At 37.2% G+C, this 72,089-nt stretch overlaps 1 protein-coding gene across 1 annotated transcript; it reads left to right on the top strand.

The window, feature by feature from the left end:
* Nucleotides 1-18,955: 18,955 nt before the first annotated feature.
* Bpnt2 (3'(2'), 5'-bisphosphate nucleotidase 2) lies at nt 18,956-45,873 on the top strand. Its single transcript, XM_076835675.1, has 5 exons — nt 18,956-19,595; nt 28,128-28,290; nt 29,623-29,718; nt 38,248-38,409; nt 39,990-45,873. The coding sequence occupies exons 1-5, from the start codon at nt 19,209-19,211 to the stop codon at nt 40,259-40,261; spliced, it is 1,080 nt and encodes a 359-aa protein (XP_076691790.1). The 5' UTR covers nt 18,956-19,208; the 3' UTR covers nt 40,262-45,873.
* Nucleotides 45,874-72,089: the final 26,216 nt, after the last annotated feature.

Raw genomic sequence — 72,089 nt, 5'->3', positions numbered from 1 at the left:
TCATGGGGAAACTGAGGTGAAAGCTTATTTTTGTTGTTTTAACATGCATGGTTTTCTATGACCTGACTTCTGATCAGGTTGAAGAGATAGAAGGAGTGGAGAAGTATTATGCATTTAGAATAAGCTATTTCTCCTAATGGGTGATGGTGGAAGGAAGGCTGCTTTACTTTCCAGGTACAATCTCCCCTAGAGAAGACGGGCATTTCTCACCAAGTGAAGAAAGGCATCTTCAAAAACCTAGAGATAGCTGCCTTCAAGATCTAGGAGACAAAAGGGGCTTATACTTTATAAAGACTGAGAAAGATGTGAGTACTTTTTCAGTCGAGCAAGAAAAAAACAGTTGTGATCTACTTTCTTAAGTGGGAATGGGGGTGGGTTACTAAAGGATTTCCAAGTAAACAAAAAACAAGCAAAGAGCTCTGCTATTTCCACTGCTCTCTACAGTTGTGCTGAAGGCATTTGCAAAAGTAACTGGTCAATATGAAGTGGCACAGACATTAGAATCAGAAAGGAAGATATAGAACTATATTTTCAAAAGCTATAAGTATTAAATATCTAAAAAAATTCAAAGAATCCATAGGAAAATATTACAAAAATAATAGAATTTAGTGAAAGTAGATAAAGATTAATATATGCACAGACATTCACACACGCACACACAAACACAAATCATTTAGAGAAATCAAATTGAGGCAAAGACCATATTTATAATAGTAGATATATATATATATTTCTACTATTCATTATTCCTCCTTAGAAAATATATATATATATTCTAAGGAGGAATAATGAAAGGGAGTACAGAAGTTACCAGTATGCCAGTATGTGCTGGAAATCACTTTGTAGCATTAAGTAAAGGTATTTCTAATATTAAAACATAGCATGCTAAGTATAATTCTGTATCATTAAAGGGTGAGTAGATATTCTAATAACTTATAGTAAATCTAAAATATTTGATTTATGATATATAGGAATTCAATGATACATAGGAATTTAGTGTATGAGAAAGACAGCATCTCAAACCAATGGAGAAAAGATGAACTTATTAATAAGTTGTTGGAGTAACTGTAAAGTGACATTAAAAATAAAATTAGATCCATTGTTCAGTACATGGAACTAAATCAGAATCCAGAGAAGTATATATTAAAACTAAACAAAACCATATACCATAGTTTAGATCTGGAATTTTCCCCAAAGCCCTTATGCTAAAAGGCTTAGTCACCAGCCTGTAGTGCTACAGGGAGGTAGTGAAACCTTTAGGAAGGAGGTGGGGGTCTAATGGAAGGAAGTTAGGTCTTTGGGGACATGCTTAAGGGGATATTGGGATTCTGGCCCCTTTCTCCCTCTCTTTTGTTTTGAGCTACCCCCACAATGTTCTCCCCACGATGATGATGTACAGCCTCACCACAAGCCTAAAGGCAACAGGGCCAAGTCACCATGGCCTGAAGCCTCTTGAGTTACAATCCAAAATAAATTTTTCCTCATTTTAAGTTGTTTTTGTCATAGCAATGGAAAGTTGACTAAGACACCATACGAGTGTTAAGAGAAAACCTGGGTAACTACTTCATTAGCTCATAGTAAATTTTTTTTTTCCTACAATGACTCAAAATATAAACCAATAAGTGAAAATATTAATAAATATGACCAAATGAAAGTAATAACATTGTATCATAAGAATCTATCATAAGCAAGTCAAAAAAAGACAAGTGATAAATGGAATAAATATTAGTCACTTTACATATGAAGGGTTAATATCACAAATGTATAATGAACTTCTAGAATTGAGAATAACCAGCAACTTTGAAGGAAAGTATGATAAAAACATAAAAGGGAAGTTTATGCAGAAAATTTTAAATAACACTTAAATGTATTAAAAATGTTTGACTTTCCTCTGAAAACTGAAAACACATATTTTATTGTAAAATCAAACTTAATTTAGACATCTTTTCATAAATGCCAAAATTAAGTAGTTTGACTAAACACTTTTATCACTTTTATCAAGATTGTGGGGAAATGGATTTTTATATCTTGGAAAGATGATCATTTTCTGAAGGCAATAAGGTGGTTAGAATGTAACTAAATGACTAAAGGCCAGTGGATAATTTAGCCATATCTGGCAAAATTATATATATATATATTTACCTTAGATGCAACAATCCTATTTTAGGAATATATCTTAAAAATACTTGAATAAAAATGTGAAAATATATTGTTAGATGACTATGTGTAAAATGTAAAATACTGGTAATTGTCCTAACATGGGAACTCAGTGAATTAACTGTGGTATGTTAACAGGATGGAGCACTGCTACATAATGGAGTAGTCCTGAAAGTAATGAGGAAGACTATGCAATGTTGTAAACTCCATGATATACTACTAAGTGGAAAAGGCAAGTTGCACAGTATTATGGATAGTGTAAGTTATGCATTAACTTGACTGGGCCAAGGAGTACCCAGATATTTGCTTACACATTACTTCCGCATATGTCTGTGAGGGTGTTTCTGGATGACGTTAACATTTGAATCTGCAGACAGAGTAGTCTGTCCTCAAAAATTTGGATGGATGGTCCTCATTCATTCTTGGTGGTCTAAAAATAGGAGAGGAATGCTTCCCTCCTGTCGGGGATTGCTGCCGCATTGCCTGTTGTTAAGCAGGAACATTAGTCTTCTTTTGCATTCACACTTCAGACACAATGGGGTGGGGGGGAGGGCTACAAAATAAAGACCAAAAATAAACAAGTGGACCTAATTGTGTCAAATTTAATGACACAGAAAATTTGTATAATATGACTTTAAAGAACACAGTAATTTGGCTCTGTGATCTGCATGTGATATAGTCTAAAAAGAAAAAAAAAACTCCAATGAAATTATAAACTTGTGTTCAGTGTTCCTATTGTTAGTAATAACAAAGGTCCCGGGAATTGCTCTCTTTCTTTCTCATACATTTTGTTGTCCTGAAGATGTTGGCTCTCAACCTTGTGTTTGTTGTGCAATGATCTCTTCTTCAGCATCATTAGCCAAAACTAGGTTACATGACTACTCTCTGGCTTCACAGAAGCCCAAGGAAATATGAAACAGGATTATCATAATTATTTAGATAACTCATGCACCATAACATTCAAGACATTTATCTACTCTTTTCCACAAAAATAGAAATATGTAAGTAAGGAAGATGGAGAGCATGTGTTAGAGGCCCAATTGAAAGCCATAGAGACAAAGGGTGAGGGGAAAAGGTTTAAGATGATCCCTTTCTGAGGGCAATAAGGTAGCAGCTCCCTGGGAGGCACTAGGAGGGAAAACCCAAGTGCAGACTGTTCATGGGGACAATTAACCAAGGAAGATATTTTCCTTCCATCATTCATTCCATGAGTTGAATTACAATCCCTCTTTCCAAAGCACCCTTTGGAAATTGTTTAATGTTCCATGTGTGCCTGTGTGCGTGCATGTGTGTGTGTGTGTGTGTGTGTGTGTGTGTGTGTATGTGTGTGTGTGTGTGTTCATTACTAGACATGGAAGGTTCAGTATCTTACCCAGGGTCAGACAGCCAGTGGTAGAACCTGAATTCTGACTCATAGGTTCAATGGTCCAGTGAGGTCAGCTGACAAGAGAGGCAACCTTTTTTCTTTTGGAGAACTACCAGTCAGTTTTACTGACTTTAAGATAAGAGGCACAGTACTAACTTCAAGATAAGGGGCAATAGCATTGAACATTTAACAGCCAAACATTGTGCTAAGTGCTTTGTATCAACCATCTTGTTAATCCTAGAGAAAACCCAACTATTATCTAGGAATTCCAAGTTAGAACATTGAGATTCCAAGAGACTGAGCAGTTTGTCCCAAGTTCTTAGCTCTAGCAAGTAGCAGAACTGGGATTTACTCCTAATTCTGTCTTCTCCCACTGCCTCTTTTCTTTCCTGCCTTGGGAAATTTTCTACCAAAAAAAAAAAAAAAGTCTTTTTTTTTTTTTTAAATTAACCTTTTACTATTGACATATTCTTTTCAGCTCTTAAACTTATAGACCTTTATTTACTTATTTTTGTCTCATTGTATGGGCAAAGATTTTAATCAAATATATTTATTTTTTAAATTGTCAATGAAACTTTTTTTTATTAATTTATTTTTTTCAATTTTTAAATTTTTTTTATTTGTTTTAATTAGTTTTACATGACAGAACAATGACTTTGATATATCATACATTTGAATCAGATGGGATATAATTTCTCATTTTTCTGAGTGTCCAGGTTGCAGAATCATATTGGTCATGCAGTCACATATATACACACAGTAATAATAATGTCTGTTTTATTCTACTATCTTTCCTATCCCCACATATGTTGCTGAGAATTGAATCCAGTACCTCACACATGCTAGGCAAGTGCTCTACCACTGAGCCACAATCCCAGCCCTTAATCAGATATTTTTAAATATGCTTTTTTCCCAATGGATGATGTGCAAATTAGAAGTAAATTTCTTAACAAAATGTTAATTGAGTAGTGAGAGTTAATAATTTTGAATTTCAGAATGGGCACTTGAGTATTAAGAAAGAAATTGCATTGTGAGTAAAAAGGGAAATATAAGGAAAAGGGAAAGGGACATGATTCCTAGCGCAGAGATCAAGATGAACCTCAGAAGTACACAGCACTTAGATCCAAGTCAAAAGTGTGATGCTCTAGAACTTTCCAAAGTCAGTTGTTATAGTTATCCAGAGAATGCATGCAAACAACTTGCACCACCACAACCTTGAAGGCTTCTGCACAAATCAACTCTGGTTTCCTACAGTGAAAGTCTTATGTGATTTGACACTACTTTATTTAAAGGACACTTCTGACACTTCTTTCAGTGACTCTGAAAGAAGCCATTGTTCAAGCTCAGGAGCCCCTGATCTCTGGCCCTCTTTTCATCAGTGTTGATTTCTGAGGATGATCTGCCCATCCATAGTGTGGTGAGTACCAGTGTTACCAGAGGCCAATTTACTAGAGCAAATATGGTACCAAGTGAATGTTCCTACCCTGAGGATGAACACATTGGAAAACAGAAAAATCAACTGAAAAAATGGAGAAGTTTATTTGCCCCAATAAGTGAAAAGATGATGACAGGGACATTGAAGTCTTGACAGAGTAAGCTTACCTGCCAGTTGGGATTTTTACTTCAGTGGTTCTGGGAATCTTACTTTCATTCCTCTTACATTCGCACTATTTTCCTTTTGTGTTTTCTATTCTTATGATTAGTAGTGAACTACCCAAAAGAAAAAGGCCTTGAATGTTCTTCATTACTGTAATAAATATTGAGGCCCCAGCCATCAGTTGAGCCCAAAGTGTTCAACAGTATTCTTGCCTTCCTATAGTTTTCTTTCTTCCTCTATTCTTCCACTTTTTTTTTCCTCCTTTGGATTTTTTGGGGAAATTATATTTAATTTTGTAAGAAACTTTCAAAGTGTCTGTACCATTTTTGCATCCCCACCCATAGTGAATGAGAGTTTCTGCCGTTTCACATCCTCACCACCATTTTGTGCTTGTCAGTGTCTTGGATTTTTGCCATTCTACTTGCTGTGTAGTGATTAGTCATTGTTATAACTTCCATTTCCCTGATGACCTGTGTGATATGAAACATGTTTATTTGCCACCTGTACAACTTCTTTGGTGAGGTGTTTTTCAAGGTCTTTGGCTTGTTTTTAAATTTAAATTCTTATTGCTGTGTTTTGAGAATTCTTTGTATATTTCAGACAACAGTCCAATATTAGATATATTTTTGGAAATGTTTTTCCCAGTCTGTGATTTGTGTATTATTTCCTCTCAACACCATCTTTTACAAAACAGAATTGTTTAATTTTAATTATATCCCTCTATCATGGATCATGCCTTTGGGTTTATATTTTAAAACTCATCTCCAAATCCAAGGTCAATTAGGTTTTCTCCCATGTTATCTTCAAGGAGTTTTATAGTTTTGTTTTTTACTTCTAGTTCTGAATTAATTTTTGTAGAGTGTAGAGTCTGTGTCTGCATTCTTTTTTTTAATGCCAATATCCAGTTATTCTAGCACCATTTATTGAAAAGACTATCTTTCATCCATTATACTGCCTTTGCTTCTTTGTCAAAGATCATTGACTTTATTTCTGTGGGTCCATTTCCGTGTGCTCTATTCTGTTCAATTGATGTACTTTTCCATTCTTTTACCAACACTATAATATCTTGGTTAATTTAGCTATATAGTAAGTCTTTAAATCAGGTTGCAGCAATCTCCGCACATGGTTATTCTCCCCTAGTATTGTGTTGGCTATTCTGGATCTTCCACCTCTCACAATAAGCTTTAGTTTATTGATATTCACAAAATCACTTGCTGGAATTTCGTTGGAGATTGCAATGAGTCTGCAGATCAAGTTGGGGAAAAGGGACATATGGACTTTATTGTCTCTTCCTATCCATGAACATGGAATATCTCTCCAACATTTAAAAATTGAGAAGTGTGTTTCAAATACAAACTGCCAAATATCTACTTAAGTATGTGGACAAAATACAAAATGTGTCTCTACTGTAGCGCTTCTTACATTTATTTTTAATTCTCTACTTTCTGTCATTCAGGCTGGCCTCAGACCTAGAAGCCTACAGTGCAGAAGAGGAGGTATGAATTGGGTCTTCATTCTCTCATCATTAACTCCAGGCAAAGAAAGGAAGAGAATTGGCATCCAGAAGGGTTTAAATGGTATTGTTATGGGGTGGTTCTTCTGCCCTATGGATGGCGGAAGCCCAAATTCTGGCTTTCTCTCTTGGAGAATTTTTGTGGATTCTCTGGAGACATTCCACCTTTGCTCCTCTTGCTGGGAAACTTCCACCCCAGGTTCCTGGAGAGAGTGGCCTGCTCTACACCCTGCCCTGGAAGCTTTGTCTCCCAAAGGCCCTCTGTCACACTCACCTTGATCTGGCAGGCAGTCCTAGTGGACTGTGCTACTTCAGAGAGCACTCGCCCCCCCCCCCCCACACACACACAAGGCATCATATAATCAATCATATCAATCAACAGTTACACCTATCCAGTTTTGGGCCAGGTACTAAGGAAATTACAAAGACTACACACCTTTGAGAACTAGTTATTACAGTAAATAAAATAAATGGCCTTTATTTAAGACATATAAAGTCAACAGCAATACCTGTGCCAACTGGCACAGTCTAATAGATAGACTGGTCAAATAAGCCACAAGCAAACAGGGATGTGGGAGCTGCACCCAAGGCTAGAGCTCTTAAGGGGACAGTGAGAGATGATGTTGCCCCTGGTCATATGTAATTTCTTGACAGATCACAAGACAGTGTGGCCCAGAGGCCAAAAGCAAGTGTCCTTAAAGAGAAGAGTGTGCAGAGAAGGAGAGGAGAGGGCAGCTTGTCCAACCATGCTAGATAGTCTGGGGGTATACAGACACAGGAGACCTCTGCCTTTTAGCCATTCCGACAGCCACTGGGTCAGAACAGTGTGATCCATCTCCATGTCCTCAGGGAAGGGACTTTCTCAGCCAGGAAAAGTGTGGGGGCACTGATAGGCACTGAGTTTCCAGAGAAAGTATATGGAAGAGAACTGTGTAGCATTCAGAGTGTATGAGAAAGGCAAGTTAAAAAAAATTTTTTTTTTTGAGGGAAAAGATCTTTTTGGTTCCTTGACTATGTGTTTCTTTGAGAACACCAGGGTTTGGCTTAATTTTCTTGTTGTTGTTTTGTTTTTCCAATCCTGGGAATCAAATACAGGACCTTGAACATGCTAGGCCTCTACCACTGAGGTACACCCAGCCCTGGACTGCCTTCCTTTGATTGCATGAGACTAGATGGTGTGGACGGAGTGTTTCAGATGCCAAGGGTAAATGATTAAGAACATGATGCCGTGCTAAATGAGAGAGATAAAGATTATGAGCATAATAGAAATTCAGAAAGGGGGCTTCTAAGAGTAGGCTGGAGTAGAAAGGAAGCCAAATTCACCGGGCTTGAAGGCCCACTTAGATTCGGCTAGGCAAAACCAGGCAAGGGAAAGCACATGCAGAAAATAGCTTCAGCAACTAAAACAAACATTTTTTTTTTTAAATCCTGGGCTAGTCAAGGAGAAGCAAACTACTTCTCTTTTGTATTTTTTTCTCTCTTTAGTCTCAGCCATGGAACTCTATCTTAGACATGACCGGTTTTTCTCTGAAGTTGGCCTCATACACACTAGTTAAGAGACACACATAGCACCCTTCCAAATTGTTTACTCTGCATTTGTTCCCTCTTTCTATTTGGCTGTAGCCTTGCTGTGATTGATGTACACTTGTTACTTCCATTTTCAATGTTGCTGGATAGTTTGCTTATACAGGTTAACCATCGAAGGGCCAGAAGCCACAAATTTAGTCAGACTGGGGCTTCATTTATCCTCATGATTCATATTCATTTGCTGTGTGCCCCTTTGAAAGGACTACCCGTTAGAGCATTTCTTAGCATCCATATACTAGCTTGACTAGTGGAAGGGTTGTCTTTCCCTCCAGCTCTTTATTCTTTATCTATTTCTGCTTTCATGAGTCCATGGTCAGTGGGGAAAAAGATTTTGTGGTAGACATTTCTTTCTTTCCTTTCTTTCTTTTATTCTCTCTCTCTTTCTTCTCCCCTCCCATCCCTCTCTTTCTCTTTCTCTCTCTTGGTATTGGGAATTGAACCCAGGGGTGCTCAGCCACTGAGCCATATACATCCTTAGCCCCATTTTTACTTCACATTTTAAAACAGGATCTTGCTAGGTTCCTAACGATCTGTCTAAATTGCTGAGGCTGGCCTCAAATTTATGCTCCTGCCTTAGTCTCCCAGTCACTGGGATCACAGGCTATTACCAGGAACAACCTTGACAAACAAATTCAGGTCTCATACTGTTCATGGTTTTCAAACCTGGTTTTAGATATCATAATCTCCATGAAGCTTTCCTAGCCACAAGATTGGTCTTCAGATACTAACCATGCCTGGCTGGTACAGAGCATTTCTTACCTTCTTAAAATACTGCACCATGACAGTCTTGTTGGGGCCATAATCATACCATGACTGTGGTAGAATGCAGATTTCAGCTCCACCTTCCCAGCCCCATTTTGTCTCCAAAGAATTGTATTAACTTGAAGATTTGTTTCTTGACTTTCTCCCCTTTATTCTCGTCCTCTTCCTCTATCTTTCTCTTCCTTCCCTCCTTCTTTCTTTTTCTCTTTCCAAAAAAAAAATAGCTTTTTGAGGTACAATGTGTATATTAAAATTCACCAATTTTAAGTCTTCATCCTGATAAATATTGACTCTGATAAATAATCACTCTGGATGTCCTCCTGGACTCCTTGCAATCAATCCCCTTTTCTAAGGCTTGCCACTGGCCCACTTGGTTCCTTTCTTAAATGTTAAGAGAATTTTAGCATCTAAGAAGAAGATGGTAAAATACATTTCTCCTATGATTCCTTGCTCTTAGTCTACAGATTAGAGATTAAAGCACTTGAGAGAGAATTGGCCAATTGTGAAGAATCAGAAATCATTAAAATCTGTCTACCTTTTGCCCATTTAGTAGGTAGCATCATAATCTTTGTTGACTTGCTCCTTGTATATCAAATATACATTTGCTCCACATTTCCAAAGATTAGTCATGCTAATTGGCCTCTACTTGGAGGTGGAAAGTAAGCCTTCTGAGCTCAGAGTTATACAAGTGCAATTAAGTGTAGTAAACTCTACCTCCTACTTCTTTCTCTATTGTCCTTTGGCTAAATTTTGATATGGTTTGGGGTATGACAGATTGTCACTCTTAAGCTATGAACCTGTAGAAATAGGAAAAGATAAGAAATAATGAATGGGACTATAGGAGAAATCTGGAGGACAGATAACAGCAGTATAAATATAGTGAGATGAACAAAATGCTTCATAAACCATTTATTGAGCATGTGCCAACCATAGCATTGCATTCTGGGATACTTAAACAAAATAAGTCCCCACTTACTGTCCAGTGGGGAGAAAGCCAGGTATTCAGGTGAAGATGTAAGGTGTTCCATGCTATGAACAATGTTTATTCCAGGAGTGCAAAGAGAATGAAGCCCAGTCTTGTGACCAGGGAAGCTTTGTGGAAATTGTGATATCTAAAACCAGTCTTGAAAACCATGAATAGTATAAGACATGAATTTGTTTGTCAAGGTTGTTCATGGTAATAAGTGATTGATAAAGTAGAAATGGGAAAATAATTTAAAATTAAGTGATATCATTCAAGAAGTGAGAAAAAATTTAAAAAAGCAATCTGAATATGATCATATTCAAATCTATAGTGATTCAACTGAATTTACAAAAAGAAAGAGAGCCAGAGAGAGGATACATCACCTGTTGTCATGGAGCAGACTTTGTGGCAGTGGCTGAAAAAACAGAATCTCATTGGAAGGGCTAACGCTCTTGTGCTGTTCTAAGGAGGGGTATAACATCTAGACCTGGGAATATGGTGGAAATCAGGCCAAATAGGAAGCAGGAGACCAGGATTCTTGATTGGGTTTACTCTTTGCAGAACTCAGTTTACTACCTATCAAATCAAGTGTTGAAACTAAATTCTCTCTCAAGTGCTCTAATCTCTCAATTTTCCAGTTTGATTTTCACTTAGCAGGTGTTGGTGGCTTTTTTCACAAGGATGTTAAGATATTATCTAAAGGACTTTAATGATGGCATAATGTTTTGGATCTTAAATGTCTCCCAAAATCTCATGTATTGAAGATTTGGTCTCCAACTGATGATACTACTGGTAGGTGGTAGAAACTATTGGGGATGGGACCTAATTGAAGGAAATTAGGTGATTGGGGGCATGCCCTTGAAGACAACCACAGCCCCTTCCTCTCTCTCTCTCTCTCTTTTGCTTCCCAGCTGCGACGATGTGAGCAGCTTTGTTCCACCACATGCTCCTTGTCATATTGATTTGTCTTACCACAGGCCCAAAGCAACAGGATCAAGTAATCATGAACCAAAATAAACACTTCCTCCTTTAAGTTGATTTTCTCAGGTATTTTGTCACAGAGACAGAAAGCTGACTCACACAGTTGGGCAACTATGGCCTCATCCTCCCATAGCTCTCTGCAGAGGACAACCACATCAGGTAATTGTTTTTCTTTGAGTTGCTACAGCTTTTCCCCTGCATGAATTCAAATGAAAGTAATCCTGCTACCTTGGCTGAACTGACTCAGTCAGATCCAAAGACACCTGTGTAAATAAGTGTATGTGAAAACTGAAAGAACTGGGTGTGAAAGACATCCTGTAAGAGTGGCCCAACCAGAGCTCTTTATGCTGATGTGAACATGATCCATGGAGAAAAAAAAAGTTGATCAGTGGAGCTGCTTTGTACTCTACACGCCTGTGAGTCATTCTTGAAGTGATTCATGATCTGCTGAAAGTTACAGTTTTAGAAGCACTGGGACACAGAATGACTCTGTAATTGCTGAGTGTGCTCCTGGGGTTCCCAAGAAATTCTTGCAAAAACGTCCAACACCTAAAGCCTTGTCGTTTCTAACCATAGAAACCACAGGGGCGGGCAGGAGGCTGTCTATGTCTGAATGAGGCTTCTGTTTGAAGAGAGAGGTGTAAGAAGCTTAGTTCTGTTAAAATGATAGTGTATTCAGTAAGACTCTGTAATGTAACACAATATTGACAAGTTGATGCTTCAGCACAATAGTTGGTCCTTCATATCCATGAATTCTGGGATTTAACCAACCTTGGATTGAAAATATTTAGGAAAAAAAAATATTCCAGAAAGTTTCAAGAAACTGTTGATGATCCACAGAAATATGGTCATTTGCAGGCACACTGTGCTATAGCCTCCTGCCATTTCATAGCCCTTTAATCTCTTTTCAGCACTTGTCTGAACATTATTCATGTTGCATCTCCTTTGTGTACTAAGAAGTCAGGTCTATGGTGGCTGCATCTATACTGAACATGTACAGACACTTTGTCTTTCACTATTCTCTGGACAATTTATTGTAACATCTATTTACATAACAATTACACTGCATAGGCATTATGAGTATTTTGAGTCATTAGTTAAAATATTCAGGAGGATATGGTTAGGTGATTACAAATACTATTCCATTTTATTTAAGGAACTTGAGCACTAGTGGGGTTAGACATCCATAGGAGGTCCTAAATCATTCCCCCATGGATATTAATAGAAAACTGTATGTATTTTCTATTTGATTTGGAACTAAGATTAAAAATAATTGTGAAATTTGGCTTTATGACTAAATTGACTTGAGATATGCCTTAATATATTCAATTCTAATTAGAATTTTCTTTAAAATTATAAATGCAAAATAATCTTTTTTGCGGGGAGAGGGGGGTGGGTACCAGGGATTGGGCACTCAACCACTGAGCCACATCCCTAGCACCTTTCATATTTTATTTAGAGACATAGTCTCACTAAATTGCTGTTATGGTTTGGATGTGAGATGTCTCCCAAGAGCTCACGTGTGAGACAATGAAGAAGGTCCAGAAGAGAAATGATTGGGTTGTGGGAGTCTTAACCCAATCAGTGAATTAATTTTCTGATAGAGATTAACTGAGTGGTAACTGAAGTGCTAAGGAGTGGCCGGAGGAAGTGAGAATTGAGGGTGTAACTTTGGGGTATATATTTGTATCTGGAAAGTAGAGAGCTCTCTCTCTCTGCTTCTGGATCATCATGTGAGCTGCTTCCCTCTGCCACACTATTCTGTCACTATGTTCTGTCTTACCTTGATTCCTGAGGAATAGAGCGGCCTTCTATGGACTAAGATCTCTGAAACCATGAGCCCTCAAAAAAACTTTTCTTCCCTAAAATTGTTCTGATTGGATCCGTTAGTCACAGCAGTGAAATAGTTGACTAAAAAACAGTTGCTTACAGCCTTCTAAGTTGCTGAGGCTGGCCTTGTACTCACTATCCTCCTGCCTCAGCCTCTCTAGCTGTTGAGATTATAGGCATAGGCCAGCAAAATAATGGATTTTTGCTATTGCAAGGACTGTCTTTATTATTGATCCTTTTCAGGTCAATTTGTGGGCATCCCAACATTAAGTATAAGAAATAATATGAGTGGGACATGGTGGCACACACCTAATTCCAATGACTTGGGAGGCTGAGCCAAGAGGAACACAAGTTTGAGAGCAACCTCAGCAATTTAGAGAGGCGCTAAGCAACTTAGCAAGACCCTTTCTCAAAATAATGTTGGGGATTTAGCTCAGTGTCCCTGGGTTAAATCCTTAGTACGAGAGAGAGAGAGAGAGAGAGAACATGATATATGGAACATTTTGTCTTTTCCTATGGTTCATCTTTTTCTTCAAAGTTAGAGTTATAAAAATTCTAAGTCATTTCTGAATAAAGTCTGGATTTTTGTTGTAAAAAAATATGTCCTCTTTCATGTAATTATTCTTCATTTTGAAAGTTCTTTTTTTTTTTCTTTTCAACTGGAACGCATAATGAACTCTCAACGGGGACAAGATTAAAGCTTTGAATATAGACTAAAGAAGTATTTTCCAAAATGTGTGGTGTGTGACTGTTAAGAGCTGGGAAGGTCTGAGATTTTACCCAAGATGCTAATAAGTGAGACTGCCAGACTTAGTGGTGCTGGCTGAGGACAGAGGGAGGAGCCTAGGATCAGAGCCAAACTGTGGCATTCAAAGGGTCAGTGTTTGCACTTGTCTCTCTCAGCCTTGATTTCCACAGGGTAGCATTAAGAGGGTTTCAAATCCCACACATACAATGGGGATCCATTTCAGGAGAGGAACATTGAACTTAGAGATCCTTCGCCCTATAAGGAGCCATTATCTGTGTTATAATGTAAGCAAATCCAACATGCCCTTTGCACTGGAGGGAGACATCATCTCTGTCTCTCAAGGCTGTTTGCTGTACAAACATCCCTGAAAAGATAACATCCTTGGAAAGGGAGCCCGTTTTTTCTTGTATACACAGAAACACAATACACTCACAGAGAACTATCTCAGGCAGAGACCTGTTAACAGAATCAGGAAATCAATTTGGAGGGTTTTAAAACATACAAGGGACATTCATTGTAGTAAGAGTAAACATTTTAAATATTCAATGAAGCTTTTGTTTGCTATTTATACAAATTAAGCTTAAAAAAATCTTTTTCATTGGCAAAAAGTTTGGGAAACATTGACTATGGTATAAAGACTATATTGAGTTCTTACTTTTGAGATGCCAAACTTGACTTGCATTCTATCCAAATCTATGTAATAGCAATATGTATTATGTTGGGGCTGTCCTGCATTATAAGTCATGAGCATAATTCCATAAAGCATATATTTTAATCTTATCTTTTTAAAGCTAAATTGAATTTTAAAAAGATAATTTTACCTCAGGTTTCAGGTAGTGAACAAAATATGTAACACAAATTCTTATCAACCAGAAAAATTCTTTTTAAATGTGGTAAAATTGACCTCACTGACTGAATTACAGCTTTGCCAAGCACAGAATTTAATGAAGAGCATGCACAAAAATTAACAAATTGACATCTTAATAGCTCCAAAGCAAATGCATATTCATTTTACACAAACACACAATTTCATGAAAATAGTTTGTAATAAAGTTTTTAAATAGTTTTAAAGTTTTTAAAAGCCCAGTTTCATAAATATTTACTGAGTTATTTCTATATGCAAAGGATCTGAGTTAGATCAAAGGATATAACAATATGTAAAATACTTATCTGGCTTCATGTGCATGTGGATTAGAGTGATTATAATTTCAAAGGGTTGAAAATATATCTGGTTTTCTTTTGTATATACCTACAACACTATCTTTATTTAATAATAATTCATTACTAGTATTGCTAAGATCAGGGTCATAATAGGATGCTGTAATGGGAACACAATTTCAGGAGAGGAACATTTTACATTAATTGAAAAAGTTACCTGTTTAAATTTATTGTATTTCTAAATCCTGTAGGAAAACAATTTTAACAATGGATGTAGATTATGTTTTAGAAACAGACTGTTCACATCTTAACACATGAAAGTCACTGTTTCAGAATTAGATGGTAATATATGCCAAAGAGAGAACTTCAATGGCAGAACCAAATACTACATCACTGCATCTATTAAAAAACAGAATCAGTATTTCAGTAAGATGAAATCACTTAAAGGAATAAGATACAAATAGCATTCTTCTTGGAAGTTCTATAATTTAAGCATGAAAAAAATGCCATCAATTTATTCTTTTGTTTTCTTTTTCCAAAACATATTAGAACCACCTTTAATGAGGGTTCAATTAGCCTCAACTTTTCATTGACAACCTTTCATTGTCTTCCTACAATGTAATGTTTAAAGGAAAACAAAAAATACAATGCATCTGACAGAAGTTTTTTTTTTTTTTCTTTTTCTTTTTTTGGTCCCAGGGATCGAACCTAGGGTCACTTTACCACTGAGCTACATCACTAACCCTTTTTATTTATTTATTTTTAATTTCGAGATGTGGACTTGCTAAGTTGCTTAGGGCCTTGCTAAGTTGCTAATGCTAGCTTTGGACTTGTGATTCTCCTGCCTCAACCTTCCAAGCTGCCCAAGCTGCTGGAATTATAGGTGTGAGCCACCAGCCTGGCTCAGAAGTTAATTTTAAAAAAGTTTTTTCCAGGGTAAATTTTGGAGTCAGAAGTGATTTAGACAAACCAAAATGACCTTTAAGATGTTAATAATAGTTTATAAATAGTTATCTTTTTAAATTTTACATATAATGGAAACTCTAAGGAAAGGTGACATTTATAGGAAAGGCAGCAATATATAGACATTTGGAAGAGGTCCTTTGATGGAATCAAGACTGGGGCCAGTCAATTGAGATAACTCAAAATGGGAACTACAGAAAAAACTAGAGATCTTAAACATTTGAACTTTAAAGATGTCAATATATATTCCTGTATACATTTTATATAAGGTAGAGCCTAATCTTTAAGTATAATCACTAGTTGCAGTTTCAAGTTGTCTTTTTTGTATCAAGCATAAGTATGTAATGCATTCTTTAAGATGACCCATTTTGCACTCTTTAATGTGAATTGAAAGGTTGAAGATTCTCAAGAAATAATGCAATTTTAGCATCTGTTACAATTTTTATGATTCCTTTCCTCCCAATCAACCATACTTTTTGCTCCAATTCCTTCAGCAAGTTATCTGAAGCTTTCGGCTTTATATTTACTTTGAATATTTTATTATGCTCCATGTTTTATTTAATATGCATTTATAATAACCCCATGGCAAATGGGATTGGAAAAACACAAAACTGATTATTGAGAGTCAAATAAAGTTCAATTTGTAGGAGTGTTCCAGTAGTAGGGACATTACTAGATGTGAGACCAGAGACTCTCTGAATACCAGTGAGTGGCTTTATAAAAATGTGGAGAGCATGGGTCTGGCAAGTCAGGTAAGCGGAAGTACATTCGGGAAGTTTCCACTAAAAGCCAATTTTTCTTGCTACTAGCATTCATATACAGAAAATATTTGGTAATATTCATCTTCCTCAACACACAAGAAAAAGATTTCCAAAAAAAAAAAAAAAAACCAGTTTGTCTCAAGATCACAAACATATTACTTTAGTTTTTCACACTTCTCATTCTAAAACAGTATATGTTGTTCAATCAAATTCCTGTGAAGATGTTTTTTTTTTAAGTTACTGGGGATTAGACCAGGGAGTTGGAGTATTACCCTGAGTTATAGCCTCAGCCCTTTTAATTTTCTTTTTTTTTATAATTTTTTTTTTTTTTTTTTTTTTTTTTTTGAGACAGGGTCTTGATAAGTTGCCCAGGCTAATCTCAAACTTATGTTCCTCTTGCCTTAGTCTCCCAAGTAGCAGGGATTACAGACCTACGCTATTGTATCCAGCTCCTATGAGAATTTTTTTTTTTTTTTTTTTTTTAAAGAGAGTGAGAGAGGGAGAGAGAGAGAGAGAGAATTTTTAATATTTATTTTTTAGTTATCAGCGGACACAACATCTTTGTTTGTATGTGGTACTGAGAATCAACCCGGGCCGCACGCATGCCAGGCGAGCGCACTACCACTTGAGCCACATCCCCAGCCCTCCTATGAGAATTTTAAAACAGTATCTGGGCTTGGGTTGTAGCTCACTGGTGGAATCTTGCCTAGCATGTTCAAGGCTGAAAGCCCACGGTTTGATCTCTAGCACCACAAAAAATGAATAAATAAAAATCTAAATGTAATTAGTTAAATATTTTATTCTTGTTATAGTTTCTCTTAATAATTAAATGTTATAGCCCCAATATTTATTGCTTATTATCAATTATCACCAAAGAACTACAGTAACTCTTAGAGCTACGATCTTTAAAAGCACTTTTTTTTAAATATGCTTTGGCACTTTTTCTCTCAAATGTTGGACCACTTTCCTGCAGCAGAAAATGTGCCCAAACTTGTATAATCTCCCTCAGTGGTCTGAAGGAGATTATGATATTAAGCATAATGCTGCAGTGAATGTTGCCTTAAGTTTTTTTCCAATATCTTTGGAAAACATTGTTTAGACAATCCTCCATCAGATTTCCCAGTGATACTCTTAGTACTCCCATGACCACTACTCAACTCAACTTGTTTTGTTGATCTCATAGTGTAGTTTTGAGGTGGTTCTTCTGAACTCAATCATTTATATCTCAACTTTGAACTTTATCTTCATCTCTGGGATGGGTATCCATAATTACCCTGTGACCTTCACTTTCAGATTTCTTTGGAAAGCAATTTTGTTTAATTGTGCTGTGGGTCCCTTTCATTGATTCATATTTGTACTTTGTGCTGTGCTCACTTTTAAGCTAGTTACAGATAGATGGCAGGAAAATCAAGCAATTAATAATCAGTGTCTATTGTATCTGTATAACCATATGCAAATTCTAGAGAAGTCCTGACTTCTAAGAAAGCAGTACAGGTCAGGTTCTACAACACTTGCTTAGCAATGTCAGAAGGTCTTTATACTAGCAGTTTTTCAGGTGTGTAATATTAAAACCAGTGCCTTTTACTATGAACAGTAAAATGGGCTGCATTTTAAGTTGATTTAATAAAAATATTCTATCATTTAAGAGGGATACTGTACATTTAATATGCACATTAAAGATTAAATATAAACTTACTAATATTTATTCTAACACTAAAATTTAATAAGTATCCACTATTTTCATTGCTAAGAATAATAGCTTGGTAGAGGCAGTTATTTCTGTTAAATTCGTCTCTACAGGGAGGATCTTCATTGACTCAAAGATTATGTATCCTAGATCCACTGACATCTTTTAACAACCTTTAAATCAAGTGCACCTTGTCAACCAATTGCTCCCTGTTACCAATCTCTGGGAGGGCTGCAGAGCTAAAGTATACCTGGAAGCCAGAGAAACCTCTTGTGTATTCCTTCATTCTGAAAGCCCCAGATCAAGGTATATTTTTCAGCTTCTTAAAGAATGATTTATTCTGGCTGGTGAGGGCAAAGGGAAACTCTACACATTACATACAGAACGTTCAGATCACAAGGAGGCCTGCAGAATAAAGGGCCAAGTAAAATTCCTCCCCCACTGCCCAGTCCCTGGAAGATCTTTGCAGATTCTATTTCAAGCTACACACTGTGTCCACACACACACCGGCCAAAAAGGCTCACAAAGGTCTGTTTGGAAATGGCTTGTCGTTTTTTTCCTCCCTTCCTCAAAAACCCGGCAGCGATGGGAAGATTACATGTCAGTGTGGCTTTACTGCGGCCACAGTGAGTGGCACAAAGAGAGATTTCACTTAAATATCCTTTCGGTTCTCAGCACCCTTTCCTGCATAGAAAGCAGCTTTCCGCCTCCTGGAGTTTTTCGAAAACCCAAACACCACCAGAGCCATAAAGGAGGCCCATTCTTGAGCCTTTTGGCGCGAGAGCCGACCCCCTGCCTGGAGGGAGGGGCCTTCCTCGCCCCGCCCCTCGCCCCGCCCCGCCCCCCGCGTAACCCGGATACACACCCACGCTCCCCTTTCACCTATCGGCGGCTGGCGAACGTGGAAGCCCGACCTGTGGGCCGGTAGAGGTTCCGGGAAAGTGGGGCGCGTGGGGCGGAGACCGTGATCTTCACGGCGCGGCTCAGCCTTTCGGGGAAGGGAGCGATGGGGCGCGCGGGCGCCGGGGAGCGGGCGCCGGTGTAGCCCGAGCGGCCCCTGGCCCGGAGCAAGGCGGCGGCGGGAGCGGGGAGGCCTGTAAAGGCCGCCGCCCCAAGCGCCCGGCCTCCCGCGCCATGGCTCCCATGGGCATCCGCCTGTCCCCGCTGGGGGTGGCAGTGTTCTGCCTGCTGGGGCTCGGCGTGCTCTACCACCTCTATTCCGGCTTCCTGGCCGGCCGCTTCAGCCTCTTTGGCCTCGGTGGCGAGCTGGGCGGCGGCGCGGCGGGGCCCGCAGCCGTGGCCGATGCGGGCACGGTGGACTTGCGCGAGATGCTGGCAGTGTCCGTGCTGGCGGCAGTCCGCGGCGGCGACGAGGTGAGGCGCGTCCGTGAGAGCAACGTCCTCCATGAGAAGTCCAAGGGGAAGACACGCGAGGGAGCAGAGGACAAGATGACCAGCGGCGACGTGCTCTCCAACCGCAAGATGTTCTACTTGCTCAAGACTGCCTTCCCCAGCGTGCAGGTCCGTACCTGGAACGCTGGGCTCGGTGGGAGCCCATGGGCGGCGGGGCCACTCTGGCCAGGGAGCCTGGGATCCTGGAAACGTTTTGCAGCCTGTGGACTCCCAACAGTCCCAGGTCGTGGGAGCCCCTGATTTCCATTTTGCAGATGCGAAAATTGAGAGGCAGAAGTTAAGGTGCACAAGGTCATGCAAACAGTTCTTGGAAGAGCTGGGTAAGGTTCCAGGCAGTTTAACTCAGAACCCATGCCCTCTGGTCCTTCCCAGGATTGTGTGGTGAAGTGTACCAGGGATCAGGAGACTTGGGTTCTGAGAAGGCTTTGATACAAAAAGGCTGAGAAGTTAAATAACACCGATGCTTCAGGCTCTTCTGTAACATAAAAGAATTGGACTAGAATCCTTCAAACCCCTATTCACACTTGATTTCATTATTGGGAGGGTCATGGCTGTAGATGACACGTTTTCTGGCCTGCAGGCCAGTAGCCAACTAAAATTCAAAAACTATAAAAGTCTGCTGCAAAGCTGTTAGTTCCGCAGGGCATGAAGGGGCAGGGCATGCTCCTAAATTGCGTGGCTTCCCCCCCCCCCTCCCCAGGATCTCTTAATGGCTAGTAGTTTAGAGGCCCTTCAAGGAAGTATTTGGAAATATCGCTTCCAGGTAACTTCATTTTAGCTGTGTAGTTCTGTATCCTACCTGACACTTGATTAAAGATCTCTAATTATGCCAGAAAATTTAGAATTGAATAGCATTTACCTTGTCTAAAGGTAGGTTTCTGAAGGAGTTGACATTTTCTTCAGGAAATCCAGATATTCTGGATTTGTTATTAATACTTTTGGAATTCATCAGTTCAGTGGAGCTGTTGAGTTGAATATACTGTAAAACTTTTTTGAATTTATTGTAGTTCCAGAAGAACTGAATGTAGTGTAGCAATATCTTTTAAATTATGTCTCATTTAACAGTTGACTTTGATTACTAGGAAGAAAAAAAATATTTCCAGTGAAGTTTGATTAGATAAAACAGTTGTAATTAAACCCAGGCTGTCTTGGAAGGTATCTAAACTTTTGCTGTTGTTCTTGAGGTAGTTAAGAATAATGTCATTGTAGAGTTATGTATCTTATGTAACTCCTTCCACGGTGTCATATTTGTGCTTTGATTTTCTTTATCCTCTCTTTCTCCTACCTCTCTTCCTTTCTTTTTCTTTCATTTTTTCCCCACATGAAACATTGGATTTCATGTTATGAATTGCTGGATACCAGATATAAAAGAGACATTAGTAGAATTTTTTTTTTCAAATGTCTACTAAAACAAAATAATGCATTTTTCCACTTTTTCTTTTGCCCTATTCTGCTTTATCATCATATATAATACTTTGTTTGGATTTAGATGTAAGATGTGCTTGTGAAATATCTGTCTTCTCTAAAACACCTGTATTTCTCTAAAACAGGATTTTCAGAGAAGTTGATATATGATAGTTGTAACATTACTAACAATAACCACTTACTCAGTGTATTCCAGGTGCCTAGATACTGACCACACAGGAGGACTTCATTTGGTTCTCACAGCAACTTTGAGAAATAAATTTTTTTTATGCCCACTTTACAAGATGGGAAATCTGAGGCTTATGACACTCCATTCCACAGCCTACATGAACTGTCTTAACTCTTCATTGTAGCCAGACATTTAAGAGGCTACTTAAAACTTAGTATGACTTCCTGAGGGAAAAAAAAAGTACAACTATAGAAGCTTTAAGGCAGTAATAGTAAAATATAAGCAAACACAGTTGAAAACTTTTTAAAAAGATAAGTTAAAAGTGTTTTAAATATTGAAAACATACATCTATATGTGTGTGTTTGGGTTTACTCATGTTATCACTTATTAACAAAAAATAGAAAAGCTGCTAAAGGCAGTGAGTGGCATAAACACAAAAACTAAGCTTTTTGATTTGAAAATGTTAAAGTCTCTGCCTTAGAAAGTAACTTTTTGTCTTCTTGTGACTATTTGAATGTTTGCCTGTACATCTTTAGGATTCATGTTGTGTGTCAACTGGAGGAATAGAGGAGGTTGTGTTCATTTATACAGCGTCAAAGTAGGGATTGTGTCATGTTGAGCCATCTCCTTTTACCCCTGTTTTATTAGTCTAGAGGCCAAATGTTCTATCCATGTAAAAAATAAACTCAGCACTGGCATTTTTTTTTCACTCGTCTCTCCCCTCCCCCATTATCCCAAAGCAGTCTTAAATACCAACCAGTTTTAAATGACTGGTTGGTATTAAAGTCTCACCTCAAATTTTTTTGGTAAGAAACTTAGATCACATTCCTTTTCAGTTTACTTCCTGATGGAAAATGACCATGGAAAAGCCACAAGTACTCTTTTTTTAAAATCCTGGTGGATTAGGGAGGCATAGTGGTACATGCCTGTATTTCCAGCACCTTGGAACGTTGAAGTAGAAGGATAGAAAGTTCAAAGCCAACCTAAGCAACTTAGCAAGACCCTGTTTTTGTTGTTGTTTTTTAAGAATTAAAGACTGTCAATATGACTCAGTGTTAAGTGCCCTTGGGTTGAGACCTGAACTTGCCTATGTAAGTATCCCTCCTCAGTAAAAGAATATCAGGAGTTATTCTAGAGTGCTCAACTTGGCATGTTTATCTTTCAAGGGACATTTGGCAATGTCTGGAGATACTTTGGTTTTTCACAACCAGGGTGGAATACTACTGGCATTAGATGAATAGAGGGTAAATATCCGAAGGTGCTCATGACAGTCCTGCATAACAAAGAATTATCTTGCCCAATTTATCAGTTGATGCCCAAGTTGACAGATCATATTCCACAGACATGTGCTGTCTCAGCAAACTCAAGTTTGGCCCAAGATTGCTAAATTTCCTTTTGTCTTCAGTCTTTCTCATCCTATAGGATGGGAGTTAAATGGGTCTCTTTCTACAGAAATACTCTCTGAAAAAGTCTGAGAAGTGCTCAGAGAACACTTGCTTTGCTATCACGTCTAGCCACTAGAACAGGTGATCTTATCTAGTCATATAGCTTTTGGGGGCCATAGTTTCCTCTTCTGTAATATCAAAATAACTAGTAATTGATACAGATATAGGTACTATAGGCAAAGAAAACTAGTTCAAATTATTAAGCCCAATAGGTTTTAGTGCTACAAATTCAGTTAATCTGATGAGTTTGATGCATGTTAGGTAGATTATATTCTAGACTCAAAGGAGTTTAGACCACATCTTTAGTATTATAGTACTGAAAGAAGACCTCCTATTCTTATGGCTTACAATATGCTATCCTGTGGGCCTTTGGCATTTGGAGGTGAATGAGCCTAGTTATAAGACTGTTAGTATAGAGTGTCTGAGAGATGAAGCCCAGAGTTAAGCCAATGGGAAAGTTATGCTACCTAAAATTTATTTAGCCTTTAGCAAATAGCAAGCCCTTAATTAAACTTTTTAGTGTCATAATTAATTTATCTGCAGAACAACATAGGAAGTTAAGTAGTGTTGCATCCTTCTGTACCTAAAGATATTGGGGTTTGGAGAAGCTAAATAATTTGCCAAAGATTGCCCAGCTAGAAAATAATCTTGGGTTTGCTGAGGTTAATAAAATAGTCTGAGAATCAATTCAGGTCTTTCAGAGTCATGAGCATAAGCTGAATTGGGGGCCGTGGTAACAAAAGTGTACTCTTAACTGCAATGTTTTGAATGAATGGAAAGACTCAGATTAGATACTTGGAGAATAGTTTGGAGGGAAGTGAAAGGAGGACAGAGAGGTTGATTTTAGTCTTTTTATGGTAAGAGATGATATGTTTTGAATTGGGTTGTGGCTGTAGAGAAGGTAAATATAAAATGATGTGAAAGAATTTTTAAGGGTATATTAAAAATGACTCCTGTAGTTTTCACAATTGATGTTTTGTTGATGGTAAAAAGAGGAGCACATTATGAGTGCCATTTCAGATTGGTCTTAGAGGTTTAATTAGAGGTGCCTTTGATGTGCCAAGGGAGATACTAAGGAAGCAGTTACCTTTATGAGTTTGAAGATTGTCTTGAGGTCCTACTCAGGGAAGGCCACTTTGAGCTAGTATCATTTGAACTGAGAAAGAGTATAGCAAGTACAAAGAAGGGACCATAAGAAGACTAGTAAGTCTGGAGTATTCTAAATGGAGTGAAAGGAGAGAGATACTGTGTAGTGGTTGCTATAGTCAGATCATGTAGGAGTTTGTAGATGGTGGTAAGGAATTTGGATTTTATCTCTGCATTATGAGAACCATTAGAAGATTTTTAACTGGGAGTGGCATGATCTGATTTGGGAAGATAGCACATTGCTTGGTTGAGAAGGGAAGCTCTATAATGGTAGTGATTTTGGTTTTTTCATTGTATTTTAATGCTCAGGACACTTTAAAATATGTTAGTCATTAAATAGTTGTTGAATGGATGAATGATGAATGAGTACACTGTAGGAGGCAAGAATAATTGAAGAGTATAACAGAAATCCAAGGAAAAGATCCTAGTGGCTTAAACTAGCATTTTCTTGGTAGACATGATGACACATTCTTAGAATTGGGAGGCAATATTTTCAGGACTAACTGCTCAGATGTGGAATGTGAAAGAGGATTAAGGAAGACTTCCATATTTTGACCTTAGCAACTGTTTATAAGGTCATTTATAATGATGGGTAATGAATTTATTAAATTGGAGGCATGTAGTGGTACTGCGTGTTATTAGAAGCAGTTGTGCAAAAACAGATTGGGTAATTATACTCACGAACTTGTTTTCTCGATACAGTTGTTAATCCCTAACTTAATTCTCAATGAGATCACTTCAAATAAAGTTTGTTAATATATTAACTCATATTCAGTTGAGTATATATGGAGAAGCTGACTTAAATTCTAGATAGAAACCTTACTCATAACTCATAAAGCTCAATAGATGCTAGTCAGACTTGCCATTTTTGTAAACTACAGTGGTCAAGACCTGTGACCTGCTCTAACTGGAGTTTGTTTGTTTATTATAAGTTTATTTCTTTTCTCGTGATGTTATTGTTGCATTCATTCACCTAGCCTAGCATCATTATTAAGACCATGGGGTCTGAAGCAAAATGCTTTACCAGTGCTACACTGTCTTAATTATTCCATCAAAAAGTAAGTCTTGATGGCTGGTAGGGGAAGTCACAATACCGTGCTATTCTTTTGTTTTTCCCTCTCTTTAGAACATGACTTTTCCTGGCTTTTTTTTTTTCTCTGCCAGGTAAATTTCAGAAATGGCTTGTTCGATTTTGAAGAAGTTAAAATCCTATAGGGATTTTGTTTGGAGTTGCATTAAATCCATAGTTTACTGATGGGAGATTGACATCTTTACTGTTTTTTAAAAGTCTTTCTATTCATCAAAATGGGATTCCTCTTTATATACATACTTTATTTCTGTTATTAGTTTAAATGGCTTTCTTTTTTGATTAAATATTTATTTCTAATATAGCTAAGGGCAGTTTATGGTATATGTCTTACACCTAGCAACTTTCTATATTCTGTTATTATTCCTATAGTTTATCTTCAAGTTCTTTTGTATTTTCTCAGTGCTCAGTCATAACAAAATTCATTATGGTTTTGTTTCTTCCTTTCTCTTATCCCCTTTATCTTAACTGTTATTTGGGACCCTCTGAACATTGTTAATAGAGGTTATGGTGGAAGACAGCTGGCTTGGTTGTGGTCTGCAACATCTTGAACCATCTGGCTTCCATTACTTTCTGACCTCATGTCCGTCCGGTGCCTTTCTCCTTGACTGACTCTGCCCTAACCATGCTTGCCTACTTGCTGCCCCAGAAACATGCCAGACATACTCCAGTGTTAGGGTCTTTGTATTTGTTATTCCTTGATCTGGAAAGCACTTTCCCTAGATGTTTGCCAGGCTCCTTTTAGGTCTTCATTTAAATACTGCCTTTCCAATAAGGACTTTCCTAGCTACCTTGTATTTTTTTTCCAAACAACTTTATTGCAACATAACATACATATCATATAATTTGCCAATACAGTGTACAATCCATTAATTTTTAGTAGATTTGCCAAGTTGTGCAACTATCCTTATTAATCAGTTTTAGAACATTTTTACCACCCTAATGGTATACCTTTGCTCTTTTACTATTAATTCTTATTATCCAGGCAACTACTAATTTATTTCTATGTCTGCAGATGTGCCTATTCTGGACATTTTATATTAATGGAATCATATAGTATATGATCTTTTGCTTTCTTTCACAAAGCAGAGGAGTTCATCTGTGCTCTAGCATGAATCAGTACCTCGTTCCCATTCATCCTCTTAATAGCTGAATATCTTTTTTATCTGAATATATCACAGTGTTTATCTATTAATCAATTGATAAATATGATGCAGCTTCCAATTTTTGACATTTTTTGTGGGGGTACCAGGGATGCTTAACAACTGAACCACATCCCTAGCCCCTCGCCCCCATTTTTTAAAATTTAGAGATAGAGCCTCACTAAGTTGCTGAGGCTGGCTTTGAACTCAAAATCCTCCTGTCTCAGCTTCCCAAGCCACTGGGATTATAGGCATGTACTACCACACCAATTTTTGATTGTTATGAGTAATCCTAGACCCCTTCTACTGTCTAATAACATACCTCCTTTCTCTGCTTTATTTTTTTCTCCTTTTCACCACCTAGCATACTACATGTTATAGTACATGTTTTGCTTATGTGTCTTGTATATTTCCATTAGAATCTGAGTTTTATAAGGACAGAGATTCTTGTCCCATCATTGATTACTGTTTTTTCTCTAAGTACTAGAACTCTGTCTGGCATACAGATGGCAATTAATAAACTTTTGCTGAATTAATAAATATGTGATTCTGCAATCTGTATATGGGGTAAAAATGGGAGCTCATATCCCACTTGAATCAAAGTGTGAAATGTGATATATCAAGAACTATGTAATGTTTTGAACAACCAACAATAAAAATTAATTTAAAAAAAAAAGAAGTGAATGGATGAGTTGGATGTTAACTGTTCTGTACTAAGAAATACTTTATGATTTAAGTGGCTTGATGTTTCTAGAATATTGCTATTTTTTAATCTCTTCTGTGATAGTTTGGAAACTTTCAAAGTCTTCCAGAAATCACTGAGAGTTGTAGGGCTTTTATCCCGTTGGTGACTTTTTATTCATGTATTTTCTATGCTAAAATCACTCTGTCAGTGTAACAAGGGATCTAGGTTGACATCATGGCAATATAAACATGATGACCTACTCTTTAAAGGACCCAGCTTTCTGTCCTGCTCAGGATGGTAGTTCCTAATTAAAATCCATATTTGGGGGACATTTTTCTTGTGTGTATATATGATTTGATAGAAGAAAACTTCTGATTGAGCTAGTAATTCAAATAAGGCTAACAGTTTTTATTAACTTAATTCCTAAAATATAATTATTAGATTTGCTTTATTGATACGATCCTAATTTCCAAAAAGTAAATGCAGTTCTAAAACATTTTTAAATAGTTTGTAAATGAGATTGTGTTTAAATATGCATTAGTAAGCTTACCATTTAAAGCAGTGCTTCTATATATAGTACAGGACACAGACATAATCTGGCAGTGCCTGGAAACATTTTTTGTTTTCAGAACTGAGGGATGGTGCTGCTAATATCTAGTGGATTCTGCTGGTGTTTAGCCAGAGATGCTATTAAACATCTTAAAATTCAAAAAATAGCCCCACAAAAAAGAATTGTCCAGTCCAAGCTGTCAGTGGTACCAACATTGAGAAATCTCAGCTTTATAGAATCTAAAATGTATTCTTTTCTTAATAGAATACTTATATATAATATTGCATATGTACAATGATTTATGAAAAATAGCTCCAAAGTAAATATGTGCTTATATATACATATGTATACATATATGCGCACGCACACACAGCCTCACTCTACACCCTTACATATCTATATGGTAAGTCACATTTATTTTATGTTTTAACTTTGTTCCCTAATATATAAAAAGTTGAAAATCTTGACTTTACCTCTTTATCCTGTGTTGTACATTATTGATGTGTAGCTTAAAGAAGACTGATGATTTTTGTGTCCTTTTGATTGCCTATTTCAGCTTATTTAGGTTTTGTAATATACTAGTTTATTATGGGTTTCATAATTTCCGGGTTTCCTTTTCTTATAGGTTAAAGATATGTTTTAGATTATCACTTTTCTAGGACTTTTTATCTCTTAGCATTCATCATTCTCTATTTTTAAGGCATATTCTTTTTTTTAACTACATTTCACTTTTCTCTCTCTTTGCCTCTAACTATAGTTGCTTGTGTTCATTGTTTCAGAATATTATCTGTTTTCATATTTTGAACTACTGGTTTTTATAAATCATTAAGCTGTAAGTAGCTATTTGTGTGATGTTTAATTTCATGTTTGTGTACATTTGAGTTTTTTATTTTGATTAACCAACAAGCTAAATTTTAATATTAGATTCTTGTGTTTCTTTAAATAATAATATTTTTCTCATTTTTTTAATTGTCAAATATTTTTGGTGCAGATAAATACCGAGGAACATGTGGATGCAAATGATAAGGAGGTTATCTTATGGGATCATAAGATTCCTGAGGATATTCTTAAGGAAATAACTACCCCAAAAGAGGTACCTGCAGAAAGTGTTACTGTCTGGATTGACCCACTTGATGCTACACAGGAATACACAGGTGATTTTAAAATTGACCTGAAACTTTAGATTGTCATTTTATATTACAGAATCAGAATCAAGGCAGGTGGTGTATAATATGGTGTTAGATATTTTGCAAATCCAATAACTAACAATTAGATTTTAAGATAAGAAAACTAGGTTAATGTAGCATTTATGACACTTTTGTACTGAATTTTTAACCTTTTTATTTTTATTTACCCCAAATGCCATATTGTAGCCATACCCACTAGCTGACATCTCACTCAGAATTAGTGACTCACTGATTCTGAACATTTTAAACAGTAGCAGCAAAATAATTTCTACTGAACACTTATTCTTGAAAAAATTTATTTAGCCAGAATATAATAGTTACTTAAGATATTTGGAATTTAGGTTTTATTGCATATAAATCTGACCTTGTAATTAAAAATAGTTAATCCTAGGTACCCAGAAAGTAAGTAAAAAGCAAAACTGAAATATGTGATCCTCCCTTCCACCCAGTTTTCCTTTTTCTTACCTCTTCCTAGCTCAGGTTTCATTGCTGTGCATCTTTTCTCAGGACTTCTTACCTAGATATACTAATTTCTTCTTTTCCTCTCTCTTCTTGGTATATATGTCAAATTAGTTATTTATCTTTTTGTCTTGGTAAATGGTAAGCTACCTGAATGTAGGGGTTTCTACTTTTTTACCTTTGTGTTCTAGTGCCTATGCAATAAACTTGAACCATAAGAGGCACTTAATAGATAACTCTTTGAAGAACAGGAAGAAGATGATAGATAGATATAAATAAATAAAATAACTGAAACTATAAAACAGTACTTTGCATGAGTACGTAATAGAAATGTGGAATATTGAGGAGTTTGTTTACAGTTTTTTCTAAACTGAACTGACCTGATAATATAATTATGATAACAAACAGTGAGCACATCTTTTGCACAGGGACTGTTTTTAAATGCCTAACTTGACTTTTAAATTAATCCTAAAATTAAGTTATTTAACTTTTAATTTATTAAGTATATTTTAACTTTTTAAAAACTTAATTTATGCTGAAGATGGGTAATTATCATCTGTATTATGCAAATAAAAAAACTAAATTTAAGTAATTTTTCCCATGACATGCAGCTAATAAAATCATGGATTAGGAGATTAACCTAGGTAATCTGCTTTTAGAACTAGAACTCTTAACTGCTCTCTATAGTTGGCCTTCATCCCTGAACTCTGTTTGCATGAGTGGGTTCTTATCTTTGAAAGACATTTCATGAACATAAATTTTTGATGAAATAAAGTGTAATCTTGTATCCTGAATTTATGCACAGTATTAAGACAATTGTGTGTGTGTTTTTTCTCACAGAGGATCTTCGAAAGTATGTCACTACTATGGTGTGTGTGGCTGTAAATGGCAAACCTGTGCTAGGAGTTATACATAAGCCATTTTCGGAATATACAGGTATGAAATATGCAAGAGCTTTCAAGAGTTAATGTAATCAGACTATGTATAGTAATGACTATACCATTCACATTTCATCTGTATCTCAGTAATTATTGAAATCTGCCCCCATCCTAACATACCCCTTCATTAGATACCACGGGGGTTTTATGGTTAGCACTGATAATATTTAAAAACCATGGTTTTCTAAACTATCTTTAGTGGATGGACACTGTTGACTGTAAATGAGAGATTCTTAGTGGGTTGAGGGATCCCATTGGACATAGACTCTTCCCAACAGCTGTGGTGTCCTCTCTGTTTCTCTATTACTGTTGCTAGTGGTGAATCAGGACTTTTACATTCTAGATTCTGAGGTCTACTGTATAGTTGCCTTACCCAAATCTGTTGACATATTGGGAGCTTGATATTGTGGTGGTTTAAGGGCAGTGCACCTCAGCATCTGGAATGAAGGAGTGTCACTTTGAGGTTATTAGGAATTAGGCCAATCCTTGAAGAGTTCTGGACATCTTCATAACTCCTTCAGACCTTTGTTTCCCCCTACTTCTTGATTCATGCTTTTAGCTTCATACAGATGGCAGGTGAGATCAGTGATGATTGTGTCAGGGTATGGCAGGCCTTGACAGGGAGCTTGACATTCAGCTAGGATTGACTTATCTATAGCCTTGCCATTGCCAGTGGATACATAGATGATATTTTGGTATCACTGGAGACATTCCATTGTACTTATCCAGAGAGGCTAACTCTAGTCTTCTAGGTAACAGTAATGGTATAGACTGTGGTTACAGTTGGAAGGGAAACACTTGGCATAAGCAGCATTACTAACAGCCTGAGGGGATTTTGTCATTCTTTTAATTGGTAGATCCCATCAAATACATAGGGCAAAGAATATGGCTGTTTGGTTCCACCCTTCTTTAAGATGACAGGTTCTTAGTGATGATGATGTCCACTTTACCAGTACTGAAAACAGTCTTAATGATCAGGTATAGTGGACTACATAATGTCGTCTCCAAATTTATGTCTATCCCTGTGCTAGTTTCCTAGGGTTGCTACAATTAAAAACCACCAACTCTGTGTTAAAACAACAGTAATGTTATCTCTCACTGTTATCTCAAAGTGCTGGTAGGGCCATTCTCTTCCTGATGCCTATAAGGGGCAGTCTTTTCTTGTTTTTCTTTTAGCTACTGGTAGCTTACCAGTAGTTCTTGATGTTCCTTAATGTGTAAACACATCGTGCCAAATTCTGCCTCCATTATCACCTGGCATTCTCCCTTTGTGTCTGTTCTTTACCTTTTCTTGTAAGGATACCAGTCATATTGGATTAAGGGCCTACCCTATACCTCATTGATCTCATCTTAACTAATTTGTGTCAGTATTGACCCTCTTTCTAAAAGATTCTTCAGTGCTGGGGTTCTGGCTTCCTCCTATCTCTTTGGAGGACACAGTTCCACCTATAACAACCTAAAAAGTTAAGTATCAAGATGAGATACTTAGGGTAGGATCTTAAACTAATGAGTGTCATTTCCTCCTAAGAAACAAAAAGGACACAGACATTATCTGGGATGACAGTGTGAAGGTGGAGACAGATTTCAGGGAAGCTTTGAATAAGCCAAGGCTTACCAGCAGCCAACAAAAGCTTAGAAAGAGTCATGGATTGGTTTCTCCCTTTGGGCCTTCAGAACTATGAGATGATAGATTTATTTTGCTGCAAGTCACTTAATTTGTGGTAATTTGTTAAGACGGTCCTAGAAAACTAATTCACTAAGTGTGTCCCATAGAGTAGTCATTTATTCCAGTGATTTCCAGTATGTCTTACTGTGTCTCCACTGCACAAAAGGACTGCCAAATAGGGAGAAATAGGCAAATTTTTCATTAAAGTTATTTATTTGCTTTGTCAAATAATTATGGATCCCAAATTCTAGTTGCTCTGAAACAGGCTAAACATATTTGCATTTCAAAATCTTGTCTGCTTTATGCCATCTGATCTTCATCTCTTTTTCATAATTCAGATAGTTCTTTAAATTGACAGTTTAAGATTAGTTTAAGATTATCTAATTGCTTTATGGTTTTTTTTTATAGATGAGAAAATGGGTTTTACTTTGACGTCTTTACTGAGTTAGTTAAGATAAGTTAAACTGTTAATTTAGGCTGTTATCATGTACACAAAAATATAGGAGCTTGAACAAATAGTTTATTTCTGTTCTCTGACAGCTGGTACATAAACAGTCCAGGGCTGCCATGGCAGCTCCCAGATAGCAGACACCAGGCCTATCCCTCCTGCTGCTTTGCTCCCCTAACACTTGCTTCTCAGCATGATTGAGGATGACTCACTACTTCATTGATATGCCATCAGAAGAGAGGGTGAAAATGGAGGCTATTTCTAACTGAGAGTTTTACCTATAGGTTTCATGCTTACTTCCCACATCCCACTCACAATATTCATGTCCCATTGATCAAAAGCATAGTTAGAGCCATTTGCAAAAAAAAGGGCTAAGAATTATTGTCTTTATTTTCTTTGGCCAGCCACATTAATATCCAGGGATTCCATCCCTCAAGGAAAATGGGGAAAGTGGATCTGAGTACAACATAGTAATACTCAACACTCAGTCTAATATATAAGAGAGGGACACAATAACTTAAATTAGTACTCACACTTACAGATGAGAAAATAAGACTTTAAAATTCAGTGTATTCCTCAAGGTTATCCAGCTAAATTATTGGCAAAGTCTTGCAAATAATTCTGTTACAGTGCTTTCATAATAACAACCTCATAATTCTTAAAATTTATGTAGTGTTTACTGATTTGTAGGATATTTAACGTTATTTCATTTGAACTTTTTGATAAGTTTGTGTGATAAGGAATAATTTTGTTTTATTAACTTTTTTATTATAGATGAGAAAATGGGCTTTAGTATCTCCTGTCATGAAAACCATGTAGTTCAAAGTGTTCTTGTAATAGCTAACCATTTCTTATTAATATCTTGCCATTATATTATATTTTCAGGTCTAGAGATATAGCTCAGTGGTAAAGTGCTTTCCCAACATGCATAAGGCACTGGGTTTGAATTCCTAGTACCACAAAAATAAAAAATTAGTATTTTTAGTTTATAAAGTTCTTACAGCCTTCTTTTAACTGGAAGAAATATAAAATGGGAATTATAGTAACTTTTTAAATTAATAAAAGAAATAGGCATTTAAAGATTAAATACAGAACTTGAGTCTTTGAAACCTCCTCATTCTTTTGGCACCTGTCCCTCAGTTGAATTAGGATTGCATTTAGCTACACAGAAGTAAATCTAATAACAGTGGTTCAACAAGTGAGGGTGTTTCTATTTATCACCAAATAAGAAGGCTGAAAAAAATAGGGGTGGTTCACTAATGTCAAGGACCTGACTCTTCTCTTCACTTTTTTTTGTTTGAAGGTGACTTTTTATTTGCATGCACAGAAAGGTGGGTCTCCCATTTACTGGGATAGTCTTTCTAAGCAAGAAAAAAGGGCAAAAGAGGACAAAAATATCCCAAATATACTATGTATTTGAAGGCTTGTTCATTAACGCTGTGTTTCATAACATTGACTGAATATCACATTGTACCATTAATTATAAACAGAACCTGCTACTCCAAAGAGAATTTTGAACCTTAATAAAGTAAACGAAGAGGAAGTTTATAAGCAAATAGAGTCACATTCTTGGGCCTTGGTTTCCAGATCTACTTATACCAGGGGAATAGTTCAGAGTATTCCTGTAAGAAATAATACCCCTTATTAGGATCTTGCAATTATTTAGTATTTTTAGGACTGGGATTTTCATATTAGGGTTAATAAAATGTCCATTTTCAAAAATCTTTATTCTATAATAATATGTATCCCCCTTACAGTCTTACCCAGTTTAAAATAAAGAAGGCAGAAGTTTATCATAGTTAAAGTTGATTGAAAAAGTGTCTCTGTAAGTTAGTAATGTAATGGGGCTGACTTACCCAGTGTGCTAGAACATGAAAGTGCTTGCCAGTTAGCAAACATTCTGAAAGAATCATAACACTCATAAGTATGTGTGTGTTGACCTTCCATTCCTGGATTGAACATTGCTTTGCCTAGGCCCTCCTTTTGGAATGTTATTTTCAGACCGAGTATTGGCAATACTTTACAACTTATACCAATTGTAAAATACAGTATGTTTACATAAATTCAGCTCTGTATTATGCTATAAGTAGAGCTGATCAAAAATATTATCAGACTTAATTATAATTAATTCCTTGAGTTTGGAATTCTTAGAAGAGAAATACTTGAATACTTAAATGAAGGTGTAAGTATTTTAGTGTAGTGGAAATTGTAGTTATTAAAAATAAATTGTCAGAAGTTTGTGTAGAAGAGTATGAACAACTTTTTATTTCCTACCAGGTCTTTTAGCATAACCAAACAAATAAAATTAACATTCTGTAGCTGCAATTTTGCCTCCTTATCAGTAATTTACATTTACCTACTATATTTTTGAAATGTGTCCATATAAGTACTACAGATGAATGCATTGAGTTTATGTAATTTGAAGTACATTTTTCAAAATATTGATTTATTAATTCTTGTATAAAATTATTCTGATAGTATCTGCTGAGATGTGCTGTTTTATTTTCTTATACAATACTGACCTCTAGAGATACCTCATTGTAAGTTCACTTAGTAAAACTTTTCAAATATTTATAAAAAAGAATTCAGAGGATTTTTGAATTTTTTTCCCTTCCACAGTTTTTGCTTTTATTATGAATAATTTCAAATGTAAAATTAAAGTAAGTACTCATATACATCATCTAGATTCATCAGTTATAACACATGTATTTGCTGGATTTTGGGGTTGTTTTTTTTGGGGGGGGGTGTTTGACTTGTGTTCTTTGAAGACAATTACAAGAATTATAACATTTTACCCCTATATATTTCAGTTTGCATCTCTAAAAATTAAGGACATTTTTCTACTTTGCTATAATAAAATTAACAATTATTCTTTCAGGATCTCCAGTATTCACATTTCACTAGTTGTTCCCTAAAGTGGATTTTATAGCTGCTTACTTCAAACCAAGATCTAGTCAAGTGACAGATACTACCTTTACTCGTTGAGTTATTTAGTCCTCTTAATCTAGAGCAACCTTCAGGTCCTGTTACTGCAAAGACATTGACTTGTTGAGGAGACCAAATCATTTCTCCTATAGAATATCCTTTTAGATGTATCTCATTGTTTCCTAAGGGTACATTGAACTTCTTTATTTTTACATTATCTTTTTCATATAAAGTGTACATTAGACCTGAAGCCTTCATTGGATTGGTTATACATTTTTGTCAAGAATATTGTGTTTTTGCTTCATGTACTTCTGTATCATATTATATGACATGTAGTGTACCTTTGTCTCAATATTAATGATGCTCAGATGGTTAAAGTGGTCATAACTAGAGCTCTTAATAATTTGAAGATCTATTAAGGGTGTTACCAAAGAGAGTTTCTAATTCTGTTGTTTTTTCTACACGTATTATTGAGAACTTTTTCCATTTCCTGAAATGTATTTTCTTCTAAAAAGGCAGGATAAATATTTAACTTTTCTCCTTTATTTATAGTTTTAAACTAAAGAATTTGGGTAGAAACCATCCTCATTTGGAGAAATATATTTTAGGGAAGAAAACACATTCTGTTTTTTGAAAATAGCCTTTTTATCTCATGAATTTTTGTATAGTCAATATGATTCAAACAGCTTCAGTTATTATTTTTAAGCTGAGTGTGTTTTTTTTCCTCACTTTGATTATTAGGGTACCATTTTTATATCCCTTTTTCTTCATATACTATTATATGATCTTTTTCTGTAGATATTATCTATAAATTTTCAACTGTAAGCAAAAATTAAACAGGCTTATTTGAGCATCTGGACTGCCATCCTATTTTAGTCATAGTCATTCATTTCTTTCTTTTTTTTTTTTTTTTTTTTGTCTAGGTTTTACTGTTACCCAGGCCTGGGTTTTATGATCCTCCTGCCTCCAATTCTTAAATAGCTGGGATTATAGGCTTGTGCCACCAATCCCCACTATCCCATCTTTCTTCGAGTTCCTTTTAAACTCTGGGAAACTGTCAGCAATCAATTATGAGATGACATTTATGGACCTTTACTCTTTCGTCTTATAACCATCTTTGGTGTCCTCAGAGCTATAGCTAACATTTATCCAGTGACAGCCAAGAGTGCTTCTCCTAAGAATTTCTCAGTCATGCCTTGGTTGGCTGAATCTTGTCCTCTTATAGATTACTTCAAAAGAGCTAGCTCAAGGGTATAATATTACTAAATATGTTTTAAGAACTTTCTCTATAGCCATGATACCTGAAAGACTCTACTATTTTTAGTCTTTGGTTTGCCCTGTATATACTACCTACATAGTGTCTTAGGGCTGTCGTAGGAAATTACTACAAACGGGGTGGTCTGAAATGACAGAACTTAATCTGTCCTAGTTCAGGAGGCCAGAAGTTTAATAACAAGAAATCAGCAGAATCATTCTCTTTTGGTAGAGTAGAGGGGAAATTCCTTGCTTTCCTCGTCCACCTTCAGGTGGCTCCAGACGTCCTTGTCATGTCATGTTAGATGGTTGTATAACTTTCTTCTACTTTATGGAAATTTTCAAGCCATCTGAAATATTTTAATCTGCATTTTCTATATTTTTCAGTGGACATTGCAGTTTCTTTCTCATTTATATTTGGGACATGTACCTTGGTACTGATGGAAGAAAGGTGACAGGACAGGAATTTGGGTGATTTTTAGTACAGGAGCTTTCTTTTCTGATAACATGAAGAAGACTTCATAGACACTCTTGAAATTGCTTTCAGACTTATTTTTTTCTTGCTTGATCTTGTTTCAGAAAGACCTGTCTTCAATCTCTTCCCTCCTTAGCTTTAGCTGTCATCTTCCAAATCCCAAAAGATACCTTATGTCATCATTTTCTCCTTCCTCCCAGGGTATTCTCAGGACTACATGCCTAGTCCTGTGTCTTCTCCAAGCCTTTTCTTAGTGCTTTATTGTTTCAGGCCTGCTTTCATTAATTCCCATTTCAAATGGGAACTTTTCTTTCTGAGAAGGACTTCTGGCACATATTAACCTGAGTTCTACCACCACTGAAAATTCTCCGGCCTCTTAACACCTCTGTGAAGCTCCTATGCATCCCCACATTCCAGGGCTTATTCTGTTGATCATTGGTCTTTATTTCCCAGCTTTCTCATACATGCATGTTTGTAGTTCTCCTCCGTTTCCTTAACTTTGTACTTGTAGATTATGGGTATATTTGCTGTCCTTGTGGCTGTGTATGTTTCTTTGAAGGAAGTGTGAGAAGAGTCCAGGAGACTGCTTATCATCATTGTGAAACTCGGAAATGTAGATTCCGCTAGTTATGTTTTTTATTTTTATTTTTTCTGTAGCTAGGAATAAGCTGGTAATGCACCTATTTACATTACTAGCCATAATGGACTATATTTTGTCCCATAGGGAGTGAATGCTAAAACAACAATCTATTTGGATAATTATCAGTAAGTTTGTTATCATGCATAGTTTGATAGTGAAAAAAAACTTCCAAACCAATAAAAACATCTCAGGCAATCTCTGGGGCCCCCTTTCCCTTTTAAAATTTTGTTCTTTTTTGAAATCTAAATCTTTTTTTTTTTTTTTCGTACCAGAGATTGAACCCATCGGTGCTCAACCACTGGGCCACATCTTCACCCCATATTTCTTAAGACAGGGTCTATCTAAGTTACTTGTGGCCTAGCTAAGTTACTGAGCTGGCTTTGAATTTATGGTCCTCCTGCCTCAGCCTCCTGAGCCATTGGGATTACAGGCATGCACTATCAAAGCCTTTTTCTTTTTATATACCCTGATAAAATAGACATAAACTTGACTCAGTTACCTCTTCAACCATTTTTGTTTATAAAGCTACTTAGGAGAATGAATCAATATGCACATAAATTAATCCATGAATATATCAGAAGTAGAGATGTTTTAGGAGAAAACTGAATTTTAAAATTTGAATTATCCAAGGAAGTTGTATTTTTGTCACAGGGTGGGCTTCCCAAAAATCAGACTTAAGATGGAGATTAACATGCAGAATATTTAATAGGGAATGTGTTAGGATCAAATTTATAAAAGGAGGGAAAGAAAGCAGGATGCATGCAGAAGGACGTTGAGTTGCAGTTCAGTTCCAGTAGAGGATCAGCCAGTATCCCACAGGACCACGTGGGTTCTTAGGCCAGATATTTAATATCCATTATCTGTGACTGCAGGATTACATGTCCCTCCCCCCTTTTTTTTAACTTTGTCTTAGTACATGGCTATTTTGTTATAAAAGACAAATAAACCTATTACTTTTGTATTTAGAAAAAGAAGGCATTCTGTTGGGGGTCTGAAGGACTACAAGTAATTTTATAGAATAGGATATTTTTCAGTTACCTGGTACTTTGAATTCCAAAGGATATATCTTTTGGTTTTAAAGTTTCAGTACTATTAATGGGTATTGTATTTGCTTTTCAGCTTGGGCAATGGTAGATGGTGGCTCAAATGTGAAAGCCCGCTCTTCTTACAGTGAAAAGACCCCTAAGATCATCGTGTCTCGCTCCCATTCAGGGATGGTAAAACAGGTTGCTCTTCAGACATTTGGAAACCAGACTGCAATCATCCCAGCTGGTGGTGCTGGTATGTTCCCCCTCCTGTGATTCCCAAGAGTACTCCTAGATTGGGCAATTCTATGTCCCATAATGATAAAGAAAATGAGAAGGAATAGTATACTTTCAGGGTAGGCTCAGTTTCCTACTTGGTAATCTCTAGGGTAGACTTTAGTGACGTTGGTCTTGTCTAGAAGAAATAATCCTATAATAGCTTCTCTTCCTCAAATACTACATGAGCATCTTCCACCAGTGATGTGCCATCAGTGGTTGCTTTTTGTATGATCTGACTTCAAAATAATTATTCTGTTGATTAAACAAGAAAGGAGAAAATATCAAGGTCTTCAGATGCTTCATCCTAAATATTGTTAGAAACATCAATCCCAGAGTCATTTTTTTTAATATTTATTTTTTTTTAGGTGTAGATGGACACAACACAATGCTTTTTTATTTTTATCTGGTGCTGAGGATCCAACCCGGGTCCCGCCCCGTGCTAGGCGAGCGCTCTACCACTGAGCCACAATCCCGGCCCCTTGAGTCAATTTTAACAGCCCTAAACTTTTCAACTTGCTTTTGTGGGATGAGAGATAGAGTCTAGTGCCGTCCAGCTTGCAGTGTATTCCATACTGTTTTGTGAGTATAGAGCAGAGGTCAGCCTACGTTTTCTGAAAAGGGCCAGATAGTAACATTTCAAAACTTAGGAGCTACATGTGTATGTCTGTCTTATACTATCCTTTGACTTTTTTTTAAGCCACCTTTAAAAATATTTTTTAAAAATTGTTTTGAGATGTGTACAAAACCAGACCACAATCTGGATTTGCTCAAGGGACTATTAGTTGACTTTCGTTGTGAGTACTACTTAACATATCAGAAATATTTTAATTCGGTAAATAGCAAATTGTTGTCAGAAAATATTTGTGTTGGAATACCTTTTCAGCAAATCAATAAAGAGAGAAATGATTCTTTTTAACTCTTAAGCCTAATGGTTTTAATTTGCCAAATGCATGTAACTGATTTCTTTAATATTTACTTTCAGCCTCTCTTTTAGGCTGATTAGGAAATGTAATGTTCAAAAATACCTAGTAAGAATGAGATAAACTAGATTCTAGATGTGGTTTTCTCTGCATTTGTTTTATTTATTTTTTTCTTCTTTAAATTTGGCCTCATTAAACAAAGGATTTAGGGTAGAAATGTTACTTTTTGTTCCCTGAAATCAGGTCTGCCTTGATGTTTAACTGAAATGTATAAGTGTTTAGCTATAGTATAATATGTCATTCCATAGAAATGGAATATTGAATGTGTCATTCCATAGAAAACAAGCATAAAGATTTAAAATTTAAAAGTATAGGCATGTTTTTGGTTATACATGAGACTAGCTTAGTAAGTTATTTTGTAATATTTTGTTCCTCTGTGGAGTTTAATGTTTGTACTCTTACTTGGGAAAATATTTTTTATTTGGAAATAATTTTAGACTTGAGCAGTTGAAAACACAGTATAGTAATGTTCTGTATACCTTGTTCTATTCTTTTCAACAGTGCACTTAATCAAAAATATACACTACTTTCTTAAAATCTTTTAAACAATAACTTAAATTCTGTGTTTATCTTTTAGGTTACAAAGTTTTAGCACTCTTGGATGTGCCTGATAAGACTCAAGAAAAAGCTGATCTATATATCCATGTGACATACATCAAAAAGTGGGATATATGTGCTGGCAATGCCATCTTAAAAGCCCTTGGAGGGCATATGACCACTCTGAGTGGTGAAGAAATCAGTTACACTGGGTCAGATGGAATTGAAGGGGGACTCCTTGCTAGTATCAAAATGAACCACCAGGCTCTGGTTAGAAAACTCCCAGATCTTGAAAAGACAGGACATAAGTAAGCATCACTGATTACAGAGTGCAACTGCTCTTCCAGAGCTGACATGGTTATGCCTGAAATGCTGGAAGCTTCAAAGGACTGGTGGAGACTATGCATGGTTAAGGCCATCTTGAACCTTTTTAAGTATTTATGAAGCATCAAGGACTTATTTTCCCTGTAATAGGATGCAGAATCAGGGAAAATGGGTTGCTTCGTGTCTCAAGTATTGTCTTTATTTTTGAGACTATTTTCGTACAGTTGTCATACACAAGGCGCATATATATATTTGTGAATTAAAATCTATAGCTGAGTCTACATTGTTATAAGTCAACCATTTTCACACAGCATCATGAATCTTCACTATTTGTTAATACTTTCACACAGAATTGGGTTGAAGGAAGGATTGATTTTTGTGTAGGTGTTTAATATAACTTTACAATTATTATCTTACTGAAAATATAATAACTGGGGATTTTTACTCCTGATTTGGATGGAAAGCACAAAAGCTACACATTCATTAATACACAACAAATGCTCTGTTCATCTGTTACTGAATATTTCTATGATGAAAATAGAAAAAGCTTAAATTGATTTTTTTCTTTGAAATTTTAATAACAGGTTCACCAGCTAGTAGAAAATATAGATATATGATGGTTTGCATTCTAATTGTAATTTTCTGTGTGTGTGGTTTGTTTTGTTTTTTATAAAGAAAAGTGTGTATGTGTACACCCATGGGTTCAACATTTCTGCCATCTTGCTGTTGATTTTCATTTTCCCTGTGAAAGATGCATGATTCCATCCTTTTCCTCCCGACTGGTATTTAGTCTTTAACTTGTAAGGTTTGGCTTGGGGTTTTAGGGTTAGCATTATTATTTTGATACATTATCTCATTAGGGATAAAATAATGCTGTAAGACACTAAGAATATAAATGATTCTGTTATAATGGAAAGTTATTTGGTAATACGTGGATTAAATTAGTTTTTTGTTATTTTCAGGAACTTTGTTTTAGTGAGTTTTAAAAATTTTGCCAGGTTTATATAAAGGAATTCATTGTCAAGAATGAGTACAGCTGATTTTGCCATGGTTGCTTTTTCTATTAATAAATTATTACCTAACCTAACCAAATTCTCATACTAGTAACTTTTGAGATACTCTATATTCCCTTCAAATTGCAGTAATGAAAGTTAAAGTTACCTTTTGATGAAATTTTTCTTCTAATCAGACAGCAGAATATGGTTGGGGAAAAAAGTTGTGACATTTATTATGTTGCCAAACTACAGCCTTGCTTTATGAGCAGTCTTTCATTGGGATGTGTGGGTTCTCTCAGCGTGATATCCAGACAATTTATGTAAAGAATCACAATTATTTCATGTGGCTTCAATGCCTTTATATTCCATAGCAATGATAAGGAGAGGGATTTTTCATGCTTGCTTTCTCCTCCTCCTCCTCCTCCTCCTCCTCCTCCTCCTCCTCCCCCTCCTCCTCCTCCTCCTCCTCCTCCTCCTTCTCCTTCTTCTTCTTCTTCTTTTTAACAATTTAATCTTTAAAAAAATTTTCCTATTTATTTTCCCATCTTGGAGATAAATTGAACCATAGAATGTACATTCTAAACTGGTAGAATGTTCATACTTTAGGTTTGCATAGTACACTGTACAGAGCTCTTTGATTCCTTTTAAGTGAACTGAATCTAGTGTGTGATGTTTCCATTCAGTATCTATAACTATTAGTCACAAATCCATTAAGTAGGCTTTTTGTTCAGTGAAAATTCAAAGTTGTGGTGGTCGGAACACTTGAATTAAAATAGAACTTCAGAACTTGCAAAGGAATATCAGAAACCTCATTTGTTTACTTCATGTAAGATACGGAAATTCTTTCTTCTCCAGAGAGATGGCAAAAGCATATGCCATTACCAGAATCCTGTGGTATAAGCATTTCTAATGTCAGGGAAACGACTGGCAAATAGGAAATTGAATTTAATTTTTGGTTTTTAAAAATATTATGTGGAAACTTCATAACTTAATGAAAACTAGTTCACATTAGCAAGCATGATTGCTTTAGTTTTATTTTTAATTCCATTAATCTATATAGCTAGGATGTGAAGGATGTGTGTTGTGTGCAAAATTAAGGTATTGGCTGAGAGTTAAATACATTATTTTTATAATTTGTTGGATATAGTCTAGTTACTAAGGATTTTTAAGTACTTTTATAGAAAATTCATTTTTTAAATTTTATTTCTAAGAGCCAATATACATTACAAGCAACAGTATTTATATTTATTTATATGAGGCATTATTTTGCCCAGACATACTAATAAATTACCTTCATGAGTGAGGCATACAATATCATTTCTAAAACATAGCAAAACAAGTAGTTTCCTTTTAGTGACTCCTACCTGCCCAACTCCGGGCTTCTCTTTCCTTCATCTTTGTCCTTACATTGAGGATAGTTTTCCCTTAAGGCTGAGTTTTATATATCATATCAGTAGAAGTGGTGATGTTAGTATTCATTGGCTGGCCCTCTCCTCTGCCCCTCTTCATCTCTACCTTATTACCTGTTTGCCTTGCCTATTAATGTTCTCATGTCTGCTTCTCTTCCTTAGCCAGGATACATACTCCCATGCTCATTTTCCAAATTTTCTTTTATGTACCCCTTTCTCTCCATATTGGCTGCTAAAATCTTTGGTAAAACTGAGACTCTGGTCAAGTTCCCAGTGAGGGAGATAATCCTGGCCTAGGTAACCATTACTTTTCAAACTGCACAAAAAGTGTAAATGAAGATCACTTTCAAAGCTACAAACTTTCATGCTGTCAAATCTAATCGAATACAAAAGTCTTGCGTTTCTTCCAACCCATCTCTCAGGAATGTCAACAAAAAATATGAGAAAATGGGATAGATAAGCCTTCTTAAGGAAACCTGCTTTTTCTGTTGGTTACCATACTTGTATTCCCCATTTCAGTTGAGTTTACAAGGGCCTACAAGATGGTCATGTTTGTCTTTAGTATATAATTTTCTGTTCCCCCAATTTTAGTGTTTGTTTCTAATTGTAAATCGGTTATATGCAGGTGAATTATTTATGGTGTCTAATGAAGTAACAGCAACATTTTGGTTTGTGTGTTTTAAGTAACAGTTGTGCAAATTTATTTCTGTTTGCTGGGTGCTTCCTTTGGGTATTTTGCAAATTGTGTCACAGGAGGTGGAACAGGAACAATGGCTGAAAATAGGGTAGGAAGAGAGATGGAAAATGAGGGGAAGGGCAGCTGAAGGAGATGCAGAGCAAACATCTTCCCTGAATGCTACAGTCAGCAACTCTGCTCAGTCTCTTATGTTAATTTCAAAAACAGGATTTCACTCAGACTGTGAAGGTTGCAACTGTATCTGATAGTCCAAGTGTAAGTAAAGAAAAGTGGGGTACACTACAGAAAATAATCAGCTTTTCCTCTCTTGAGTAACATCTTTGAAGATGGACTCCCTGAGACAATGTGATAGGTCAAAACAGGAACTGTTTTGGATTCTTCTAGATGCAACTGCCTATTATGATTATGTATTAATTGTTCCTAGATAGAAATGTGACTTAATTTTAGATCTTGGTTGAATTTAAACTGTATTTAATTATATACATTACAGAAGTGTGTCTTATATAACTGTTGTGTAAAATAAACCTCATCTGTGATTTCAGTTTTGTTCTAAAAAAAGTTGTGCCTTAATGATAGGGCATTGTATGTTAATAAGGGAAAACAAAATCTTTTTTTTTTAGTAGATAGGAAAAATAGGAATTTTTTGCCATTAAAATTTAAGTTCTTTCAATGTTTTTAATATTAGAGTTGGGGGAAATTCATTGAAATTAAATAAAATTGATATAAAATTATTTTTACATAATCTAGCATTTACAACTAAATACATTTTATAAGAACTGGCATCTTGATGTATATAGGTCTGAAATGATATTTCATCTTTTGATTTTTAATTTAATAAAGACCAGGGTAGATCACATTTTTACAGATTTACTTTTAAATAAACCATTTCCATGTGCTAATACATCTGTTCTCCTAGTTCTCTAGAGTCATTTTGGTTAAGAAATAAATAGTTATATATTCATGGTAGCTTCTCCATCATTCATTAATATCAATTAATATTGTATGTTTTATAGCATAATAAATACTTCCTAAGGGGGACAGGTTTCTAATTCTGATCAGCCATTATTGAGAGAGCAAGAAGAATCAAACTCTAAAGAAGTAGATTTTGGTTTTATGAGATGCTGGTTATGTAAATTGTCTATTTTTATCTCATCAAAGCCCGGCAGGTATATGCTTTCGAATTTACCATTGGCAAAAGCATTTCTTTATTTTGGAAGTTGAGTAGTGAATTAGTTTTGTTGAAAAATATTTTCCTTTCAGTTAAACAGACCAAACTTGTAGATGTTAAGGATCATATATATATACTAACACAATGTTATATATTTTGTTTGTGAGAGTTCCCTAAAGTATTATAGTTAATATAATTTGTGTACATTGCAAAAGGAAAAACTAGTGTTTGATTAATATGTTCCATTAAAATTCTTTTTGCAGTGCAATACACATAGTGAATTTTTATTCAGAATTTTTTTTAAAATAGGAAAGCATAAGTCATCATGAGATCAGTTAACCCATGAAAAGATTTTATCTTTCCAAATTATCTTACCTTTGTCACCATTCACATAGTGTTAAGGAGGGAACATTTATGGACTTAATTTTTGTATATCCTTACTGTCTGTTTCTGGCGTAGCCAAAGCCCATTCTTTTAGTCTCATGGAAGAATCCCTGTTCTTCAGGGTTTCCGCTTCTTCAGGATGAACAATAGCGCTGTCTGGGCTTGCTTCTTTCTTTTGACATTAACTTGAGCAACTACACGTACATACCCAGGGTTTGGATTTACACTGACATTATGACTGTTTCCTGTATCCCCGCCTTTCCAAACTGATTTCTTGTCATCCTCACTTCTGTTACTCTGTTTCTTAAAAATGGGTCAACAATGATGAAAAAAATTAAAATGAAAATACTTTACCTTTGTAAACTCCTTCCTCTTTCACACATTTAAAGCCATGGCAAAGCTATACCTTTTCCCATTGTGTAGACATGCTGGGTCAACAATTTTCTTAGCGTGCTCAGACCGCCTCACACCACTGAATTTAAGTGGGTTTCAGCTTCAACCTTTACAGGAAATAAAACTCCTCCCTCCATGGCTTTACTGCAGTTTTTTTTGTACCTCGCCTGTAGCAACTTAACAGTAAACTTAGGGATTGCATTGTGGTTTTATTCAACTCCCAGATAGCCCAGTAGCTTGCACAATTAATAGGTGCTTAGTGTGTTTTGAACCAAATTAACTAAAGGGTTACCGCTAGCATTAGCATGCTTCATGCCTCAGTTGTATAAGCTGGTTAGTGGTTTGTTTTCTTTACAAATACTATGATTATCACTACACACACACTTAAATTATTTTTTAAAATTTTGCATTTTCTCCAGATACTATCCCATGGTCAATTAACTGTAGAAAACGTGATTGCTTCCAATGACATAATTATCCCAAACTCTATCCCTGGATATACTTTGCCAAATGAAATTTGAATTCTCTGAATAAATTGGTCATGTCTGAAAGAATTGGTGTGCTGCATCTGCTTACTTATTTTTTTACTTTTTTGTATGAAAACGTAATAATGTTCCATTTTAACTGCTTTCAGGTGTGCAATTGAGTGGCATTAAGTACATTCACAATATCGTGTGATCCTTACTGCTACCCTGGTTACTGGTCATCTTTTTGGAAAGTACATTTTTGATTTCATGGTCTGTTACAGATCACCTCCTTGACTTTCTTTTGGTGATTCTGTTGCTGTTCTTTTCATATGTCCTGATGTAGGGGAGAAATGATTTTCTGTTCCTTAAAGCCAACATAAGTTAACAGCATCATTTGCTGCTCTGCTTTTACCAAAATAATATAGTCTCTTGCATTGGAACAGTTTTGTCGTGGATTATGTAAAAGTATGTGGCACCTACAAGAGTCCAGGTCAAGAAAGACAAGACAGTAAAAGGGACATAGAAGAGCACAGTGAATAATAAATAATTTGAGAAGAGTGTGAAGTGTGCAAATGGGTAAGGAGTCAGATTATGTGCATCAGGATGGCTAACAGTAGTACATTTTTTTTACATTCCTATTTTAACCCTACTTGAATGCCATGAAGGGGAAAGTAAATAATCCGATTTTAGAGATCTTACATAGGTGAACAACTGACTTCCCAAATTGCCAAGTGACAAACCCTACCTGCCTTGAGTCACTCTGGTTGATAAATTCTTCCTGGAAACTGCCTTTCCCCTTCTATTTCAGTGAGTTCATTTTCTTCTGTTTTGTCACCTTCCCCTCCCTTTGAAGCTACTTCTTTGTTTTATTTTGTTTTGGATACTCCGCTATCTATCCAGTCAATGTTTGTATTTCCAGGAATTCCATTCTGAATACTCTCTTCAGCATAATTTCCCAGGGCAATTTTCAACTATCACATATGTGCCAAAGATCCTAAGTTTATATCTCCCTGCTTTAAATTTCTCCTATACCTTAAACCCATATTTAAAAATATGTATCTTAAGGTAACTATCCTGCATTATTCCCAAATTCATCATGTTCAAATCTAAGTAATTATATTTTACTACTCTACCTCTGGTAATCTCCTTAGCTACAGAAATCCGTATCCAAAGTAGTCTCCCAGACTAAAAAGCTCCGAGATATTTTTATCAACTTTCATCAGCTGTCTCCCTGTTTTCACTATGCTTCTAAGTGTTTAATTACACCTACCAAATGTCTCTTGAATGGTTCTCTTTCCATTTCACTGAACAATTTTAGGATCATTTAATAAGTTAAGAAATTTTAAAATTTATTTTGGAAGCAAGAGTGGAAACAGTTTTTGTTTTAATTAAGTTTTCTTCCTATTTATAAACAATGCATGCTCAAAAAGAAAATGAGTAAAATACAAATAACATGAACAGGAAAAAATTTAAAACCACCCTACTTCTACCTCTCAAAAATAACCATGATTCACATTTTTTATGTGTGTTTCTCCTGTATGCTCCTATGGAAATAAAGATTTTGTGTGCATATTTTTGCAATAGAAATATGCATAGCTTTACTTATTTTTTTCCAGTTGGCAAAATATTTTTTTCCTTATTCTTATGTCCATTGATTTTGTAACATAAATTCCAACATATTTGCCATATTCACAGATGCACATGATTTACTTTTACCATCCTGTTGTATATTTAGTTTATTTTCCATTGTAATTATTACAAATGACATAATAATGTTCACCCATGTAATTATTTTCTTAAACTATTTTTATAACAAATAATGCATATCTGTAAAGTAAACAATGCATGCATTCTTATTTAATCAGTAATATATGCCCATCACAAATTATAGATCAGTCAAAATAGCAGAATGCCACACATTCAGATATCACAGAGTTAGACACAAGTTTGGGGAGTCCACAAAACACCCTATGTTTAATAGTTCACCAGAAGGATTCATAGAACTCAGCAATAACTCCTGGTTTTTGTTTATTTCAGCAAAAGGATTTGGAGTAAGATCAACAAAGGGAAAAGATTCATAGGGTGGAGTCCAAGAGTTCAGGCACAAGCTTCCAATTACTTTCTCCTAGTGGCAGCATGGAGATACCACTTCTCCCATCAACCTTGTAGCCAACATTCATGGAGTACTGCCAATCAGGGAAGTGCACCCAAACCTTGATGTCCAATTTTTTTACTGGAGTCATATAAGGTTGACTGATCATTTACATAACTGACCTTAGTCTCCAGCCCTTCCACAGGTCAAGTTGATATCATGAGACCAAGAGTCCTCACCATAATTCACATTGTGAATCAAATATTCAGTGTGACCCAAGGTAAATAAGGATAGTCTACCAGGACATTCTAAGGGTTGGAGGTTACCTCCCAGAGTTGGTCAAGAGCCAATCCTTCCTGGTCAAGGTTAATTCTTTATTGTACACTAGTGTATGCTCTTCTAATTTAACTCTTTGCATATGTACGCTCATGTTTCCTATCATAATACATCTTATTCTATTAATTTAGCCTTTTCTGTGATAAGTGAGTATACAAATAAATATCATAATTATTGGACAGTATTCTATCATAAATAAGGGAATTTCTAAGTTTTATTTTGGCTATTATGCATACCAGTAGTGATTATTCTAGATAAGCTGTGTATGTCCATTATTAAAGACATAAGGTTTACTACATTTTTCAACATTTTTTGTATATGTCTGTATATATGAATATCATATATATATACATATATTTTTAAAACCCGTATAAATATATATATATATAATATATATATATATTATATATATATATAATATTTAAAACCATTACAAATACCACAGAATGTTGTACATTTATAGTTTTACCACGAATGAAAGTGTGTGCACACTTATACTTATTTTCACAAAAAGTACTTTTTAAAAGACAACTAGTTGTTGGACAAAATATAACTTCATTTCAGTATTTACATGATAAATAAGTTTAGCATTTATTATATGCTTTTCATTTGTGTTTTGTTTATGAACTATGTGTGTTCCTCATGTATTATATTACTGTTCTGGATATATTCATGACAAACTTTTTTGTCAGATGTGTCATTTATATTAGCTCATTTATATTTTTGTTCCTTCCTACTGGTTTCTGACTCACATTTTTCTGATAGAAAGTCAGCAATAATGAAGGAATTTAGCTCCAATCACCTGTATGTAACATACCTGGTTACTCTATGCTCTGTTTATCATGAAATTTCATCAAGTTAATTATGATATCCGTTATGGTTTGGATATTAGGTAGCTCCTGTGTTAATGCTTGAATACTCAGAGGTAAAATGATTAGATTATGAAAGCCATAAGCTTAATTTGATGGAGGAAGTTAGTCACTGGGTCATCCCTTGGGGATTAGATCTTGTCACCCTAGCTCCTTCCTTTTTCTTTTTCTGTTTTCCGGCTACCATGAGATGTGCAACTTTTTTATCTTGGGCCCAGAGCAATGGGATCTGCAAACCATGAACTGAACCTCTGAGACTGTGACCCCAAATAATCTTTTGCTTCTCTAAATTGTTCTTGTCAGGTATTTTGATCACAGCAACAAAAAGCTGACTAACACAGAAATTGCTACCAATAAGTGGGGTCTTTTCTGTGATTAACCTAGTCTTGTGATTTAGAAGCCTTTGAACTGGTTTGAGAAGAGTTTGAAAAAATTTGTAGATGCAGACTGAAGAAATCTCACAAGATTGTAAGCAGAACTTAATGGACCATTCTGGGTGGAGCTTAGAAGAGCAGAGTGCTGATAGGAATACAGACAGTAAAATCTGTTCTATTGAGGTTTAAGAGGGGAGTGAGAATAGACTAGGAATTGAACTAGAAGCCATTCTGTTACATTTTAGCAAAGAACTTGTCTACATTTTTCTTGTCCATGTCCTGAAATGTTGTGTGAGGCCAAATTTAAAGGTTACAGACTAATGAATCTGGTGGAGGAAATTTCAAGGAAGAACAACATTGAGGAGGTAACATGGATATAGCTGGCAGTTTTTAACCAGGTTTACTATGAGAATCAGAAGCAAAAGGATTTTTCAAAACTCTCAGTTTGGCCAGAAAAGTGCATCTAAAAACTAGAGTCAAGAAAGGTCTGGTTGGTAAAGAGATCACAGCTACTAGAGATGTACTAGGTGCCTTGAGCACATTTGAAGAATTTGCAAAATCACACCCACCACAGGCTCAAGGGTGTAAAAGAAAAATTCCCTTGAAAAGAGAACAGTGGGACCCAGGAAGTTGTTTCCCCATGTTGAGTCACCCAGACACTCAGAGGCTGCTGCAGCTATCATTCCAGGAGGCCTGGCTACTACTCAAGATGGTAGCAGGTCTTGGCATTGTTCACATGGTGCTGGTTCTGCAGAAATGCAGGATGTTGGAGTTAGAAGTTCATGAAGGCTTTCGCTGAGATTTCAAGGGACGACCTGGGAGCAGGCAAAGGTAGCAGCACTGAAATTTCTGAAGGCTTCCCCTTAGAGGACAATACCTGAAGCTGTAAAGGTGAAGCCAAAGTTGAAATGGGGACCCCCAGAATTAAGAGACTCCAGTAACATGAACTTGTCTGCTGAGGAAAACAACGGCCTGTGAAGAAAGCCAAGTTAAGAGATAAGCCATAAAATCTTTAAACAACAAAGCCAAAGAAACGGGGCTCCTCAAGTCTTTCAGAGCTCGCATCTCACCAATGTGTGCCCAGATGCTGTTTGTGGAGTTACAGGACCTAATGTTTTTCCATCTGGATTTCAGTCTGGCTTTGGTCCCATCCTATCTTTCTTTGTCCCTACTCCTCCCTTTTTGAATTGAAATATATAAACCTTGCCATTTTATATTGGAGATATATATATCTTGTATTCTATTTTCACAGGAGCTCACAACCCAGAGTGGATGTCTCTGGGTTGAGTCTCAAAGGAGACTTTGGACTTGGTCTTTTGGGCAATGCTGTAACTATTAAGATTATAAGGACTCTGGGAAAGGGGAATAAATGCATTTTCATTGTGAGATGAGCATGAACTTTTGGGGACTGAGGTGTAATGTTATGTTTTGGAAATGAGATTTTCCCCCAAAACTACTATGTTACTACAGGAATATTCAGAGGTAAAATGATTGGATCATGATGGCCATAATCTAATCAGCGAGTTGATCCCTTTGATGTATTAATAATTTGAATAGGACTAAGTGGGTGGTAACTGTAGGCAGGTGGGGAGTGACTAAAGGAAGGTCACTGGGACATGCCGTTGGGGATTGTATCTTGTCCCTTGTCTCCTCCTTCCCTCTCACAGATGCTTTCTAGCTCCAATGAGGGGAGTAGTTTTCTTCTGCTTTACCCTTCTACCATGATGTTCTGTCTCATCTTGGGCCCAGAGCAGTGGAGTCACCAACTATGGACTGAAGCTCTGAATCCATGAACCAAAACTTTCCTACTCTAAGTTGTTCTTGTTGGGTGTTTTGGTCACAGTGACAAAAAGCCACCTAACACAATGCCCCTCGGTGTGATCTTGTATGTCCTCTTCTTGTTTGGGACTTGTTGAACTTGAATTTGTGATACTATGCATATATTTTTTAAATTTTTTATTTGTTATGCCTGATAGTAGAATGTACTATCATATTACTATTATATTACATACATGGAATATAACTACCCATTCTCATGGTTGTACATGGTGTAGAATTACACTGGTCATGTGTTCACATATGAACATTGGAAAGTAATGTCCAATTCATTCTATAGTCTTTCTTAGTCCCATCCTCCCTCCCTTCCCTTCATTCCCATTTGCCTGATCCAATGAATTTCTATTCTCTGCCCTCCCACCCCAATGTGTGTTAGCATCCACACATCAGAGAGAACATTCAGCCTTTGGTTTTGGGGGATTGGCTTATTTTGCTTAGGAATGATAGTCTCCAATTTCATCCATTTACCACAAATGCCATAATTTTGTTTTTCTTTATGGCCAAGTGATATTCCATTGTGTATATATTCCACATTTTTTTCTACCCATTCATCTGCTGCAGGGCACCTAGATTGGTTCCATAGCTTAGTTATTGTAAATTGAGCGGCTATAAAAATTGATGTGGCTGTAGTATGCATATTTTTTAACAAATATGAAAAATGTGTGCTCATTTTCTTTGAATAATATTTAACCCTCCTTCTTCCTCCTCTTTTTCTGATCTTATAGATACTTTTAAGTTATATTGCTTAATATTACCCCAAAGACCATAGAGGTTCTGCTCACGATTTTAATTTTTTTTCTCCTTTTGCTTCAATTTTGATAGTTTTTATTGTCATGTTTTGAGGTTTATTTCTATTGCCTTGTATTGGTCTTTCAATATCAAATCTATTGTAATATTTATCCAAGGAATTCTTCATTCTGGTATGACTTTTAGCTCTAAATTGTTACAATGTTTGGTTTCCATTTGCTTCTTCATTTTACATGTTTTTTTTTAACTCTTTGAATAAATTAACAATGTTTGTTTTAAAGTGTTGTCTGATAATTCTATCTAATCTGCCACTTCTGTATCTTTTTTATTGGTTCATGCTTTTCTTCTAATAAAAACATTATTTTTCTGATTCATTCCATGGACAGTAGCTTTTGGTTTCAAGAAGTGAGCAGGTTTAACAATGAAAATCTATTTTAATAAAAATTTAATTAATTTTCAAGAGTGTACACATCCTCTGGAGGACATAATATTTAACTGATTTTTAATCATCCTGTTAAAAGAAAAATCTTTGTCACTTGCTTGTTAAGAACCATCACAAAACAAAGAGAAAATAAAGCATGGTTCTCAAATACAGCAGTATTTCTGCTACATTTTTCCTTTAAGGATCTTTATAATTGGAAGAGTTATAATGAATAAAACTTGATGATCACTATTTTGAGAAGTAATATGCAATTTGAGGCTAAACATATGCCATTTAACCAAAATGTCAGGTTTATTATAATGCACATAATTTAAACTATGCCGTCATTAGAATGTAAAAAATTTTAGACCCTATATTTTGTTTCTTGAAGATGAATCTCTATTTTTATTAGTTGCATAATCTTGAGTTATACAATGAATTTGAAAGCTATTTGTATGGTAATAATAGGAGAATAGCAGTCAAGTTAGAACTTGAGCTCTGTCATTTGTGAAGATAATAAAAAGTATTCCCAGCCACAAAAAAAGTAAAATCAATTTATTTTTGCCCAGGAAGAGTACAATTTTTCATTCCAGTTTACGCAGAGACAGGTTTAATGACCCCAGCAGCTTGTTAGTTATTGAAGTCAGCGAAACAGTCCCCTCTGCATATGTCAAGGGGGTTATTGGTCTACTACTTGGTGGAAAAAATTCTTCATTTAAATGGAGAAAGAAATTAACAAAGGCTGAGATGCACTGGACCCATGAAAGGATGTTGAAGGGAAGTAAAATTCTACTGAAATAAAATTGGCAAAAAGTGAAGATATGGTAACTTCTGGACTGAGAGACAAAGAGTGGCACATGCTAACTGTGTCCTGTGCCCACCAATGTGTCATGCACTTGCCCTTCTGTCAGCTAAACTGCTTGCTGCCCACTCCTCCTGGAGCATGGGATCTGCAACCAAATGTTCACATGGGGCAGATGCCATTGAGGTATTGATACATAGCAATAACCAGAAGTGATTCCATTCAGAACTTTATGAAGACAATAATAATGTTCCAAGGACATCCTCATGAAACCAAGAACTTCACAAGCTGTTGGTAGTGTGGTTTGACTATGAGTTGCTACTAGGAGAGCTATTGGGTGGGATTCTAATTGTAATTAATTATTCCATGTCTTGAAGAACACTATTAAAATAACAGCAAATATTTTTGGCAGCTATAGGAGCCCAGAGAGATTTTTCTTCTTTGAGGCAGTATATTACAGTGGTGAACACATACACCAGAGTCACATGAGACAGCATCACGTTTAGTTCAGGGACTTTAGACATATTATTTACCCTACCTGCCTATCTACTAAATGAGGATCATTTACATATCTACTAAATGAGGATCATTTGGTTTCCCCATAAGACTAATCAAAAGGCATAAGATTGTCCATCAAGGTTAACTATTAGCTGCAGGACAGGCTGAATAAATATTAGCTGCAGGGTGGGCTGAACACTCGACCCCCACCTGTCTGGTTCCTTTTCACTTGTTTCCTCAAAGCTGAACACTCAACCCCATTCAAGGCTGAACACTCAGGAAATCTGTATCTGGCCCCTGCCCAGTCTGCCTGAGGGTAGAAGATGACACCCTAAGCAACTACTGTATGATCCAATCACTGTACACCAACAAGGCAGCTTGCAGACCCAGAGACCCCATTAGATTTTGACTATAAAAACTCTTTTCTGCTAGAACACACACACACACTCTCTCTCTCACACTTTGCCCAATCTCTCTCTCTCTCTCTCTCTCTCTCTCTCTCTCTCTCTCTCTCTCTCCTCTTCCTTCCCTGTTAATCAGACAGCACTGCAATAAGAATCTCTTGGTCCCTCTGAGTGTCATGGCCACTTTCCTTTCGTTAGCGATTGTAAATAGTTTTAAATTTTTGTTTTCTGATTCCAATGAGCCTTATCGGTGAGCCCCACATGGTCCATGTCTCACAAAGGAGAGAATTACTATGCATTGTTCCCTGAATTTGTGCCTCATATTTAACTGGAGAACGTCCATACTATCTCAGAATGTAAGTAGTCCAATTCCAGAACTGACACCCAGAGCTTTTATGAGATACCAAAGACAGTTGCCTTTCTCCAACTGAATACCATTGACTGCTCCTCATGGATACTGAGATGGGTTTCTTTTTCTTTTCTCAGTCTTCAGTCTTTTGTTTCTCTTTGAAGGTTCCCTTCTGACTTTTCCTTCTTTAGGATCCATTTTCAGTTTCCTATTGTCAAAAAAGGAAGAGCTTTATCTCCTTACTTTCCGGAAGGACAACAATCCTTTTGTATTTGGTGCCAGCTGGTTGTCTACTTGGAAGAGATATGGATGTTCCTATGCGGTCTACAGAATGGGATTAAAGGCCCTTTAATATCTGGTCACATCCACTGCAGCCTAACTCCAGGATTGGAATGTTATCATTTCACACACATCTTCAGAGGTCACACAAGTTAATTTGATTTAAATGTGTAAGAAAAGTGATCAGTAGTTATACAAAATCATAATCTATATCAGCGAGTATAAAATTTAAAGAGAATAACAAAAATTTATTTATAGGTAGAATTATTTATGTCCTCTGTCCCCATTTGCTCAGAGCAATTGTAATTATTGTGTGCCATCTAGGTATCTCATTCAGTAAAGTATTTGCTCTAGGCTTTTAGAAATTTAGTGAGGCATGTAAGAGTTGTGTGTAGATAAGCCAGAATGGTTTTGACAGCCTTCTAACTTGTGTTTACAGTTTCTGCCTGTCTTTTCTTGTAGTATGTAAGTTGGATGTGCAGTAAATAAAATTCCCTAGTATTAAGTCTGAAAAAGAAGTGATAACCTGTCTTAATTAGCTCAGGCTGCTGTAATGAAATACCATAGACTGGATGTCTCAAACAAAAGACATTTATTTCCCACAGTTGTGGAGATTGGAAGCCTCAGATCAGGGTGCCAGCAGGGTCCCTGTCACTCAAACACTGCAGCAATAAAGATCTCTTGGTCGCTCCAAGTGTCATGGTCATTGGTGGGGTCCTCTTCCTGGTTTAGACACAGCTGGGCCTTCTCATGGAGGAAAGAAAGCTAACCAGCTTTCTGGTCTCCTCTTACAAGAGCACTAATCCCATTCATGAGGACTCCACCCTCAGGACCTAATTACCTCTCAAATGCTTTCCCTCCAGACACCATCACTTTGGGATTAAGCTTTCAACCTATGAATTGCCGAGACAGGAATGTTCAGTCCATGGAATAACCCACTCTCTTTTCTAGACTTTTTTCCTCCAGGCAAAACACAACTAACTAATGCCTGCCTTTCCGAAATAGTTCTACAAGCAGAGCACTTGATGAACAAACAAAGTGCTCTTGATTAGAGAGCTGGAAATACTACCCTACTAATCTTTAGCAAGGTGAGGAAGTTGTGCCTGCACCTACCTGCTGTGCTCTCCTCATCCCCACTGTGCCTTGGCCCTCTTAGACTATGAAGCTGCTAGATTGCCACCCTGCCAGGTCTGAGGAAAAGTGGGAAATTACAAGACTTTAAATATTTATGGTAAATAACAGCTGAACAGTTTGACATCAAGAGCATAGAGTAGTCTGAGTGCTCTTCCCATTGTGGTTTTAATATTTATTACATGGAGAAAATTAATGACTTTTAATTTCTGAATGTTATAAGATGGTAACAAAGAACTCAAAAAGTACATATTAAATGAAAAGTAAAACTCAATTTTTATTTCTTAAAAAAGTTGATGATAAACAGTGTTATTTGTGGAAGAAAACAAGAAAGTTAGATGACACGAGTCAAAGAAATACCAGCATCTAGGTCAAAAGTTGGTAAATGGCCATGAGTAGCTCAGTAGTAGAGTGCATGTTTAGTATGCACAAAGCTTTTGGTTTGATCATTGTATCATGTGCATGCGTGCATGCAGAAACACACACACACACACACACACATACACACACACACACACACACACTGGTAGTTATTTAAAAAAAATACTACAGATGATAGTACAACATGAGTGACCCAGGGTGAAGGATATGGAAAATAACATTCTCCAAGAAAAAGCAAATGACAGACCCCCAGAGAAAAGAAGAACTATGTGATCCAGAGGGAAGGAAAACAAGGGGCCATGGGCTTTGGGCTTTTGTCCTTTCCCAGTGATGATGGTTTTGTTTGAGAAGGCAAACAAATGAGCTTTGAAAGGAAAGTGACCACAACACTCGGAATGACCAAGAGACCTTTATTGCAGCAATGCAACAGAGGAGAAAAAAGAGAGAGAGAAGAAAAAGAGAGCAAGGGAGAGCAAAAGCAAGAGAAAAAAGAAAGAGCAAGAGAGAGAGACAGAGAGAGCAAGAGCAAGACAGAAAGAGCAAGAGAGCAAGACAGAGAGAGCAAGAGAGAGGGACAGGCCCGGCAGGGGGTAGATTTTATAGCCCAAATATAATGGGGTCTCTGGGTCTGCAAGCTGCCTTGTTGGCACAAGGGGGGTTGAGTGTTCAGCCTTGAGCAGGGGGTTGAAGCATTCAGCCTTGAGCGGGGGGCTTGGGCCTTTGAGCTTGAAGCAAACAGGTGATAAAGAACCAGACAGAGGGTTTGAGTGGCCAGGTCATCCTGCAGCTAACTTTGTTTGGCATGCCCTGCAGACAGCTTACTTAGCCTGTCCTACACCTAACATTCCTCCCTTTCTGTTTTTCTAAGTGACATGGGGGATGGTGTAAAGTCCTCTAGCTACTTCCTGCTTAATTGTGGGCGGTGTGGGACCTGGAAGGGAAAGTGGAGAATGTTTGGGGAACAGGTCTGAGAACACCAGGGCAGCCAAAAATAACATCCAGTGGCTATAGACAGCTACTTTGGTAGGTGTAAAGTTCATAAAAGTTGCTTGAAGGCACAAGTTGTCAATGGCATCAAACCATTTCTGAGCCGAGGAGATCTTTGGTATCAGCCATTGGTCTTGTTGTAGAGACTCTAGGAAGTATTGAAGGTGGCTTGGTTGAATCCAGTAATCTTAAGGGTGACAGCTCGATTGCAGCTAGTGGAAGGCAATTGCCTTGACCCATAAATTGAAAGTGGGTGGTGTCATCCTGGTGCCAAGTCACTTGGATGTTAAAGCGCCATCTGTAGTAAAAGAAGAAGAGAGTTGGCAAAAAATCTTGAGTTTAGTGGGCAAGGTGGAAGTCCAGGACTGGACATTTGGAACAGGTGTCTTTTTAAGGTGGGAGACATAATACCAGGGAGAGTGTCTAAAAGCTTGGTCACCATTGGGGTGCCATTTGCGCTAGGATGAGTACAGGTCTTGTTGACCATGTGGCTTCTCTTGGAAACATCAGGGATGTCTCCTGTCTCCAATGACCCTCCTATTCACAGTAAGTGCACTGATATTGGTTTTTCATTCTCCACTCGTCTCATTAATCTCCCTGATCAGGAGGTTATGTGGCCCAGAGTTGCAAAGCTCTTTAGAGAAGGAGGAAGGAGATGTGAAAGAATAATGGGAAAGGAGTTTGGGATTTTCCCTAGCAACAAAAACTTGAGCAGTAGAACAGGTAGAGCAGAGGGGAAGACGGGAGTGAGTATCCCAAAAAGCCTGTAAGGGACTTTAATTCTTAGTAACCTTGTTTTCACTGATGACAAAGCAACTTTAAAGGCCATTTTCACCAGATTTTGGATAGGGTTCCAAGGGTCCTCCTCAGTTAGTTTGAGCTTTGGGTTAGCTGGCAAGAGGATCTGGTGGGACCCAGTGTGGGTGCTGACAGGAGAAGAGAGGAGTGAGTGGGTGAAGGGATAATTTCAGTACCTGCTACCTCATCAAGGGGGCAATGGCTTGAGAAAGGGCGGTGGTTTGGGTTTTTGATCTAGTAATTAGAGGGGAGAAAGCAGGTTATTAAGGCAGGGGAGATGGTAGAGGGGCTGGGGCAGAAGGTTGAGGGTGAGGACCTATTGGAACCAGGCAATAGGGTGGAGATTCATCAGCAGGGTCAAAAGTAGTGGATGAGTCCGGGGGAGGAGAAGATTGGGGATCGGTGGTTGTGGGGGTTGGTTTGCAAGCTAGAAGAATTTGTAGAGGTTTGCAAGAGGTGCAGAGGGCAGGATTGGATCAGAGCAAGAAGAAAGCCTGGACATAAGGGATCTCTACCCATTTTTTCAAATGCTCACAGTAATTATAGAGATCCCTTAGAATGGAGGGATCCAGGGACCCAAAAAGGGACCTTTTATTTGGTTGTCTAGGGAATAAGTTGGCCAATCCTGGGTCCTATATATGATCAATTTTGGGGGTTTGATGCCTGGTGTCAAGGAGAGGGTTTTGAGGTTATCCAAGAGGCATTGTAGGGGAGAGTCGACCGGCAGAGAGGACACATTACCCATGTTGTAAACATAGTATAAGGAGGAGGGAAGAGGACGCAAATGTAGTATAGGGGAGAAGGAAGGAGAGTATAAGAGAGGAGGAGGAAACTAATTTATTGGCAAAAGGGGCGTCCCCGCTAGAGCCCCAAATCAGGAGTGCCTTAGTGGCAGGTTCGAGCTGCAGAGATTGGTCGTCACCTAATCCTGACAGTCGAAGCTCTCGTCCTGGATGGAGCTGGAGCCATGGGAGACCTTGGCCAAGGCTTTTCGGGACCCCGAGAGGCCGGATACTCCCAGGGTCGGAAAGAGGGGAAAGAGAGAGACAGGGGAAGAGAGAGGAAGGGGAGAGTAAGCATCTCTCTAGCGGCTGAGTCTTAAAGGTGTGAGGACTAGGACTCTATGAGAGCCACCAAGACCTTGAAGGTCTGGGTGGGGTATGATGTTCAGTTCTCTGTTATGTGTCCCTGGAGGTTACACAGTCCTTTGAGGGAGACCTACAAAGCCTATGCTGGTAAACTACCAGCTGAGGAGGGGAAGGGAAATAATTTTGAACCCAAGAGTTGAATCTGCCCAAGGAAGGAGTCCCTGAGGGTCACCGTGGCCTTGAAGGCTGTGGTGGGGTGCTTTCCTCCCCGAAGGTGGGTGAAGAGATTTGCCGGACAATCAACGGTCAAATCCTCCTGACACCACTATTGGGTTTAGGACTCCAGGAAGGGGAAACTCACCAATCGAAGGCCGGTGGTGGATGGAGTTCTGGCGATTGAGAAAATGGGTTCAGGCCATCCAGTGAGTGGCACTTCCGAAGGAAGAGGGACCCAAAAGTGGGTTTTAACCCTCTTCCCGGTTTTGGCATCAATGAAAGGAAAGTGACCACAACACTCGGAGTGACCAAGAGACCTTTATTGAAGCAGTGCAACAGAGGAGAAAAAGAGAGAGAGAAGAAACAGAGAGCAAGGGAGAGCGAAAGCAAGAGAAGAAAGAGAGAGCAAGAGCAAGAGAGAGAGACAGAGAGAGCAAGAGCAAGAGAGCAAGACAGAGAGAGCAAGAGAGAGGGGCAGGCCCTGCAGGAGGGAGTTTTTATAGCCCACATCTAATGGGGTCTCTGGGTCTGCAAGCTGCCTTGTTGGCACAAGGTGGGTTAAGTGTTCAGCCTTGAGCAGGGGGGCGAAGCATTCAGCCTTGAGTTGGGGCTTGGGCATTTGAGCTTGAAACAAACAGGTGATAAAGAACCAGACAGAGGGTTTGAGTAGCCAGATCATCCTGCAGCTAAATTTGTTTGGCATGCCCTGCAGACAACTTATTCAGCCTGTCCTGCACCTAACAGTCTCTGAACTTTTTGAAACTCATAGAACCAATTAGTTTCAAGCTCTTACCACTGTTTTCCTGAGTTAGAAGGAGTTTTGAGCTTTTACTGCTATTTTCCTGAGTTAGATTTTTAACCTGCACAACTAGTTTCCTGATTTCCCAGCCGACACATCCCAAGGTTCTAATGAATAACTGACATTAAACATTCTTCTATGATTAACTCTCATTAAGACCTATAAAAAACAGACCCCTTTTGTAACCAGTTTCCTTGTCCTCCCCTGAAAATGTGCCGTTCCCCCTCTGCTTCAGGAAGAGTGCTTGCTGATCTGTTTGATGTCTGTTCCCATTGTCAGTTATTTTTGTTTACACAGAGGGTGCATTTATATTTCTGTTTGTGAAGACTGACTCAAATGATAGTTCTTCTGAATTAATTTTACTTGTTCTTCATTTCAAAATTTCTTTGGCAAGTATAATTTGTGGAATAATTCACTTAACACATCAAATCCCTGGACAGAAGGAGAATTCTATAAACAGTTAAACGATATCAGTTTTATATCTGTGTCATTAGATATTTAAAATAGAAAATCCATTATCTTTAATAATGATTATTTCTTTTTTCTAAATCCATATATTCAAAATTAGGGTTTTTTAAAAATTTGTTCTTTTAGTTATACATGGCAGTAGAATGTTTTTTGACATATTATACATATATAGAATAATGTTCCCATTCTTCTGGTCGTATGTGATGTGAAATTGTATTAGTTGTATATTCACATATGAACATAGGAAAGTAAGGGGTGAGAGGGGAAGGGAGGGGGCAGGGGGTTGGCAAGGATGGAGGGATGTGATGGACATCATTATCCAAAGTACATGTATGAAGACATGAATTGATATGAACACACTTTATATACAAACAGAGGTATGAAAAATAGTTCTATATGTGTAATAATAATTGTGATGCATTCTGCTGTCATGTATTTAAAAAAAACCAATAAAAAAGGAAAGTAATGTCCAATTCATTCTACTGTCTTTCCTATTCCCACCCCTCCCTTCTCTTCATTCCCCTTTGTCTATTTCAAAGTACTTCTATTTTTCTCTTACTTCCACCCCTTATTGTGAGTTAGCATCCACACATAAGAGAGAACATTCAGCTTTTGATTTTTGGAATTGGCTTATTTCATTTAGTATGATAGTCTCCAGTTTTATCCATTTACCAGCAAATGCCATAATTTTATTTTTATTTATAACTGAGTAATATTATATATATATATATATCTCACATTTCTTTATCCATTGACCTGTTGAAGAGCACCAAGGCTGGTTCCATAGTTCAGGTATTGTCAATTTAGCTGCTATAAATATGTGTTGTGTGGCTACATCACTATAGTATGATGATTTTAAGTTCTTTAGGTATAAACCAAGGAGTGGGATAACTGGGTCAAATGGTGGTTCCATTTCAAGTTTTCTGAGTAATTTTCATACTACTTTCCATAGTGGTTGCACCAATTTGCAGTCCCATCAGCAATGTATGAGTGTGCTTTTTGCCCCACATCCTCACCAACATTTACTGTTACTTATGTTCTTGGTAATTGTCATTCTGAGTGGAGTGAGATGAAATCACAGTGTAGTTTTAATTTGCAGTTCTTTAATTTATAGAGATGTTGAACATATTTTCATATATTTGTTGAGTGATCATATTTCTTCTTCTGTGAAGTGCCTGCCTGTTCAGTTCCTCTTCGCATTTATTGATTGGGTTATTTGTTTGGGGTTTTTTTTATGTTAAGTTTTTTGAGTTCTTTATGTATTCTGGAAGTTAATTCTCTATCTTCAGTGCAGGTGGCAAAGATTTTCTCCCATTCTGTAGGTTCTCTCTTCACATTTGTGATTGTTTCCTTTGCTGTGAAGAAGCTTAAAAAGCTAAAAGATGGTTTTAGGTTGTTGAAAAGCAAAACATTAGATATTATTAGTGAACTTTTGATGCTCTTCCTAACAGTTCAACCTTTCCTTTCACTATCCCCACTACTGAAACCACTACCATTAATTATTTATATTGTTTGTTTATTTATATTTTAAACACACAAACTCATATTGTATATATTTGTGTATCTGCCACCCAATTCATGGAGTTTCATCCACCAGGGCCACCAGGACCTTAATCCAAGGCTACAAGCTCCTATGAGAAAATGAGCAAGGTCCTTGGAACTCAAGTTCCTAGGCTTTCTCCTTTCTCAAAGACATATTCAGTGTGGCCTCATCTTATATTCACCTTGCTGTCAGGTCTCAGTGTAATGTAGGGAGGAACCCCTGAGTCAGTTTTATAAGTCAGTTTTCACTTGTATGTCATGTTCTCCGTGGCCTGTGAATGTACCCCCTTAAAATGTCTGTGCTTGTCATTTTTGTTTTTCCCTGGCAAAAGACACAAGGACAAAGCAGCTTCAGTGTCCAGTATTTCATATGTTTTTCTTGAGCCAGGCTTTGAGTCGTCGTCATCCATATTTAAAAACAATAAACACGATCAGTTTTTGTTCAACATTTAGGGAGTCAAATTTAATCACAAACCTAATCCCTGGTACCTGGGAGGCCGGTCAATTTCACATTCTTTGACTTATTATTTAGATCATATAAAACTATTTTGGCTTATTACTTTTTAAGAGTGTAAAAAAATGTTTCATCCATGTGTTTTTTAAAGTTCTTAACAAGAAAAAACAAGGCTCAATGATAATAATGTGAAACTGATATTATGCACAATTAACTAAAAGAGATAGAGTAAAGCAGACCCAATAAAATTATCTTTGATAGGTTCAGGAAGACACTGAGTATCAGCAAAGACCTGGCCTAGTCACACAAGAGGAAACAATGCAAAACAAGGGTCTTTGGTTGACCTAGAGGAGGAGCTAGAAGTGATAAGGAGACACTGGAACTTCCACAGCTGGGCTACGTAAGATAATTCTTACTGCCTCCAACTTTGACATTGTAAGCAGAAGACAGGTCTCAGTCTCCACAGGGGGTTGGGGGTGTGTTTGAGGGGGCAGGGCTACGGAGAACACCCTTGTATTAGTGTTGAGCTGCTTCTCCTCTATTTCCCTCATTGGCTTCTTTCCTTACAGTGATAACTTACTGGGCGAAGAAATCAGTCATGCATCAAACACAGTCCATAGGTCACTGGACTGGAGACAACACAAAACTTTATCAAAGCAGGCAAAAACAAAAGAATCTACTCCCGGCCCTGCAGCTCAAATACTGGCCCTGGAAGGGAGAAAGCTAAGCCATAACTCTCTACTCCAGATACATTCAAGGTCAGCTTGGTAGGAAAGTGGGTTTTGTCCAAAGCCAGCTTTGGGGGGAAGTTGGGGGAAAAACCTTCTCTAAAAGATTTCAAAAATTCCGTCTCTAAAAGCTCTGGGAGGAAGAGAGCTTTTAGAAAGGGAAAGAGATGTATTAGAACAAAACATGAAGCTTCACAAGTTTCAAACAGGTTTTCACTTCCAGGAATTTTACAGGTTCTAACTTCTAATCTTGTCAAACAGAGCAAGATTTCATGGGTTTGGAACCTGTATCTTCCAATTTCAGAGGAGGAGAGCTTCCAAGTTCAGTCTTTAAAAATTTTGGATTCTATAAGGCACACACCAACCTCCCGGAAGTTACCCATTGTCTATCCTACATGTCTGTAGTCTCTTATCTTTCTAATAAACTCCTGCCTGCTGCTATGTGTGATTTGCTTGAGATTCTTCCTCTGAGATCACAGAAAACTGCTGGGCAAGGGTAAGGTCTCACCAGTTGTCACTTGGTCCTGTGGACGGGTCCTCTGAGTCAACACTTCTGGGGGTTGAGAAATGCAAAATTGTTATCAGGATCAAATATCCATGCGACTCACTGCTCAGCCCCAAATTCAGGAGACAGACATTGGTGAAGGAAAACAGTTTTGTTCAAAACTGTCTTTGCAGAAGTCTGACTAAACTTCTCAAATCTGTATCTTAGGGGGCTCAGGGACCTGAAGGCCTTTGATAGGAGAAGAAAATATTTACAGTGGGACAATTGGCAGGAAAGTCATGCACAGGTTTGAGGTGCTGTCTCAGTTTTCTCTCCTCTCCCTCCCAAACTGCCAGCATGAAAATAGACCTCAACTTCCTGGGGCCCTCATCCGCCATGTACTTTCATGACATAAACACTGCTTTTCTGCAAATCAATTCATATTGTGAGAAATAGAAAATCTGGTGGTCCATTTTCAGAATATAGTATTCTGCCCTAATTGGATTCAATTGTCATTTTAATTATAGTGCTTTCCTTTGCCCACCCCCATTTTAAAATTAGCCAATCGCATTAGACTGTACCCTTGAATCCTCCAATCAGGGTGAAGGATGCACTGCCTTAGGGATCTAAGCAGGCTGACTGCCCACCCAAGGTGCACTTACTAGCCGGGTTCTGTAGCTAACCCTTCTGTCAGAAGTAGAAGTGTGCCTTGCCCACCTACTTTTCAACGTGTGAGATTTCTTGCAGAACAACTTGGTGTTTCTAACAATATGAACTGAAGAAGGAGGGGGCGTTTCTAGAGGACTCTCTTTAAATTTTAGAATACCATGTAAAAGGGAGGGGTCATTGAATGATTGGGGTGGGGGGAGATTAGGGAAAAGATTAGAAAGAGGAGGGAATAGTAATCCTGTTAAAGACAGATTTTCTAGAGGGAGTTTTTCCATTACAAGATCAAGTTGCCAGTAGGTTGGGGTCTGGGGAAGGTTTGCTTTCTGCCTCTTGTTGTATGCACACATGACACAAGGGATAGAAGGGAGTCACACTTCTTCATGCCCTTTTATGAAGGCATTCATTCCATCCATGAAGGCATGGATTAGATCCTTATGATCTAATCACCTTCCATAGTCTCCACCTCTTACTACCATTTACTTGGGGGTCGTTACAGTTTGGATCTAGAAATGTCACCCCAAAAGCTCAAGGTTCACTTAACAGGTACCAGAATGAAGTCTGCAAAAAGCCACTTCCAGCCATTTGCCTCATGGGGAAGGGGATATGGTAAGAGCAGTGAACTCCGTGTGCACATAGGCTCATTGCTGTGCTTCATTTGTAGGAAACAAGTTCCTTGGTCAGATGCCAGGCCATGTGGAATACTATGACAGTGGGTAAGACATTCTGCAAGTTAATGGATGGTGGTTAAGTAAAAGCATGTGGGCGAGGAATGCAAGTGCATATTCAGAATACAGGTTCATTTTAATAATGACATTGCACTGTCTTTTAGATGATGCAATTCATCCAGTGTAATTAATCTAGATGACAGCCTCAGGGAATAGTTCCGTAATATTTGCTGTTACCTCAACATCACAACTCTGGGGACTAAGCCTCTATCTCATGAGCCTCTGTCATAATGTACCAGGCAACCTTACTAGGGCAAGAGAATATCAATAATATGGACATGTAGGGTTAGAATTTGCAACCATAAGTTTGATGTACAAGAAAGTTAATTTACTTTTATTTGGGTTCAATATAGGACATTCTTTTCTGGTTAATCCTTTTCTGGAGAAAAAAAAAAGATTAAACTTGTAAGAGACTACATATGCATACAAGAGCAAGAAAATATATGAAAACCAAACTTTGGCCCTAAACCTGTAGTAACTTGCTCAGAAAACCAGCCCCTTTCCTACAATAAACAACCCAGAAAGTCAGAATGATGTAAGTCAGATTTGCAGGAAGTCAGACTGCTGTTTCTAATGCCAATATAGAAAACTAAACAATAAATTTTGTAACCCTCAGCTCCAATAGCCAGGCTCGATAATAACTGATATCTTCCTTTATTTTGTTCCCTCTCCCAATTTAGGAACAACTAGAGAAAACCAAATATGCAACTCTAGCCAATCACATAGGAGGCCCTGCTTCAATTACACGCCTACAACTTTCCCTGGCCAACATCTTCTACTCAGGGCTCCTCTACAATCATTCCTTCTTTCTGCTACAAAGTTTTCTCTTCCTGCCTGTTTTTGAGTCTTTGCCAAAACACACATGATGGTGTCCGACTCCCTTGCTATAGTAGCTCCAAATAAATAGATTTGTCTGGATTTTGTTTATTCCCACACTTTCCAACTGAAGGTAATAAATATTGTGACTTGTGATATAGGACCAGGCTCTATGTAGTATCACACTCAGAGTTTCCCCCTTCCCTTTCTGCTTTTATCTTTTCCCCAGGGTGAGTTATCAGAGACTTCTATTGACACTTGGCAACTGGGGAAGGGAATCTAGTCTGAGTACCATTCTCTGCCACAATCTGACCTCCACTGAGGCAACTCAAGCCCTGTGGGTGTTGGTCATGCCTGAAGGGTCCTCACGTCCTGCTGTGGACTCTGGCTTTCAAGGTGTATGCTTTACACCATCCTTGTTCTGACCAGTGTATCTATCAGGTTTTTCTGGACTTCTGTGGCTACCTGGAGGCTTAGAGGTCTCCCAGTGCCTTTCTGCTCATGCTTACATTACTGGTGTGCAAGGGACCCTAGAAGGCTGTCCTTGGGATCATCTATCTATATGGATATTTGCTTTAATTTTTTTTTTATTGTTCAAAACTTTGTACCCCAGTTCCTCTCTTTATGGTTTCACCTTCATATAATAGAAGCAAAAAGTCTTATTCCCAGTCCTCTTTGTCAACAGTCCACTGACTCTGACCTTTCTAATATTCTGAGAGCTCCCTATTATAAGGGAGCACATTTTAAAAAATATTTTTTTAGGTTGAATACAGATAAGGTGTATTCAGTTATTTGCAGCTAAAAATTTTCAAATATTTTCTCAATCATTGGTCATCAGACATTCAGTGATACTATACCTCTGGCAACAAGCCATACCAGCTAATGAGTACTAAGTGGCTTCTATGCTCCAACTCATACCCAGAGACAGGAGGGACATTGGTTACAGCAACGAAGTACAAGGAAACTACAATACATTGGCAGGTGGCTCAAGCACAAATCCATATGGGCTGGAGCAACAGATGACAAATACCAACCTGAACTGATTCAGAATTCAGAGAACATGGGTTCTTTGCTGAGATTCTCAGTAATACCCATAGAACAATTTTTACAGCCATGCAGGGTGAGGGAGTAGACACTGCTAATTGAGTAATAGGAAACACAATGGCAACTCCCTGATCTGGGACTTGAGGAAATTCAGGTTCCAAGAGACAGGAAACAGTGCTTACTGCATAACAGGCTGTATTTTAAACACAGGACATGAACTCATTTAATCTTCTCCACAGTCCTCTGAAGTGGTATATACTATCATTGTAGTGATAACAAAATTGAGGCTTAGAGATAGGAAGGTCAAGGTCATGCAGCTGGTAAGTTATAGAACCATGATGCAGAAAGGGAAGAAAGATGGAGATGGGAGAGAGGTCCAGAGTGCCTGCCAGTTTTTAAAATTCATGATATGCTTTTAAAACTGAAGATACCTCTTTTCTGTAGGAGGAAAAATTTTGTTAATGAAATAAAGTCTGTAATCGGGCTGCAAGGTAGATATGCCCTAACACTTTACCTGAAAGAAAAGTGCTAAGTGGGAGTACTGGGGCTTCCTTCAATTAGCTGGGGGCCAAAAGAGATCACATCATTCCCCTCAAAGTTTAATTTGCTCTTCCAATCCTAGAGGCTACTGATGACCCAGCTGTGTACATGGTGATTCATAAATAATTCCCAAGGCCATACCTCCTCCTGGGTATCACGCAGCCATGTTTCAGCAATGAGAGGAGATGGGTTTTGACTCTACTGGCAGTGTGGCTTGAAACTTGGCTGACTCTTGGGCTCCTCAAGTTCTTTTCTCCTCTTAGATATCAGCCCCACACCATCCATAGACCCAGTGGAAATGGGAGGCAGGACTTGTTTGTAGCAAGTGTTTTTTTTTTTTTCTATTGTTTATATATTTTTAATGAAAACCTGCAGCAGAAAACTCACAGTCAACATTAAAGAAAAAAGTTACCTCATTGTTATTAGGATTTTTTTTTTTTTGGTACCTTATTGAACCTAGGGGTGCTTAACTACTGAGCCTCATCCCTAGCCCTTTTTATTTTATTTTATTTTTTATTTAATTGATTTTTTTTAAGTACATGACAGCTGAATGCATTACGATTCTTATTACACATCTAGAGCACAATTTTTCATATCTTTGTATATAAAGTATGTTCACGCCAATTCATGTCTTTATACATGTACTTTTTTTTTGCATTACAATTCGTATTACACATATATACCACGATTTTTCATACCTCTGTTTGTATATAAAGTAGGTTGACACCCAATTCGTGTCTTCCTACATGTACTTTGGGTAATGATGTCCATCACATTCCACCATCCTTGTAGCAAGTGCTTTTCTTGTTTCAAAAATCTGCTGTTTTGGAGTAGTTGTTAGCAAAGTGTGGTCCTGATGCTCATCACTTGGATCACCTGGAGACAGTCCATATGCAATTTCTCAGCTCTACCCCAGAACTACTGATTCAGAAACGAGGACAGGGAAGTTCAGCAATCTGCATTTGAACATTTCAAAGTGATGCTGAGGCTTGTTTACATCCGAGGGCCACTACTTGAAAGTCAGGGTGAAGTATATATCCCTAGGTCTTCTCTTAATGTAACAACTTTATTGAGCTATAATCCACATGGAAACCACCCCTTTAAAATATACAATGATGTGAATTTTAGTATAGCCACAGAGCTGTGCAAATGTAACACTGGCCTATCTCGTGCTTTGAATATAACCCTTACTGCTCTGCCACTGAGGCTTATTTTAAAATGGTTGTGTTTTCTTTTCCTCTTCTGCATCTCCCCCTCCCTAACCTGTCAAAGGGGAACAGGATTACCTTTTCCCCATCCTAGGCAGAATTATCTGTCTTTGAGTACACACCCATGGTAGGAACTAAGTAATTCAGATTTCATGGATGGCTTCAAAAGATCTAAGGATTAGTTATCTCCCAAATTAACAAGTGAATCATGGCTCCTCACAGGGAACATGGGAATGAGTCTCACATGGATAGACTTCAAGAAAAGCATCACATGATCATCTCAATAGATGCAGAGAAAGCATTTGGCAAAATTCAGCATCAATGCATGCTCAAAACACTAGAAAAAGTACTAGGTAGAAGGAACATATTTTAATATTGTAAAAGCTATATATGCTAAACCATGGGCAACATCATCATAAAAGGAGAAAAACTGAAAGCATTTCCTATAAAAACTGGAACAAGATAGAGATGCCCTCTTTCACCACTTCTATTCACCACAGTCCTTGAAACCCTAGCCAGAGCAATGAGACATAAGAAAGATATTAAAGGGATACAAATAGGAAAAGAAGAGCTCAAAATATCCCTATTTGCTGATGATTTGATTCTACACTTAGTCAAAAAAAAATTCTACCAGAAAACTTTTAGAACTCATAAATGAATTCAGCAATGTAGCAGGATATAAAATCAATACCCATAAAACGATGAGTCAGTTGAAAGAGAAATTAGCAAAACTACCCCATTCACAATAGCCTCACAAAAGAAAGATACTTGAGAATCAGTCTAACAAAACAGGTTAAAAGACCTCTACAATAAAAACTACAGAACACTAATGAAAGAAATTAAAGAAGACCTTAGAAGCTGGAAAGATCTCCCATGTTCTTGGACATGGATAGGCAGCATTAATATGGTCAAAATGGCCATGCTACCAAAAGCACTACACAGATTAAATGCAATGATGTTCTTCATAGAAATAGAAAAAGCAGGCCATAAATTTATTTCAAAAAATAAGAGGCCCAGAATATCCAAAGCAATCCTTAGTGAAAAAAGTGAAGCAAGAGGCATCACAATACCATACCTTAAATTATCCTACAGAGATACAGTAACAAAACAGCATGGTATTAGCACACGCGCGCACACACACACACACACACACACACACACACACAAACACACAAACACACAAGACATGAAGACCAATGGACCAGAATAGAAGACATAGAGAGAAGCCTACATGTATACAGTTATCTCATACTAGACAAAGTGCCATAAACATACATTGGAGAAAAGGTAGCCTTTTCAAAAAATGTTGCTGGGAAAACTGGAAATCCATATGTAGTAGAATAAAATTTAACCCCATTTCTCACCTTGCACAAAACTCAACTCATAGTGGATCAAGGACCTAAGCATTAGACCAGAGACTCTGTGCCTACTAGAAGAAAATGTAGGCCCAACTGTCCATCATGTTGGCTTAGGAACTGATTTCCTCAACAAGACTCCTAAATCATAAGGAATAAAATCAAGAATCAATAAATGGAATGATATCAAACTGAAAGCCTTTTCACAGCAAAGGGAACAATCAAGAATGTGAAGAGAGAGCCTACAGATGGGAGAAAATCTTTGGTACCTGAAACTCAGAGCACTAATCTCCAGATCAACATCAAAAACTTACCCACCCACCCCCCCCCAAAAAAAAACAAGTAAACCAATCAATAAATGGGCAAAGGAACTTAACAAGCACTTCACATAAGAAATACAAAGAGTCAACAAACATATGAAAAATGTTCAACATATCTAGCAATTAAAGAAATGCAAATTAAAACTATACTGTGTGTGTTGTGCAGGCACACGAGTGAGTATCTCCATCCCATAAGCTTCAAATCCTGTTATTGACATGTTACTGAAAGGGGGCATTAGAAGTAATCTTATTACCCTATTTAAATATCTCACTCCAGTCAGAATGGCAATTATCAAGAATACAAGCAACAATAAATGTTGGCAAGGAGGATACAGGGGAAAATGTTTACTACACATTGCTGGTGGGACTGCAAATTGGGGCAACCACTCTGGAGAGCAGAATGGAGATTCCTCAGAAAACTTAGAATGGAACCACCATTTTACCAAGTTATTCCGTTCCTCAGGTTATATCCAAAGAACATAAAAACAACATACTATAGTGATGCAGCCAAATCAATGTTTATAGAAGCTCAATTTAGAATAGCCAAGCTAAGGAACTAAACTAGGTACCCTTCAACAGATGAATGGTTAAAGAATATATGGCATATATACACAATGGAATATTACCCACCCATAAAGAGAAATGAAATTATGGTATTTGCCAGTAAATGGGTGAAACTGGAGACTATCATGCTAAGTGAAATAAGCCAATCCCCCCAAAATCAAAGACTGAATATTCTCTGATCTGTGGATGCTGACACACATTGGGTTGGGGATGGTGGGGAGAATAGAAATTCATTGGATTCGACAAAGGGGAATGATGGGAAGAGAGGGAGGGTAAGAATAGGAAAGAAAGTAGAATGGATTGGACATAACTTTCCCATGTTCATATATGAATACATGACCAGTAAAATTCCGTATCATGTACAACCAAAAGAATAGAATCCTAATTAGAATAGAATCCATGTATGTATAATATGCCAAAATGTACTCTACGGTCATGTATATCTAAAAAGAACAAATTAAAAAAAAAAAACTATTTGTCCCCTGGGATGGAAGTTCCCTGTGCTTCTAATTTGCTAGCAAAGCAAAAAAACTTCCTTTTCCTTTTTTCTCCTCATTATTAAATTGGCATCCAGGACAAGGACCAAGCTTTCTGTAACACAACCATCTCCACAATCCCCTTTAGGACATTCCCAGGCCCTACACAAGACCCTATATCAAAATAAAAAATAAGGGCTAGGGATGTGACTAATGGTTAAGGGGTTCTGATTTCAATCTCTGATACCAAACAAACAATAATAACAAAAACATTTCCATCCTCTGCACCCCCCCCCAAAAAAAAAAACCCAAAAAACTATTTCATCAGCAGTCACTACCATTTTCTCCCAAACCACTGAAAAACTTCAGTTCTAGGCCGTGACAAACTTGCTTTCTTTCTTTGTCGATTTGCCCATTCTGAACATTTCACATAAATGAGATTATGCCACACTTTTGTGACTAGCTTTTTCTATTTCACATGATGGTTTCAAGATTTGTCTGTA

This window comes from Callospermophilus lateralis, chromosome 16 (assembly GCF_048772815.1).
Source record: "Callospermophilus lateralis isolate mCalLat2 chromosome 16, mCalLat2.hap1, whole genome shotgun sequence".
In the NCBI taxonomy this organism is placed as follows: domain Eukaryota; kingdom Metazoa; phylum Chordata; class Mammalia; order Rodentia; family Sciuridae; genus Callospermophilus; species Callospermophilus lateralis.
This window is presented reverse-complemented; position numbering and strand designations above follow the sequence as displayed.

Coding starts and splice junctions, on each gene's coding strand:
- Bpnt2 (XM_076835675.1), top strand. CDS start 19,209: ATGGCTCCCATGGGCATCCGCCTGTCCCCGCTGGGGGTGGCAGTGTTC. Junction 19,596..28,127: donor CTGCCTTCCCCAGCGTGCAG/GTCCGTACCTGG, acceptor TTTTTGGTGCAG/ATAAATACCGAGGAACATGT. Junction 38,410..39,989: donor CATCCCAGCTGGTGGTGCTG/GTATGTTCCCCC, acceptor TTTATCTTTTAG/GTTACAAAGTTTTAGCACTC.